Source organism: Ixodes scapularis, unplaced genomic scaffold (genome assembly GCF_016920785.2).
Source record: "Ixodes scapularis isolate PalLabHiFi unplaced genomic scaffold, ASM1692078v2 PGA_scaffold1__304_contigs__length_218370807, whole genome shotgun sequence".
NCBI classification, from domain to species: Eukaryota; Metazoa; Arthropoda; class Arachnida; order Ixodida; family Ixodidae; genus Ixodes; species Ixodes scapularis.
Window position 1 is genome coordinate 69,858,052 of NW_024609846.1, and position 72,089 is coordinate 69,930,140.

A 72,089-nucleotide genomic window follows, 5' to 3' on the forward strand; every position below is an offset into this window, starting at 1 on the left:
TCATCTCCTTTTAAATACTGTTTTGTGCGATTGATGTCATTCGAAAGGCAATGCAATCCTCTTTCATTTGATGTTATGTATGTGTTCGTTTTTACTGTACATGCGCATTTGTAGCGTTGCGAAAATGATGCCGCGGAACCGCACTTGCTCCTCTAGTTCATGTTTTATGAACGATCCATTAAACGTAACACAGTTCCAATATAGCACATTTCTTAAAATGATGTCGGAGCAGAATGTAACGACACACTTTTTTGGTATTTGCGCTACTTTGTTTTTTTCATCCCTCCAAATATTGCCCTAAAATTGACATTTTTCAAGACAAATATGTTTTTCATGACAAGCACTGGGGCAATAAAATTAGCTACAGATATAGTGGTTATAATTGGTAATATGCAAAAAAAAAAAGTAATGTTGCGTAAAAATTTTTTGTTTAGATATTTTATATCAAACAGCACTTTTTTGTGCTTCGAGTCATCGTACTTCGAATGCCGCTGAAGAAATAATTAAACTATGATAAAATATTTTATAACATTTAGAGCTACAATGGTTGCCCAAGAGGTGGACGATGGCTTTTTTTCATTTTCAAAGTCATAACGCTCCAGGAGCCCTTTAAACTTACCTGTTTTGGCGCATATCTTTTTTTGGACATCAAACAGATTCATTGGCATCTAATAACATTTTATGGTTGGAATAGATATACATTGCGATGTATTACGTATTCACAATGATCTTGTTTGGTTTCTTAATAGGTGTAGAGCTTAGCTAATTTTAAAAACAATTAAAAACTGTTTGGGTGTTTTGTGGCGCTAACTGGCGGATGGCCGACAAACAGCTGATTTCTAATGTTCAAAATATTTCCGAGGGCGGTTTTGGCGTCTGTATCATCATCAATCTCCGTGTCTTTTTACCCTCCCACTTAAAAAAAATATATTGGAAGATTTACTATCGATAACTGAATGGTTTAAGTACTGGATCAGGCTAAGAAATCTAAGACAAATAATTACACAAGCGTAGCGTGATATAATGTGTTCATTATTCGATATGGTTCAAATCAATAAACAATAAAGACGAAGACGAAAAGATACACCCGAGTTCACTTCATGCCTAGAGTCAATAAATAAGCTTGAAAGTATCGGCACTCCGTTCCCCAAAATTGTTTTGGGCGCCGCCATCTTGGGTCTTGTTCTGAGAAAACGCAACTGCCGATCGTCATGATCCAAAAGTACGACTTCCTCGGCATGAGATGCGGTGCTAGGAAGCTGATGCACTATTGTAATGCTCTGTCGCGGGTTGTTTAAACATGTGTAGGGGACGGAAAAGCGTTTCTTGTGATTTTAGATAAAGCTACAGATAACTGGCAACCCTAATTTTAAGCCAGAATATGGACAAGTGTCGTTACTCTGAACCGTAGCTAATTTACTGGCACAAGCGGGAACAATGAGGAAGAGGCAGGTGTCAAAAGGTAGTGGCTTATGGAATCCACGGGGCTTACCTCATGGGCCCACAGGTATTACAAGCCTCTTGAACAAGAGCATGAATAGAGTCATTAAATAAGCTACGCTTCAGAGTAGCGACACTTGGCCATATTGTGGCTTAAAATCATGGTTGCCAGTTATTTGAAGCTTTATCTGAAATCACAAGAAACGCTTTTCCGTCCTCCACTTTAAACAGTCTGCGACAAAGCAAAGCAACATTACATGAGCTCTAACACCGAATGTAATGCTGAGGATGCCGCACTTTTGAATTATGACGATCGGCACTTGCCCCTGCTCTGCACAAGCACCAAAATGGCGGCGTTTACAACACTGTCGGGGAAGAGAGTGCCGATACTCTAGGTGCAGCTCACTTATTGGCTCTAGTTCCCGCGAAACTATTTTTCCCTGACTGAAACTGAAAGTAAATATTAATAATACACCACTATTATAGCTTATTTAGTTATAACCAACTACACATAATGAGAGGAGGAAGCGGCCGGGTAGGAGAAACGCGGGTTTTATGTGCGACCGTTCTAACCGTCTCAAAAGAGAGAACGCGCGAGCTTGCGCTGGTTTAAAAAAAAAGGCACCCAAAGAAAAGAGGCGGCACGCTGTGTTCTTTGTTATTATGCGTATAATTGAAAATTGTTGTGTGTATGTTCGTACAGCCGGAAGTTAGTCTACCGTAGTGGGCGTCTGGTGTCTCAGCTCTAGATGAGCAATTTAGCCAGTGCGGTACAACCGCAAACATGGGGTCTCTAACGTGCACCACGCAGTAGTGATACACGACCGCACGCCGGTACGATGCTCTTCCATATCGAAACGGGCAGGGGAGGGGTGGGTTCTGCAGCGCGAGCTTTCGCTCTACGTGCTCCAAGCTGGTGTGCGCTAGACCATGCACTCGGACACCGAACCCCTCCCCCCCCCCCCCTTTGTGCGTCTAATTTATATACAGGTATAAGTATTTGAAGATCGACGATGGACGTCGATTGTCTCAACAAGTTTATTATAAATAATAAACTTTTTGAAGGACTGAACGACTCAGTTTTTCAATTCTTGGATTGTAATATGGCGGTAGCCTATTGTACTTACTGTTGATGATGAGCAATATGAGGTGACGAGGTAATGATTAAATGATGGGGCTCTATAAGGGCGACGACATTAGTGGGTGTCGAACCACAACGTACAGTGCCAGACTTGTTTCAAGTATCGTGTACCCAAAGACTTTCCTGACCCGCAACAGAATACGGTAGAATCAATAAGGATGCTGCTTTACAACTGTACGTGGAACAGGAAACCTGCACTGTGCAGAAGTGCGGCTTATTCGTTAATATGAGGGACGAATTTCTAGCAGCATTCTCTGATAGACTACTTGGAACAAATGGCCTCGTTGATGTAAAGTGTCCCCGTTCCCAAAGATTCTTGAAGCATACTGCTCTATGTTGGTTGACCTTCTGGTCAACCAACATAGAGCCTTTTCTACTCAAGTTTTACATGAAAGGCCGGACTTCCGCTCAAATTCCTCACGTAGACGAGTTGTCCGACCGAATAAACTGATAGGAGGTAGAAGCTGAACTAGTTGGTGGTACATATTACAACGGTTAAACCAGCTGAACTACAAAATTAGTTAGAAAGGAGTAAAGACAAGCGATCACTTGTCTTTACTCCTTTCTCCCTAATTTCGTAGGTCAGCTGGTTTAACCGTTCGAATAAACTGCCATTACTCCCGATCTTAGAATCTCTCAATCTTCGTTCGTAGGCCATAGTATCATGAGATCGAGTGGTGTGGCTCTTCGTCCGCCGAATATTGCTTCAGCGGGTGTTTTTACCGTGTAAGATGAGACCGTCGCGTGCCGCTGGAACAAGAACGTGGCGATTCTTCCCTGAACTGCTACTTCCGTAAGCTTCAAAAGGTGTTTGTTTTTTTTCGCACACCATCTATTCTGCTTGCCCGTTAGTTGCAGGATGCTATGGTTGGTGCACTAATGTGATGCCTGATGCCGGTTTTTTTTTTTCTTCAAAAACGTGTTTATTTTATTTGAAGCAAGATTTGGCGCGTTTTCAGAAAAAAAGTATTTTCGGTAGAGCAAAAGTAGGTAAAAGAGACCGTAGAACGTCAATGACGTGTTTGGACGTCGTGGCAGGCATCGTGTAAACTACCAGCCACTCAGAGTACGCATCGAGCATGACTCCGCAGATGTGGATACGTTTCGCCACCCACCGACTGAATAGTGGATCGTTTTCAGTTACTGTTCATGATGGCGTTGACTCAAGAAGACTTCGAGTCTTTCCAGAAAGTTAGCCCAGGTGCCAGGAATTTTGTCGAAAGCGGTAAGTGTTCGAAACGTCGACAACGTCGGTAGCCACGTATTGTGCTTGACACTGGACACTTACCACTCGCTGAGAAGAAACTTGCTTGTTCGTTTGCCACGAGTCGTCCGATATCAGGTCATCACCGCAGCACCATCTCCCGACAAAACTGGTCTTCATTGTCCGCATGTCCATAGTTAGCAATCACGTGAACTTACAAATTCCCGAACGCTCATAACTTGCCGTCGCTAAACGCCGTTCATTCATAGCGTCTTCATTGCAAATAAACGCCTTCCTATTTCTTCTGATGGTTTTCATCATATTCCTCCTAAGCTGTACTTACAACATTATGTGTGTCGGTACTTCCGAAAATATTGCAACGGCGTTTGTTTTCTGGGAACCCCTCCCCCCCCCCCCCCCCCCCCTTATAATGTAACAACCTTTACAACATCTTCCGGACCCCGTGAAACACAATATTTCGTGACGTTATTTTAGTCGTCATTATAATGGTGAGGTAAGTACCGTAAATCGCGAAGAAGTTTACTTGACGTCCGCTTCCACTGGTGTCTTGGAAGATGGAGTCTACTGAGCGTGCATCCCTGCAGAAGAAATTTTTATTGATAGAATATTGACACGTCAATCAACATTTGATTCCTTCTTGGTAAGATTTATAGCGAAAGCCCGTTACAACCGCGGAACCGCATCTCCCTATATCAGAGAACAATTTATACCCAGCCTGACATCCTCGCATACATCAGTTTGCTGGGCCACGCTACCTGAGCTAGCTGAGCACAGCTGGCAGCGGTGCGAGCAAGGCCACGAGGGGAACGTGATGGTGCTCCAGCCATCCCACTGTGAACCACTGTTTCGGCCACCCCACGGGTGCGTGTCGCCATCTATTGGTTGAACTAACGCCTTGTTCAAGATGGCTGCCGTGGGACCGCAGCCTTAAGCGTTTAGTTTTCTTCACTTATCATCGCCTCATCAATTGTCTTTCGTGACAATATACATATTCATTTATCGATTTATATGTGGACATTGTGCCCCCCAAAAAAACAGTCGGGTTTATTTTTTTATTTAAAATTATAATGTGGGTTTTGCAGGGTACAACATAGTATCTTCAAACTCGCATCGTTTTGGGTCACTTAAGAGCTGGGGCTCTAATTTGGACTCTTGGCGAAAATGTTGGCGAGAAATCTGGCGGCTGTGATTGGCCGACGCCACACTTGACCTTGGCGCCGGCCAATCATAGCCGTCAGATTTCTCGCCGTCTTTCTTGCCAAGTGTCCAGATTAGGGCCCCTGGACAGCTTCTTTGAAAGTGCAAAAGCTGGACTTCATAGAGCTTTATGTTTCCTGGGTACTGACAGCAGGGTAGACGCTATGCATGTTTTAGGCCAATCGTGTCTCCGGTTAGGCTCACGTGACTACACTCTAGAAGCTAGGGATAAAGCAGGACATGGAACCTGCCTGGAGCCCAAGACCATGCATGGCATTCACTGCACTGTCAACGTTGGATACAAGCGACGAATCGGCTCGTCGTGGTCGTTGATGCCCCATAAGATAAGCCTTTTGTTTGCGCACTCCCGTTTTGGCCTTTCCTTCTCTCTTTTTCTCTCTCTCCTTAAGCTGAAAGCGCGGTAGAAGGTGCCTGGTCACGTGGTTTTACGGATGACGTTGGCAATATTAGAATGCGACCTTCCGGATGTAGTTTGGTGTGGCACCCTGGCGTGCCTGTTACGGATTTCTGCTTCTGCAAGCTATTTTCATCAAGGAAGCCCAATAATTTTTTGTTATGTGTTTAGTGTTCGGTTCTACATATGACAGCTTGTGCTACATCGTGTTGAATCTTCACAGACACATTCCTTCATGTTTTTGTGTTTGAGTGGGTACTGGCGTGGACGTGTCGACATCTATCTTGGATTACACCTTTCAAATCCCGTCCCGTCAACGTAAGTGCGCTGCAACCTATTTCGCGACAATTGATCGTTTTCCTGCAGTTACTCTTCCAGATTGCCTCTAGAATTAGGCCGTGTCTATCTCCTGGCAGCCGGGAGAATAATTGTGCAGAACGTTTCGGCATTGGTGCGATTGCGCTACGAGCAGAAAGTTTCGATATGCCGCCGACAAAGTTTTGACGTGTCGGCAAAAAACATCAACAACAAAGACTCTTGATTACGCGTTCTAAAATTTAGCGAGCGGCTTTACGAGTCGTTTGTAGAAAGATTGTTTCGATTTCGCGAAGTGCTGGTAAACAATGCTAGGTTGCCATCATAATCTAAACCCTGAGATGAGGATAAATGAAATAACGGACAACTCTCATTGACTCGGGATTTTTATTATGATGATTCGTAACCGGCTTGCCTACATGCTTTCGCTCCTTGCAAAGGTTACCATTTCGCGGACGGCACAAACCGATCCCCTGACGGCGGCGTCTCGCAGAGCTGCACACGGGGGCCGCCGCCGACCGATCGCCGTCTGGCCGGGCTCGCGGCGCGACAATCGCCCGTACTCGGCCCGGAGCCCCGAAGGTGCGCTCGAAGCGGGGAAACGGCGTTATGTAACAAAAGGCAAAGGGCATCTATTTCTACACCACAAATGGGCAAAATCCGATGCAAACGCGTGCGCAAAAGTAAACAACGGTAATAGAGTTCAATTGCTCGCCGCTATGAGATGCGGGCAGCAAACTCGGTGATCCGCGGACGTATCCTTCTCCTGCTGCTCGTACTTTCTCTAACTTGACGGATACTCTGTCTCGCGGTTCATGCCGACGAAACGATAGTTAGGATACCGGGTAATTGCTACAGCCGAGCGCGGCACAGTTTACTATTGCTCTCCCTGTGAACGGTTGAAGAGTCAACCACCAGCATCGTGGATACCGGTGTTCGACGTCATGATGTGACGTGCGTGCAAGGCATAAATAGCGGGTGTTTTTTTTTCTTATTTTTTCAGAATTGTTTGAAAAGAAGCCGTGAAACCTACACTTATGCGGTTTGTGCGAGTGAGTTATACGCCCAGGGAGGTATTATGTAGTTTGATAATCTTGGCGATAAGTCAACAAATTAAGTAAAATTAATTAATTAACTTTTAATTATTGAAACTACACATATGGTTTCAGTTAGAAACTTGCTGAGCGTAGTCCGAAACCCCTAAATCAGTCATTTTTAGAAATACTTTGAACGTGTGTGAACCGCAGTAGTGCGCTGAAGTTACCACTCGTGGACCAGGAACAAGGCTGGGCTAGATAAGAGACGGAAAAATTGCGCGGGCGCCTTACCGAAACCACTAGCCTTGTACCTGCTCCACGAGTGGTAACTTTAGTTCACTACTACGCTTCTCACGCGCTGAAAGTCTTTCTGGAAATGACTAATTTAGAGATAATGGGCGACGCCCAACAAGTTTATTATTGGAACCATGTGTCCATTTTCACTAATTGAAAAGTTAAGTAGTGAAGTTCAAGTAGTTAGCCGACTTATCGCAATGATTAGCCACCCACATAATGTCCCCCTGGGCGTATAACTCACTCGCACAAACCGCATAGATGTAGCTTTCATGGCTTGTTTAAAAAGGAATCTGCAAGAATAAAAAAAAAAACACCCTGTATATATAGGTTGCCTTATTTGTTTGGGGCATATCTGCCCTGATATGCGATGCAGATATACCTTATTTGGATATATAAAAACTTGGGCAGATCTGGCTAGATAAAGCTTATATAAGCTGATGTGCTTGATATGGCCAGATATGCCCAGTTTTTTTATATAACCATAATTGTTTTTTATATATATAAGTCGAGATCTGCCATTTTTGTAAGGGATATTTCACGATGATGTCGCAATTCGTTAACCCTGAAAAACGCGAAACGCGTTCATTTCTTGAATTAGTCACTACCAAAAACCTGCTTAGAGTGGTGTAATTGTATTGTAGAGAGTAGTTCGTTTTTATTTTGTTTTGAATATTATCTTTTAAAAAAACCTGAGGTAAATATGCGGTTTATATCAGGAATTTTATAGCGCATCGTCAAAAAGCAGTCTGTTGCTCTTGTAGAAATAAAAGGCCAGCCCGCAGTCTTAGCACTTGAGGAACCCGTTTAACACACACACACACGCGCGCACGCACACGTTCACACGCGCACGCGCACACACACACACACACACGCGCACACACAATGAGTTTAGCGTCGTATAAGTGTGTTTGCAAGAAATATGTACCTGCAAAGTTTTTCTTTGCTCTAAAATGATAGTATAAAGACGAAGCATATTTGAAACCGGAACATTGGAGGCGCGTTCAAAATGTGTTGTTGTGTGTCTGTGCACGACTCTTAACCATTACAAAAAAACTTCGTTTTCTTATACGAAGCTTGGCGGGTACCTAATCGGAACTATAGCCTTTTACAACAAATTCAAGCGTTAAATATTCAAGGCTCACTAAACGACGGAATGACTATGAACGATATGCTAATATTAATGTGTCTGTGGAGTAGACAATTGAATAGAGCTTTTCCGAAATTCTGTCTGACCACTTTGATCACTATCATCGTCTGTGGAACGGCATCTGTGCCATACCAATGGCGAGCAAGTACCTGAATGCAGGTTCTTGGTCACCATAAACTGAAAGTGATCGAAAAAGAAATCACACTGAACATTTACTCGCGTGTCGTTACCTTGTGAAAGTGACGGTGCCGATACAAGTTCATTTCCGCGTAGATATGGCAAAACATAATCTGCTTTACAAACCACCAGATGACACTGAATTTCGGAAACGGTCTATTCGGCGAGAAAGAAACGATATTGGCCTTCATTTAGTGAAATCAATCTAAGTCCCATTGGGCTCGCTCGTAGTTTTCCCCTATACTAAATTAAATGAAAGAAAAAAACTAGAACTACCAACATTGGCCTTATAAAGAGCAGCACACACAATCATGGCGCATTTTCTTTCTCTTTAGTTGATTATTCATTTATTTTGAACTTTTGTGCAGTCGCACCCAGGGTGATGATTATACATCTGCGCATTTTCAAAACATATTTCTCCGTGTGTGCGTAGATAAATCACTTCGATTGTTATTTCATCCTAACTTGTATAACTTATGGTAACTGACAACATCTTTTTTTCTTGCGCAGAGCATTAACGCTCATATTATATTAAATAAAAAGTACGACCACATAATATTTTGTACTGATACAAGAAACAACTATCTTTGATGTTGCTGCTTCTCTCAAGCATGACATCGATAACAGCTGAGTGTATGTCTATAGCATTATGCTCAGTTTCACCGCGAAACTGCTTTTGAGTTCTAAACATATTTTCTGCCTCGTAATACGCCGAGCTCTCTCGTTGATTGGATTGATTGACTCTTCCAAATACATTGCGGCAGAGGAGACAGACAGGCATTCCTTGGCGAGTACTCGGCGCAGGGACTTGGTCACCGCCAAATTACGGAATTACCGGTGGCGACCCCACGTGCGAAAGTTTCAGAACGTACTGTTCCCTCATTCGAAAGTGAGTAGCGATTTCGGGAATTGGGGTTCGTTGCAGTTAGCAGATGCTATTCATCTCCATTTTCCCTCTTACTTCCTTCGCCGCCATTTTTTTGTAGAATATATATATATATATTTTTTTTTATCGCTGATAATTTTAGAATGGGAAATATTGAAATTTTGTGAACCGGTCTAGACAGCTAACACTGCATTTGGGCCAATACCGAATGTTTGGCTATGAGTAATATTCAACTTACGTAAACACACGCACACACGCACACACAACACACACACACACATATATATATGTATATATATATATATATCTATATCTATATATATATATATATATATCTATATATATATATATATATATCTATATATATATATATATATATATATATATATATATATATTACTTTTATACAACTGCCAGTTTGGATTACGTTGGAGAACGATTACGCTGCAGAACAAACTGGGGGACATCTTTCGTGAGAATTGGAATATCATGAACAGCGTGATCTGCCGTGCAAGATCCCCGAAATAGTCGGGGTTCTCGGACCCTACAATTTCTTTGACTGTTTTTGCTTCTTGAGATGTATACATCATCTGCAAGTGTTCTGCCGGCCATACTTCGAGTCTGCGCCTCTGGCAGCGTTTTAAGAGCATGGGAAGAATTTTTATATTTTCACAAGGTCGTGTGTTTAACTAGCCGTAGTTGTGATAAAACTCAATAAAAATCTTTTTCACTGTCAATAAAACATTTCTGAAAGCATTGCATTATGTTGCTAAACAATATTCTCCAGACTATAGTCTGCAAAAGCAAATTTGAGATAAAAAAGAAAAAAAATTGCTTAGATTGTCCACCCATGGTGGCATAGTCCGCGCCTGGTGCTTAGTTGTCACGAATATTTTCTCGTAGACGGCACACCTTGAGAAATGTCTGCTTTCTTAGCTCACAAAAAAGTCTATAATATAAATAAATCATCATTAACATACTCTTTCATTCACGAAAATCGTCTCGTCTTGTCATAAGCAACGATATTGAAAAACCAAAATCCCGCAGAGTCCGCACAGCCTAAAATTTCTACTTTTAAAAGTATAGCCCTGGAGATACGGTACATTCCTGGAAACGCTTGAAAACATGCAATAAAACAAACTTTATTCAGTTAAATTAAACACTGACAGGCTTGAATTATTTTTCCAGAAAATAAAAATTGTTCGAATAATGGCAACCTCTCACGTGTCACTGGTGTGTTCTTTGCTACACAACATTTTCCTCCTAAAATTTCCCACACAGGAATGTATGAATTAAGCCCCCACCCAATATTTGAAAATCTTGCGTGTGGATTGGACATCTTGAACCTGAAAAAGAAATGAAGTTTTTATAAATCCATCCAAGTGAACATTGTCATGATAATCCGACTAAAAGTATGTGCAGTCATCTGCATAGGAGACATTTATGCAGGAGATTTAGTCTAAGCTAGCCTCTTTTCGTTTTCAACTGTTTTGCCCCTGTTTCTGACAAAATCTCGCGGCACATTATTGTTCAAACTCGCAGAAAAAGTACAATTAATCAGCAGGAGTAGGTCCTAGTAACTGCAACCTGCTGCCTCAGTGAAGTGGGAAAAAAAATACCTGGTAATAAATCTACGAGGCCTTTGTTCAAGTCGCGCCCTGGCGTTTTATTTCCCTACTGCTGAGGAAGGCTGATGCAGGAAGCGTGTTCAGCAATACCAGTAAAATTAAGATCGTCGGCACAATGCTGGCACCGGTCCGCGACTCCAGCCCAGCGAGGACCTGTAGTCGCAACTGTACGCGGGGGTCTTATCTCTTCACGGAATTATCAGCCTATGCCCGCACGATCCCCGACACATTAATATTTCCTCGACGTGGAGGAGCCCGAAAAGCTATCCCACTCGTAGACTATAGTGCGAGAACGTAGTCTGCCGGTGGTTCAGCGACCGAAAAATAGTATCCCGACGTCGTCTAACAGGAGTCACGAGAACAGTGGTTCGTTTCGATTAGTAATCTTCCTTTTAAGAGGAAAAGGCACAATGTTATTACAGAGTAAAATTTAAACAAGTGACGCTCACCTGTAAAGTTTTCTCGTAGACGTCGCACGGCCGAACGAGCGAACCGGACCCGACTCGCTGGCGGGGAATTCAACCGCTTTCTCGGCGGAAGATGCGTGTTATTGAAGCTTCTCTATCGTTTCTTGAGTCAAAATGAGAAATAATTCTCGCACGCTTTCTATTCTTCTCTAAATCTTCACCGTACGCTCGAAACACCTGCGACGCCCATGCAACGCTACGAACGCGATTAACGCGACACGACCATGTGTTGTACTGCGGTAGCGCTACCATCGCATTTTGGAAGCGCCCCCTGGTTGGGCAAATCGATCCTGTGGCTTTCGAGATCCCTAAGCGCTCGCGCGCTAGTACGCAGCAGACGACAAAGGGAGCGGAAGTGCAGACGACGAAGGGGCCGGAAGTGCAGACGACGAAGGGGACGGACGAGCGGCTTGAATGCTTTCGCATTCACAAGGCATAAAAAATGCTAGTTTTCTTTTTTTCAGAAACATATTGCTTTTTTCTCAGAAACGTATTGAAACTTTATATTTTTGTCTGAGAGGCTGAGAGGCCGTACGGGAAACGTTGAGAACGTGACGTCCAATGTTAAAATATGAGGGCAGCTGGCACCGATTGCCCCGGGAGGGCGGCAATCGGTACCAGCTGCCCCCATAGCCCCATAAAAATAAGTATTTAAGCTCCAACGTTTAAATGTTCTTTTTTTACTGCGTCCTCAATTTTGCAATTTGTGACGTAGCATGATATGTAACATCACCCCACTGTACTGCGCGGAAAAATTTGAATGCTGTAAAACCCTTCATTTTCGCGGCCCCTATTTTTCGCGAATCGGTCACAGATGACACAATCGCGACCACTAAATTTCGCGAATTCCAGACGCCTGCGTTGAAAATCCTCAGGACCGAAATTTTCGCGCGCCCTTAAATTTCGCGAATTCTTCAATTCGTGAAATTCGCGAAAATTGAGGGCTCGCGAACATTAAGGGTTTTACAGTATTCGTTCTGACGTCATCTTCAATCTGCTGATTTTTCATTAGCAAATTTGAATTTAGAGATAATAACTAGCATGGGGGGTTTACTAATGCCCGAGTACTTAAAAAATGACTTTAATTTAAAAAAAAAACACTTCACAAAAAAAAAATTAATGATGGTATTTTTACGCCTGGAGCGTTGAACACGAGAACTGTGGTTGCGTAAGCGGCGTACCGCACATCAGTGAACGCCCGGGCAAATGAGGGTAATGTTTGCCAGGGTAAACTACAGCCAGACTGGTTTCTCGTTCGACCTGGCTTTTTCTTCGTGATAACTTAAATTTGCAAACTTGATAGTAAAAACACAAGAAAAAAACTAAACAAAAAACAAGAAAACGTTTGTATAAAAGCGCAATGAATCTCAGAAGTAGAAAATTAAAGACATTTACAACTCCCCGTAAGGACCAATTAGAGCGCAGCTCTTGAGGAGGAAGAGGCGAGGGTAAAGAGGGGAGGATACGGAGGGAACGCGCTGGTCACGAGTAAGACCCGCGTGCTGCATCATGGGATGTTTCCCATAATGCAACGCCGGGGACCCTCGTAATGACCTCATTATGGGAAGCGTCCCACAATGCACCGCGCCGTTACGCCGAAAGTTCCCATAATGCAACACGCGGGTCATGAGTGAAACCCGCGCGTTGCATTATGGGACTTTTCGGCGTAACGCTGCGTTGTATTATATAACGTTTCCCATAATGCACCGCGCGGTTACGCCGACGCCGTTGCCGGTGAAACCGGAAAAGGGCGCCTAAAAGTAGCGTTTCAAAAATAATAAACGGAAATGGTTGCCGAAATATCTGACTGGGTTCTTTTTAAGTTACTCATATTCTCAATCAATAGCCAGTCGTCGACCCGTAAGTTGCAACGAGCGCCCTTTCTCAAGTTATGTTGAAAATATTAGCAAGGACTGCAACCCAGGTCGAAGTGTGCCGTAATAGCAGCTTATCACATCTCTGACTCCATAGCCGTGGTTAAGAAATTATCCGCTATTGCCCGGTTATGTCTCTTCATTGGTTTCTTTTACGTTCTTTCGAATTCCAACTCAAAACTTAAGTGCATGGTTTAAACAATAATTCACCTTCGGGAGCTTTTGTATCTATTGTTTGTGTCTCCATAACACTTGCAGTTGAGCCTCGGCTAGTTACAGGATAGCAACAAAAACGGCGTTGGCAACTGCTCCCATCGAAGCGCTAGTGCAAGCACGACACACAAAAAATAAGCATAAAGGCTTACGAAGGGGAATTATTGTATAATAATGCGTTAGAACAAAAAAAAAAAAAAAGAAAAAAAGAGAGACAAATGTAACAAAGCAATAAAAAAATACATGCCCCTCGGAGGACTCGAACATACAGCTACGCGTATGTTGCCTCTAAATGGCGACGTCCCATATCCTATTCGGCATCTATGCAGGCGTCTTTTACGGTTGTTTAGGACATACATAAACATCCTTCGCCGATGTAGGCTTAGAGCATTTCTTTGTTGTTGTTTTTATTATTCTTCGCTTTTGCTCGGCCAAAACGTTACGAGTCGCTCCTCAAGTACGCACTGACGGTTTATTACGGTGCTATTTCCAGCCTCTTCGACAGTTGTTTTCGGCGAGCGAATTTGCATTTTCGTAGCCGAACCGAGGACACGTATTGGCACACGTCATGTGACGCTCAGAGAGATCGTATCCGTAACAATGGAAGATACAAAACTGTTCCTTAAAATTCACTAGCCCTTCCAAATAACGGATCACGAAGCACGACGCGAAAATATAATAAGCAACGCCCCCCGTTTTTTTCTTCAGGTTGTCAACAGAGAGTGCGCTGTAGAGTGGCACGGAAATAATATTAATAAAAAAAATAAAGGCCTGTGTGGTTAACGTTTGGTAGAGCCTGTAGGGCAACTCGTGGTATTGCCAAGCAAATAGTCGTCGACGACATGGGTGAAAGGCCCTTCGAAAAAATAAGAGAAAGAAGGCGAGAAAGAGTTTTAATAGATTTTATTACGAAACTCGGAAGTTATTAAAGTATGTAATTATTTCCACCATTGAAAACCACCATTTTCAAAATCAGAATAAGTTTGTTTCGTCTATATGTACAGACGACAGGGGCATGGGCGAAACGCCAACACATGTTGGCTTGACTGGGCCCCACCTACGTTTTCTTGGAAGAGACAGATAAGCAAATTGCAAGAGAATGTAAACAAAATCGATAATGATAGAGCTGGAAGACGAGTAAGAAAAAAAAATCATGTAGACACTTGTAATCGGGATATAGAACACTGATATCATAAGGCACTGTACAAAAATAAATGAGCAACAGAAGCATATTTTGGTGTCACGTGGTGTTAGTGTTTCTATGGTGAAGTTGTTCCTTAGAGTGTTCAATAATGATGGAAGGTGGTGTCTCAACATCTGCGTTCCATAGTTTGTTCTGCTGTATGGTACCTTACAGACACCCTCATTATGAGTAGAATTAAAATTTATACTTTCAAGAGACCAGCGATCTCTTGAAATAAAGGATTGTTCAGTTTAATGCCCGCTGTGTATCTTAATATTATTGTGTACTCATACAGGTTTGTAGCTAGAATGATATGGAGAGTCTTAAAAAGGGGTTGTGTGAGAATCATATGGGGCATGGACGATACTCCGTTTGGCCTTTTCTGAGGGACATGAAGATTGTTTATATTGGTTAATGATGTGGTTCCCCAAACCAGATGACAATAATTTAGATGTGAAGAAAAAAGAGGGCTGTATAAAAGAATTTTAATTTTACTGGGAGGTCGAAGCGAAATCTGTTAAGAATGCCAACTGCTTTCGAAATCTTGCGAATGAGACCTTCAATGTGAAAATCCCATGACAGATCTTCCTGAAAAATTACACCTAGGGTTTTAGTACTAGATACTATATCAATGATGGAGGGCCCAAGAAACAGGTTGTAGTCGAAAACCATAGACTTATTCTTGGGTTTAGAGAGCACTGCCTTAGCTTTGGAAGTGTTAACAGGAAGTGAACTCACAGAGCTCCATTTGTGAAGCGAGTAAAGAGTATGATTTGTTATTTGCGCGAGCTTTTCCTTCTCTTGAGGAGAAAAAAATAAACTAGTGTCATACGCATATATAACATGAATTGCCTCCGTACTAATTTTTACAATATCTTTGATATATATATATTAAAAGGTAGAGGACCAAGTATACTTCCCCGAGGAACACCGGCAGTTAATTATTGTAAACCTAAACGCTGATTGTCGATGCCAACGCACTGCTGAGGAAATTCTAAATATGAAACCACAATGTCAAGAGTTACCCCACGATAGCCGTAAAACTCAAGCTTTTTAAGTACAGTGATATGATTAATACGGTCAAATGCATTAGAAAAGTCAACCAATATACAGAAAGGGGTACATGTTTCTTCAAACGATTTCAAGATTATTTCTTTCTGTGTTAGCAAGGCAAATTCAATCGAACACCCCTTTCGAATGCCATACTGCGATGGGGTCAGAAAAGGGAATTTGCAAAACGAAGAAATTCTGGGGTGGATGAGTTTTCCCAGGCACTTAGAGAAGACGGGTAAAATGGAGATAGGCCTGTAATTGGATGGATCATTCTTGTCGCCAACTTTAAAAATAGCCACCACGTTGGCAATTTGCATTTGACGCGGAAAAGTACCCGAAGAAATTGTAACCTTGTAAACGTGGGATAATACCGGTGCTAATAAGTCTAGAACGTATTTGACAGGCCTAATATAATATCGACAATGTCACTCGTTTTATTATGTTGAATGAAATTGAATGTATTGAAAACTTCGTATACGTGAGTAGGGTGAAAAAAGCTCTGCTTTCATTGCGAGTTTCTAGGTAGCTTGTCGACGGAGGGTTATGACTTGATTTAACTTGAACTATCGTAACATACTAAACTGTTTTCTTCGTGTCACGTTAAACGTGCGATTAGAAAGGAAAGCAGATATGACAGGACTAAGTAAAATCAAATTTAAAGGGAAAAAAAAGTAAAAGCCGCAGCCTTGCTGCCATCACTTGATTATGGGGTAGATTCAGCAGCATCTTTTATTCGTGAACAATAAGGCACATTCAACCAAACTCTGGAACTTGCGAAGCTTCTCAGCATCCGTGAAATTTCTATTTCCAGTCCGCGTGTCGTCTGCGGCCCTTTTAGCTCCTAGAAGAAAAAAGAAGCAAAAATAAGTGTACAACGTAACAATCGTGCATAAACAGACTTGTGCTAAGATTGAAATGTAGCTGTGCCTCAATGTGTAGAAATTGATTACCTTCTATACATGATAGATAACCAATCTTCTCCAGATCACCCTTGATTTAGAGCATTTCATCGCCAAAAGGAGCTTGAAACCAAAATATGGGAAGTAATTTTACATTCAGTGACCCCAAGGCCACCTAGATGCTAAATTGTTTTGCCTCACTAAACAAGGCTCTCTCAGTGCACAGATCGGACGCGACTGCTGCGTTGGCGTCATGACTTGTAATCTCCCTGATTGGACGGGAGTTGAAGTCGAATGATGACGCAGAACTCTTGTTTGATGGGACGTTGTCCATCTCCAGCGATGCAGGAAAATTCAGCACTAATGATTTTTTTTTTTAAATATTGTTTTGGTGAATATTCTGAGCCATGAGATATGCGCTCCTCAAAATAAAAGAAAAACAAAAGAAAAAAAAAAAACACCATTATTGCAACTTAAGAAAAGGAAAAGAAAAACTTACACGAGTTTACCAATATCTCAGACCACCCCAACCGTAGCCCAAACCGTAGGTGCCGTAGCCGTATCCAAGACCATGGCCGTAGCCCCAAGCTGGAACATGGGAAACTGCCCAGGGGTTGGCATGATAGGAGAAACTGGTACGAGCTGGGAAGCCGAGGTAGCCGGCGAGGGCGCAGGTGGCCAGGGCCAGGATGAGGAGGGTGCGAAGCTAAAAGTAATTCGAATAGTAGTTTCAGTCTAACGAACCATTTGCGTCAAAATATATAAATAGTCTTGAATAAACTTTTTCTGTTATAAAAAGTGGAAGTTTCAATGTGAACTGGAATAAATATTTATATTGTTTGAAATAACCAGGCTCCATCCAAAATGGGCCGTAAACTTCAGAGCCTGCACGTAGCGATCTAAACTTCTCGTCAAAGTGGTATTTCAAAGGTCGGTTTAATCTTGTTAAATTACAAGGCAATGCTCCGTTTTTGTAAAAAGTAGGGCAAAAAAACTTGCCAGGTTCAACGGCGGACTTCGAGGCACACGACCGCGTCAAGGGGCGGGGCGCGTTTGGAGCACGTATTGATAGATGGCGTCGGTAGCAGCGTCGAAAAGTGTAGCCGTCCAGCGAAAGAACGCAGACGGAACGCAGACGAAATCCGTCGGTAGGAGCACCGTCGCTCTAACAGCGCTTTTTTATAAGTTTTTCTTATTTCGTTTTGTTTTTGTGGCCGGCATTTATTTTTAGACCAAGGATGCATTACAAAAAAGATTATGTTCATTATAACATGCCAAGACGCCGCGAGCAGTCTCGACTAGAATTCCTGTATAGACCAGAGTTTCGCTCTCATCCATGTAGCGCCGCCTCTCCTTCGCGGCATGCTCAACCTGCCCTCACGTGACTGAATTCGGCGATTAGCGGCACCGTGCGTTCGAGGCGCGCGGCGCGCTCAAAAGTAAGGGAACGTACGCCGGGGCGCGTGCAACGTCTACTTTCCTGCACGGCATTTGAGTCTGCCCCTCACGTGATCGGATCTCGGTGATTAGTGGCGCGTCCGCACGTAAAAAAAAAAGACGCGCAACTCCGTCTCCTGACTAGAGTCCCGATCATCCTTATCAAGGACCGGGACTCTAGTCTCGATCCTCGATAAGGAGGTAGCGCCATCTACCAATACGTACGCCAAACACGTCCCGCCACTCGATCGTTTGCGTCGTCGTCCGCCGTTGATCCTGCAAGCTTTTTGGCCCTATCTTTTTACAGAAAGGGAGGTGCGATGTGCAATTTCATAAGATAAAACCGACCTGTGAAGTACACATCAGACGAAAAGTTTTGTTTTCTACGTCAGGCGCCGATTTTTACGGCCCATTTTAGATCAAGCCTGGCTGTTTTAGAGTTTCTGTACATCTTCGGTTTCTGATTGAGAGGGTTAACTTTATATTTGCTGAAAAAGAACTACTAGCTTTAGGTGGTGTATTTCCAGTTGGAATGAGCAAAATGCATATCAGGGATTGACAAGTACGAATATTGTAAGTAAGTGATTTAAAGTACCACTAATCATTCACAACAATAGGTTCACGTGTCTTGTAAGCATTCGATTTTATAACAGCATATCTTAAATGGACTTGGCTAATGAAGGGAATAATCTCAAAAGTGCATTTCGTGGTATAGTTTTAGTTTGAAACTACCCTAACGTTTTCTTCGCAACGCTGTTTTGAAAACATTTAAAGAAGACACAGCTAGGTATATAAAAAGTAAAACAAGCAGCCTCTATAAAATATCAAATGCTTGCTCCATTGAAGTTCATATTTCTGCTGAGAAAGGGAAGTTTAACTTAAAAAAATATTTGTAAACGATACAGCAAAAATATACATTTGAGTATATGTTAAATATGTCAGTTTATTCAATAACTATCCGCATATTGGGAGATAGAAAGTCATGAGACACCACAATCAATTTGCTCTTATTACAAAAAAAAAAGTGGGAATATTCGTTTAGGAAATTAAGATTCAGGCACCTACCATGATTGGATGTTAAGTCGGCCGAGATGGTCACACTAATAGAGCGCTTAACCTTCCGGCCCCTTTTATAGGGCCTCTGACGTGGTGGCCTTGGAACCCCTAGCTAAACAAGGCGTGTGTTAACATTTCGTTCGCGCTAATTTTGGTGTCAGCAAGGGGGAATGAAATAACTAGGATATCGACGTTAGAATCAAACTGAAACTTCTGAGGAGCACGTTTCATGACTGAAAATATCTCGCTAGTTCTTGAGTCTCCAACCAATACACGTTAATTTGGCAACTGTGTAGGGTTTACATCTGGCGTATATTTTTGATTACTATTTCTTTGCAACCTGCTGTGCTCCCAGCTGGATGTTTTTATTGGGTTTCATGCAATCAAGTTTTATGATCACCAGATATCTGGAGCTCTCCGCTTGCTAACGGTTAGGCTCTTTGAACTAAACTGTTCTTTTTTATTAAAACAATGTTCACAATTCTGTGTTCTATGCTTGATCGGTATGCAGGTATAGCATATGTTTACTGCTGGTTTACGTTGTGTACTGCCGAAGCGTGCTTTGGTCCATAGGGAATCGTTTATGACTGATGTACGAAGAAACATTAAGCCGTTCGCTTCTGAGTGATTGTGTCTGTCCCATACAAAACAGAACAAAACAAATACGTTTTTCATAAAATATTTGTAGCTGGAAAACTTAATATTACATGTCTCACGATGATATTGCAATTGCTTAACTGTGAAAAACGCGCATCTTAAAAGAGTTCGTTGCTCGAATTAGTCACTTCCATAGAACCTGCTTAGAGAGGCGCAAATGTATTGTTGAAAGTAGTTCATTTTTAATTTGTTTTGAATATTATCTTTTAAAAAACCTGAGGTAGATGTGCGGTTTATATCAGCAATTTTATAGCGCATCCTCAAAAAGCAGTCTGTTGTCCTTGTAGAAATAAAGGGCGAGCCCGCGGCCTTAAAACCTGAGCAACCCATTTAAAAAACACACACACAAACACACACGCACACACAAACACCCCCCCCCCCCCCACACACACACGCATTGAGTTTAGCATCATAGAAGTGTTCGTAAGAAATATGCACCTTAAAAATTTTCTTTGCGCTAATATGATATTATAAAGACGAAACATAATTCAAACCGGAACATTGTCGGCGCGTTCAAAATGTGTTGTTGTGTGTCTGTGGACGACTCATAACCATTAAAAAAAACGAAGAAACTTACTTCGTCCTCTTATATTAAGCTCGGCGGGTACCTAACTGGAACTATACCCTTTTACAACAAATTCAAGCGTTAAATATTCAAGGCCGACTAAATGACGTAATGACTCGGAACGATGGGCCTTCATTTTGTTAAATAAATCTAAACCGATCGGTTCAAAAGTTTCACGCCATTTTGTTGTCTAAACTACACCGCCGAAAGTTTCATAACACAGCATCTTACGATGTACTTGCCTTTAGGGCGCACATAAACATAATTTCAGCAATCATTTACAATAAACAGTCCTCAGGACTGTTCACTTTGAGTCCCGCCGCCTCCTCTCGTCCGTAGCGGCCCGGGCCTTGTTTTTAGCCCACGTTCGTTTCTTCACCTCTTGAAAAGGAGCGTCGTTTTGGGAGTCTTCATCCGTCAAAATACCAGCCTGGTCCAGCCCCCGTTTGGTGCTCTGGGAGGTTGCGTCCATGGCTCTCTCGCCGACATTCGTGATGGCTTGTTTCTCGTCGCTGTCAAACGGATGTCCCTCGGGGCGTGCGACTGCCGTTTCGTCTTGGTTGCCCCGACCGCACTGCCTTCGTCGCTTTCAGGCGGGCTTTTCTGGCGAGCAGCCTTGTGACCTGAGTTCACCGTAGTGATCGGGTTGTTCTCAGCTTCTTGCGTCTTCACCACAGAGGTGGTGGTTGCCACTGTAGTTTCCTTCGCCGAAGACTCCGCCTCGTCTGCTTCCATAAGAAATTCAGACGTCTCCTGGTCAGCTGGCGGACCGGTGGCCTTGGCGTAGGTCTTTAGGCAGCAATTGCTTTCGTGCCGAAAGCTGTGGCACTCGGTGCATTTGGGTACCTTGAATTCTCGTCAAACGTGGCCGGTCCTCTTGCAGCGCAGGCGCTGCGGGGCTCGGCCGGGGATGACAACCAGATTCTTACCCCCGGAAAAACGCAGTTGGTGCGGCACTGCATCGACTCCGTATTAAAAAATCCGGCAAAAACTTCCAGTGACATTCGGTGGAAACGGGTTAATTTCCCCTCATTTTCACCAGAAACCAGCGTAGTTTACCAGTTTTTTGGTGGAAATATTACCGGCCACCACTTCCAGTAACCAGATTTCGCTGGAACCTTTACCGGAGCCCTTGCGGTTAAAATCCGGCAAAAACTTCCAGTTAAATTCGGTGGAAACTGGTTAATTTCCACTCACTTTCACCAGAAACCAGCGTAGCCACTTTGGATTACCCGCCGCTGGGATCCTACCGGAAGCCCCTCTCGTTTGCCGGACACCGCACATCACTGGAAGCCGACGCAAGGCAAACGGCTAAAGTCAAGGAAGCCAAGACTGGACGCCAAAAAATCCCTCGGCGCGCCATGTCTCGCGGATGACCTCGTTGACTCTGCCGTAAGGGGCTAGGGCTCTTTGCACCGCTTCGTCCGGAACATGGAAGGGAAGCCAGTGTACCCACACGCGTACCTCGCTGTTGCTTGGGTCTACCACGAGGTACCGTAGTTCCTTTACCTTAAGTTCCTTCGCTGCCAGAAGCCTTCTTTTTGCGTCCTCGGTGTGAAGCGGCACCATCAAAACATAATTAATTTGGTATGACCCAAATGCCGCAACTTCCTTGAGCACCCCTCACCGTTTCAGCTCGCTTCTAAAATCCTCGAAGCAATAAGGTCCGCGTCTGAAATCACAGTGAAGAAACGCCGAGTTCACCGCGCCACTATCGTTTAAGAACGAAAACAGCACTATCTTATATTCATCGTCAGTCATCAACTTCGAAACACCACGGCCGATATCGGCCGCTAACGCTGCTCGCTGGGAGCCCATAATCCTTACGACCGTCCTGCTCGAGAGCCGGAAGTAGAATCATCCAACTATGCAGGCGTCTTTTACGGTGCGTCGTTTACGGTTGTTTAGGACATACATAAGCATCTATGACCGATGTAGGCTTATACCTTGTTTCATCCTACAATCGACTAAAGGCCAAAGTCATGGGCCGCCAGGTCCAATTACGTTACACGCTATACTATGACACGCTTAACATTGATTAGGGGTGGACGGATAATGCTCAAATTAAAAAAGCGCCGCCCCATTTCTATGGTTTTGACGCTGCAAAGAGCCTATATATCGTGGCTTTCTTTGCAATGTAAAATTGTCCAGTCACTTAGGGCTCTTCGATTCGAACCACTGTCCACCCGTCCCCTCATCAGTGATACGAGACGCGGGCCCCGATACGTGCATCGAAGCGAAATACCGCAGAATTTCTAAGTGGCTCGTGCTCGGATCTGACGGTCCGTAGCTTTCGCCTTTAGTCTATCGTAGGGTGAGACTAAGAATAGAACCTTTTTTCTTGTTGTTTGCATCATTCTTCGCTTATTACAACCTTTCTCGACCAAAACTTTACTAGTCGCTCCACAAGTACGCAATGAGGGTTTATTTCGGTCCGGTTTCCGGACTCTTCGACAGTTGTTTCGGCGAGCGAATTTGCATTTTTGTGGCCGAACTGAGGACACGTTTTGGCCCACGTCATTTGAAGTTCAGAGCGATCGTATCCGTAACGATGGGACATACAAAACTGTTCCTTAAACTCTCTATCATGCCAAATAACGGATAACGAAGCACGGCGAGAGAATACACTAAGCAACGCCCAACGTGTTTTTTGGTTTTCAATGACTATAACAAAGAGTGCGCAGTAGAATGGCGTGGAAAAAATACGAACAGAAGAAAGGCCTGTTTGGCTAATGTTCAGTAGAGCCTCTTGGGTAACTCGCGGTATTGCCAAGTAACTAGTTGACGGCATGGGTGAAAGCCCTATCGAAAAAATAAGGAAGAAGGCGAGAAAGAACTTTAATAAATTTTATTACGAAACTCGGAAGTGATCAAAGTGTGAGCAAGTGTCGCCATCTATCGTTGCATAGAACAAATGTTTATACTACTGCCACCTGTTGTACATTTTGATAAACAAATAGTTATGATACCCAACATGGCGCAGTCGACATAGCGAGCCTTTGTTCATCGCGAAATAATTCGGCGAAAACCGCGAAAAAATTGTAAGGCACCTCAACGAAGCCAGAACAACGAAGCGCCGAAGTAACCCGCCTCCCGAAAATCACGCAAGTCGCCATCGCAAAGTGAGCGAACGCTCCACATCGTCGCATCTTCGCCAGCCGCCGTCGAAGTGCATTTTCCCGCCAGAATCGCCGCAACCGTTACGGCGGACAGCAACTCTAATCCTTCAAGCTCCCGCTCGCAAGAAGGACTTAGTGCCCGGACATCGAAGACTCGACAAACGACCCCGCAAACACTCGCCAAGACGTCCGATGACTTCGTGAAACTGCAAGTACGTGACACCTTTTCTGCTCGTCGTCAACCACATTAAGCCTAGCCGACGTATCCGCAAAAAAAAAAAAAAAAACTATGAAACCGACGGACATCCAAAGTCTGACCAACATCGTCGCTCAACTCGCTCTAACAGTACAACAGCTGGCGGAAAGCCAAAGACAGCCGGTACAAATTACATCAACGGCGAATACCGCGAATGCGATCCCCAAATTTACCGGTGATCCGTTGGACGACGCTAAACAATGGATCCAAGATGTGGAACGGATCGCAGCTCAAGCGTTATGGACCCCCGCACTGACGCTCCTGAACGCTACATCTCGACTCTCAGGCCTTGCAGCCAACTGGCAAAAGACGAACGGAAAACACCACCACGAGTGGGAAGAGTGGAATCGAGTTCTCATTGAACGATTTCGACGACGACTTTCGATGAAGGACTTCATCGAGCTACAGGCAAAGAGGACGCTAAGGAAGAACGAGACCATGGTCCAGTACATTTTCGAGAAGGACGCCCTCCTCGAGAAGTCTCCACATCCCCTGACCCCCGAGGAACGCATATCAATGATCATCGGCGACATCAAGGATACAAAGTGGTCGATCCCGCTTGCTTCTCACCTCTACTCCTCCGTGACAGGATTAGTCGACGGAGCAGCAACACTCGACGCGCTGCGACAATTGGAAAAAGAAGGAAGCAACGACAAGAAAGACGCAGGAACAAGAGAGAAGCCATTCCTCCACAAGTTCAACCCAAAGTCAGGCGACAAGACCGAAAATCTGCACTGCTGGAGATGCGAAAAGAAGGGGCATATCTCGCATCAGTGTCATCTTCCACCTCCAGAAGCAGGTAGTGCACTCGCAGTACCAGCCGACGGTGAAGCTGCTACACCGACACACCAAAGGAACGTACACCAACGCCGCAGTAATGATGCTGGCACAGCCCACCACAACCATGCCAGCAACACACGCCTTCCTTGTTCTCCAAGTGATTCAACCAATGGTTCAACCCAGGACGCGAAGAAACCAAATGCCCGCTACTCTGTGAACTGCTTGTACACCGAAGGTCCTCGCACACCGATCGTCAACGCCATCATTAACGGCACAACTACAGTGAACGCTCTCTGTGATTGTGGATCAGAAGTCACGCTAATCAGAAAGCATGTTGCACCACCCGAACTACCAGTGTTCAAATGGCAAAACGGACCAATCGAGACAGCAGCAGGGCCCATTACACCCGCCGGATGGATCACCCTGCGTGTCAAAGTTGGGAACATTGATTACACCATGCCACAAGTGGGACTCTGTGAACACCTGCCTGTTACCCTTGTTTTGGGTAATGACTGGAAATGGTTTGTGCAGGCCCGGTACATCATTGAAGCAGACGGAAGCTTCTGCATCACGACTCCGACATCCATTCAGGAATTCACTCGCTTCAAAGCCCAAACGCTCACCGCAAACTGCATCTTCAAATCCAGGCCAATGGAGGCAGCACTGCTAACCGATGTGGCACTAGCACCTAGGGCCACAACAGAGACCTTGTGCTCAACCAAGTCAACAGAGCCGCTACCGCAAATCACGGCTTCCGGGGAACGTATGCCCGTGGATCATCCGAGTCCATCTGCACCCAACACTGAGACAATCACCGATAAAGTGACCATACATGCTTCTCTTGCCGCAACCGAGCAAGAACAACTCTGCTCTCTTGTAAAAGAGTATGAAGATATTTTCGCACACCAGGCGAAGATTGGTGAGTGCCCCTATGTGGAACTCAGTATTAACCTAGAGCACTCCAGACCAGTTCGTCGCCAACCCTACCGCCTCTCACAGCCTGACCGTCAGTTCCTCGAGAACCAAGTGCAAACTTGGAGGGAACAAGGCATCTGTCGCCCGTCCACATCTATGCATGCATCGCCAGCCTTCGTAGTGGACCAGCCTTTTCATGACACGACACCTCGACGTGTAGTCGTTGACTACTCCCGCACAATCAATCCGATCACTGTCGCAGATCCACAACCAGTTGACTGCATGGAAGACGCACTTCATGCAATTGCAGGTTCTCGTTTTATGTGTAACATGGACATCAAGAGTGCACTCTTCACAATCAAAGTGAAAGAAGACGACATGCACAAAACAGCCTTCGTCACCCAAGACCACCACGAAGAGTTTCTACGAATGTCTTTTGGGCTCAAGAACGGACCGCCGACCATGACAAGAGCCATCAAATTGGCATATTCGCACCTTCGCAAACTAGGTGTTGTCACCTACATCGACAACATTGCCTGCGCGCACAACAGTTTCGAAGACCACATCCAGTGCCTCCGCGAGATCTTCAAGGCCACACGAAGCATGGGTTTCACACTCTCGCCGACCAAGTGTGTCTTCGCCTCGCCAACCATCACGCTCCTCGGAAGAGTGTTGACAACAGAAGGCATACAGCCAGACCCTGACCGCACATCTGCTGTATTTCGGTATGCTACACTGACGTCCATACATGAGGTTCGCAGCTTCCTTGGATTTGCGAACACGTTTCGCAAACATATAGAGAACTTTGCAGTGATTGCAAGACCGCTTAATGAACTTCTGAAGACCACAAGCAAAGAAAAGAACAAAGAAACGCCCACTCAAGCACTTCAGCTTGCCCTCGACAATAGTCAGCAGGAATCCTTCGAGTCACTCAAGATGAAGATCACTTCACCGCCAGTCCTGTCCTTCTTCAAGCAAGAATGTCAGACGTATGTCGAGACAGATGCGTCACATGAAGGTCTTGGAGCCTGCCTCCTGCAAGACCAGAATGGCAAAAGACGTGTCATAGAATATGCCAGCAGATCCCTCAAAGACGCAGAAAAGAAGTACCACATCAATGAGCTTGAATGTACTGCTGTACGTTGGGCTGTGACCGAAATGTTCCGTCTGTACCTACATGGTCACAAGTTTGTGCTCATCACTGACAATTTCACTATGGCGTACGCAGTGAACAAAGCCAAGCTGAACCGCAAGTTTGCACGCTACATCGTTGACCCGGCAGCTTTCAATTTCACCGCCCTCCACAGGCCAGGCAAGGAAAATGTCATCGCTGATCATTTGTCCCGCTACCCTCTCCCCACCCAAGCATGTCTCGCCGTGCTAACATCACAAGATTCAGAGCTTGTTCGCACTCAGCAGACCGATGAGTACTGCCGCCAACTCCTTGACAAGCTACAGAAACAGCCCGACACGCATCATCTGAAGCAAATTCATAACTCCTTCAAGTTATCAAACTCGGTGCTAACTCACGTGACAACAGTTGGAGGTCATAGGAGAGAACAACTTGTTTTTCCCTTTGCATTGCGCTCCACAGTACTCCGCCTTTGTCATGACGAGAGTGACCATCTGAACAGTGAGAAAACGCTCGAACGAGTACGCTCCAGGTACTGGTGGTCAACACTACGCAAAGACGTCAGAGCTTATGTTCGGGGCTGTGAAGCATGTCAACGAACAAATCGTCGAACCACACTCGCCAATGGAAAATTGGGAGCCCTTCCGATTCCTCCAACGCCATGGGAATGCGTCTCAGGCGATCATGTTGTCTCACTGCCCCAAACGGAAGCTGGAAGCACCCACGTGTTCGTACAGATTGATCACGCCACTCGTTACCTTCTGGCGAGAGCCACGTGTTCGTTGCCGGAAGCAGATGTCATCGAAACCATCGAACAAGATGTCATTCAACGTTTTGGACCGCCATGCGTGTACATTTCCGACAATGGGCCCGGATTCGCCAGCCACACAACAGAGCAGTTCTTCAAGAAGTATGGCATCGAGCATCATCTCACACCTCCGTACACCCCACAAGCAAACGGACTTGTCGAAAGGGCCAATGCAACCTTAGTGAACACACTGAAGAAACTCGCTTTCGGGAACCCGCAGACATGGGACCAGCACTTGCCCGGTGCATTGCTGGCAATCAACACCGCAGAGCAAAGCTCCATAGGATACTCTCCATTTTTTCTTTTGCACGGGTATCAACCTCGCCTCCCGAGGGAACTTCACATCGGAACTATAACATCGGGCGACTCCCGTGAGGATCAACTCGACATTTTGCACGCTGCGGGGACCGATGCTGCGACGAACCTCCTACAGTCTCACCAAGCAAGCAAGCGACGCTTTGACCTGCATCGCAGTGACCACAAGTTCAATCCCGGAGACTTGGTACTGCACAGCTGGCCGCAAGCCAGTGATCACAAACTAACACCGCCCTTTAAAGGTCCATTCGAAGCCATCCGCCCTGTTGGTACAGTGTGGTACCGTATCCGAAAAGTAGGCAGTACAGAAGACAAGATCGTCCACGTCCAGACCTTGAAGCACTTCGAAGACCGACCACAGCTGAACCTGGCCCCAGACATATTCACGGAGCAAGAGGAAACACCGCCAATCCCAACCGAAGTGAGCCGCCCAAGACGTGCTACAAGACGCCCATGTCACCTTGGGGACTATGACACTGATTTTTGAAAAAAGAAGCTCGCAACGTCTTAGGGGCCATGTGCCAGTGTTTCTGTGCTAATTAGCCGTTTCTCGCTTTTTTTAAGGGCCATATGTGAGCAAGTGTCGCCATGTATCGTTGCATCGAACAAATGCTTATACTACTGCCACCTGTTGTACATTTTGATAAATAAATAGTTGTGATACCCAACAAAAGTATGTAAAAATGTCCAGCCTTGAAAACCACCATTTTAGGGCAAGGATTGAACGAACTTAACATGCAAGACTGTTTTCTTCGTGTCACGTTAAACATGCAATTAGTAAGCAAAGCAGATATAACTGGACTAAGTAAAATCATATTTTAAGGAAAAAAAAAGGTAGAAAAAGCCGCAGGCCTGCACCCGTCGCTTGATAATTGTGTAGAATCAGAATCATCTTTTATTTGTGAACAATAAGGCACATCCAGCAAAACTCTGGAACTTGAAGAGCTTGTCAGCCGCCATGAAATTTCTATTTCCAGTTCGCCTGTCGTCTGGGGCACTTTTGGCTCCTAGAAAAAAGAAAAAAGGAAGCCAAAATAAGTGTCAAACGTAAATTTCGTGCGTACACACATTTGGGTTAAGATTGAAATGTAGCTGTGACTCAATGTGTAAAAATTGATTACCATCTATACATAGTAGATGACCTATCTTGACCAGATTGCCCTTGATTTAAAACATTTTATCGCCCAAAGCAGCTTGAATCCAAAATATGAGAAATAATTTTGCATTCAGTGAATCCAACACCACCTAGATAAAAATTGCAAATTTTTTGCCTCACTAACGAAGTCTATCGCAGGGCACATATCGGACGCGAGTTAAAGTTGAATGCTGACGAAGAACTCTCGTCCATCTCCAGCGATGCAGGAAAGCTTAGCACTAAGCTTTCTTATCAATATTGAGTTGGTGGATATTCTGAGCAGTGATATATGCGTTCCTTGAAATATGAACACTGTTCTTAAAATTAAAAAAAAAAAGATGATACTTACACGAGTCTACCAATATCTCAGACCGCCGAAACCGTAGCCCAAACCGTAGGTACCGTAGCCGTATCCAAGACCATGGCCGTAGCCCCAAGCTGGAACATGGGCAACTGCCCCGTAGCCGGAGAAGGGGGTGGCACGGTAGGAGAAACTAGTACGAGCTGGGAAGCCGAGGTAGCCGGCGAGGGCGCAGGTGGCCAGGGCCAGGATGAGGAAGGTGCGAAGCTGAAAGTAATTTGAATAGTATATTCAGTCTAAAGGAGCATTTGCGTGGAAATATATAAATAGTTTTGAACACACTTTTTGTGTTATAAATGGACGAAGTATCAATGTGAGCTTGAATCATCATTATGGTGTTTGAAATAACCATTCTCGATCTAAAAGGCACCTTAAAAATGGGCGCCTGCGCGTAGCGATCTAGACTTACAGTCAAACTCACAGGTCGCGTTTACCTTGTCAAATTACAAGTTAATGCTCCTTTTCTGTAAAAATTAGTTCCAAATATCATGTCAGGGTAAACGGCGGACGGTGAGGCAGCCGACCGCGTCAAGTGGCTGGGCGCGTTTGGAGCACCTATCGATAGATGGCGTCGGTAGCAGCGTCGGAAGGTGTAGTCGACTAGCGAAAGAACTCAGACGACATGCAGACGAAATCGGTCGGTAGGAGCGCCGTGGTTGTACCAGCGTTTTTTTATCAGGATTTTTTACTTCGTTTTGTTTATGTTGTCGGCATTTATTTTTAAACCAAAGGTACACAATACATTACAAAAATATGATGTTCATTATAACATACCACCGCGTCTCGAGCAGTCTCGACTAGAGCTCCTGTATAGGCCAGAGTTGCGTGTTCATTCCCGCAGTGACGTCTTTCCTGCACGGCATGCTGATCCTGCCCTCACGTGACTGAATTTGGTTAGTAGCGACAGAACAATTGTCCTGTTTGTATCGTTCCTTATGTGTCTCCACTTTCTCAATGGTTAAAAATCAGCAACACGCTCAAATAGTGAAAGTTTAAGCCACTTCATCGTTTGCGTCGCCGTCCGCCGTTGATCCTGGCAAGCTCTTTGGCCCTATGTTTTTACAGAAAGAGAGCTAAGAATCTTTATTTTAGAAGACAAAAACCTACCTGAGAAATACATCTTCGACGAAAAGTTTAGATTGCTACATCAGGCGCGGATTTTCGAGAGTCATTTTATATCGAGCCTTGTTGTTTTCAGACTCTCTGTACATCTTCGGTCCCAAACTGACAGAGGTTAACTCCACGTTTGCTGAAAAAAAACTACTTGCTGTTTCCGGTCGGAATGAGCAAAATGCATATATGGTATTCACAAGTAGACATATAGTAACAGATTTTTTTTTTTAAATCTTGAATAACCCGTTTGCTTTACTTGATGACATCTTTAAAGTGCCACTAATTATTTTAAACAGTAAGTTCACGTGTCTTGTAAAAATTCGATTTTGCTACAGTTTATCTTAAATGGACCTGGCTAATGAAGGGAATCATCTCAAAAATACATTTCATCGTATATTTTTAGTTCGAAATTAACGTAACGTTTTCCTCAATGCTGTTTCGAAAACATTTAAACAGGTACAGCTAGGTGTATAGAAAGTAGAAAGAGTACCCTCTATTATAGACCAACTGCTTGTTTGTTTGAAGCTCATATTTTTGCTCAGAAAGTGAAGTTCAAAAGTGATAAAATTAGTTGTCAACAAATGAGCAAAAATATATATTCCATTATATGTTAAATATGACAATTTATTTAATAAGTATCCGAATACTGGGAGATAGCAAGTTATGAGCCATTACAATCAGTTTGCTCTAATAACAAAAAAAAAGTGAAATATTCGCCAAGGAAGTCAAGATTTAGGCACCTACCATGATTGGATGTTAGGTCGGCCGAGACGGTCACACTAATGGAGCGCTTAACCCACCGGCCTCTTTTATAGGGCCTCTAATGTGGTGGCCTTGGAACCCCTAAGTGAACGAGAAGTGTGTTAGCATTTCGTCCGCTCTAAATTTAGTGTCAACAAGGGGGGAATAAAATGACTAAAATATCGACGTTAGAATCAAACTAAAACTTCTGAAGAGCACGTTTCATGGATAAAAATATCTCGCTATAGTCCTTGAGTCTGCAATCAGCAGACGTTAACTCGGCCACCATTTATTACGTCCGGCGTTTATATTCGATTACTGCTTTTTTGGAACCTGCTGTGCTCGCAGTTGGATATTTTTATTGGGCTTCACGCAATCGAGTTTTATGATCGCGAGATATTCAAAGCTCTCCTCTTGCTAACGTTTGGGCTCGAGGAACGGTCCCGATTGGCTCACGCAGCCCCGCCTGCTCGGCAGTCCTACACCAGCAGTGCCCCTGCCGGACACGCGGGAAGCCCTTACAAAAGTTTGGCCCCTTTTTCTGTTCAGAAATCTCTCTCTCTTTTTTCTCTAGCACCGCGTTCTTGATGCGATAGACGTGCTTTAAATGGGTCACGTGCTGTCGTCTGTAAGCTGTTAACCTCTCTGTTAAGTTTTTAAGTACGACTAAAAAACAACCAACGTTATCTCTACCATGAAGTAAAACATAGCAAAGAATTTGATACTGTGGATATTGCAGCGACAATGGGAGATGATATTGTAATTTTCAAAGTTGAAAGATAATAGTCTGATCACAGCACGGCTGAAAGGACACATTCGGTCAATATTAATTAATTAGGAATTACGACTATCTTCAGCTCAAGTTGTGTCCCTCAATTATAAGGTATAATTTGTTTCTCGATGTTGTGTGAACCACTGGCTCTGGAAGATAACGGGTAAGCGCCCATCCCACTTTCAAGAAGAAGTTCATATTGACATGGGCGCTTGTCTGGTCAAATCGGGCGCTTCAGGTATAATTTGCTGAATAGCCAATTTTGGGAAATGTTTTTAGTGGACACTTGAACGAATTGGGCGTTTCCGAGGTATTTTACGGTAGTTTTATAAGCATCGCGGCTCAAAGTTTCGTTTCGGGTGTTTACGGCAAAACCGAAACTGTCTGCTAGAGGGATGGCAACACTGATCATATGCAGTACGGCCGGTCTAGGTACGGTCTAGCAACCCCGAACGGGTGAATCGGCGGCGATTTGAAACCGCCGGGTTAAATTGTTTTTTCGCCGATTAGTGTAGAGGTGGCAGTGCGACGGATATCTTTCAGAAGGTGTATAGGAATACCGAGACCGCTACCAGCGGACCACTTGGGTTCGGCGCGGAGCCGCGACCATGGGGCAATCAAGAAGCCCTTCCTCCGGAACGCTCAACGACCTGTTAGGCCTACCAACCGGGCGCTGTAGGGCGCAAGTGTTTTTTCGACGCGGCGTATCGGGGCACAGCTAAACGACGGAATCTAGCGGTTGTGGCTGGGGCGTTACGGACACCAGGCAAGGGAGGCACCTAACATCATGACTCCACGGAGGAAAACAATGACAACCAGTCAAATGGAAAAGGCAAAGTAGAGGGGAAAGCGAGACAAGGCTGCAGTGGAGTGCGAAGGCTGTGAGAAATGAGTGGATATCAGCGAGACACCGTTCGAATCATGCACGGAGGCGGAGAACAGTACGTATAAATGTAATGAGTGCAAGGAAAATGAGTTGAGAAGAAGCATTTTGGAGGAGGAGATTGAACGGCAAGTTAATGCCTTGAGAGAGGCAATGAGAGTGAAGCTGGAGGAGGCAAAGACAGAGAGAGCGGCCATAGAAAGTAGGATGTTGGCGAAGCTCGAAGAAGAGAGGACCTTGAGAATAGCGAAGGAAGAAAAACTGAAGGCAATAATGCAGGAGGAAAGGAACAAGAGAGAATAACTAGGGGAGGTGTTTAATGACTGGATGAAGTCATGTGAACTAGCGCAAATGACGGTCAACGGGGCAGAAAACGCGCCGCAACAGCTGGAACCGGGAAACGGGGTCAAAGAAAAGAAGACCTACCACACAGACGGGAAAGAGACAAATAGCTTTTCCCAAGAACGGACGAGAAGTGGAGATCTGGATGAGGAGCAGGACGGACAGACGACTGAGAGCCAAACACAAAGAGGCCAGCACAGAAACTACAAGGAGGCCCTCATAAAGCAGAGGGCAGACCCAGATGACGGGACAAAGAAACAGGACAAAGAGAAGATGGTGGACAAGAGAATATTAGTGGTAGGGGACACTAATGCCTTGAAGATAAACAGAGCCACACAGAAGGTGGTAGATTACAACAAGTTCACTTTGCAGCTAAGCCGGGAGCACAACTGGGAGAGTCACTGGAGAGAGCAGAGAGGGATGGGAAAATATGGAATGCAGAGGGCAGGGATGGTGGTCATACATGCAGGAGTGACAGACGTGCAAGGCGAAGAGTCGGTGGAAGAAATGGCAGCGGGGCTAGGGAAAAGGCTTGAGGACTGGATCACGAGAGCCCCGAAACACTCTTTTATGGTGTATGATGTCCCAGAAATCAAAGACAAGGGGGACCCACTTAGAGAGAGGTGCGCCAAGTGGAACAGGCTATCAAGAGAGATCAACCAGCAGCTGGTACCGAGGGTGGAGGTGGTAAAGAACACAGGAACGGGAAATAACATGGAAGATGGCTGCTACAATAGAGATGTGGCAATTGAAGAGGGACAAGCACTGGGTAACAGACTAAAACGTCTTTTAGGACTGAAATGCAAGGGGAAAAGCTTGACACCGATGAAAAGGCGACAGGAAAGAATGGAGGCAGGCTGACTCTGGACCAGAGACTACAGCGACTCGAGGAAGTACTCCAGAGGATGTGTCCCCCACAGGGACATGCCCACTAAGAAGAGAAAGTAGGAGAAATGGTGCCTGCAACAACACGAGAGGCGGAAAACACGAAAAGGCACCAGACCAGGAAACAAGGAAAAGCAGACGATCAAAAAAGAAAAAGAGGGAAGTGAAGATTGCCTTTCTAAACCTGCAGGGAGGAAGGAAAGCAGGAAAATGGGTGGAGGCCTTTCAGATGTTACAAGATGATAAGATTGGAATGTTCGCAGTCACAGAAACCCACCTCAGGGATGAAGAAAGACCCCCAGATTGCGAAGGGCTTTTTTTGGGGTGAGGTAAACAGAGAGGGCAGTGAGAGAAGGGGAGGGGGGCTAGGATGCTTTAGTGGGCCAGGCTGGCAGAGAGAAAGTCCAGAGTGCAGAGAGCACATGTGGTCGACGGGGATACTGGCGGGGAGAAAGGTGGCAGTAGCAGTGGTGTACCTGTGGACGGGGGCGGACAGCAGGGAGACAAACATCGAGTTAATCAAGTGCATTGAAAAAGACTATCACAACATGGGGAGACCTACCATTATGGTAGGCGATTTCAACGCACACCTAGAGGAGTTCGATGGGAGAACAGACGGTAATGGAAATTTGCTGCAGGACATGGTGGAACACCTGGACATGGTAATCGTCAACACACAAGATAAATGCATAGGAAAGACGACATGAACGGCCAGAGGGATGAGCTGTACAATTGATTATTGCCTGGTGTCCCCGGACCTGTATGAAAAACTGAACTACATGGAGATAGACGAGGAAGGCGACAAGAGCTTGGGAAGTGATCACGACAGATTGCTGATCACTTTCGGAGGAAAGCCAACAGAAAAGAGAGTCAGCGAACATATGAGACCACACAACATAACGCAAGCAGAAGCACAAACCATTGTACAGAAACTGGAGGAAGAGGTGGAAACCAGGCAGGTGGAGACGTACGGGACCCTCATGCGGTGGTGGAAGGACCACCTGGAAAGACTAAAACGACCGACACGAAGAAAGAGGAGGAGAAAATGAAGGTGGGATATGGAGGTGAGGGAGGCCATTACAACAAGGCAACTGGCAAACAGGACTCTGCGTGGGACCATCAGAAAACGAAAGGAGGAGAGGAAAGCCCCCCTACAGAAAGATTCAAGAGAGTGTAGGGAGTACCAGAGCAGGAAAATGGAGGTGACAGCTTTGATTCAAAGCGAAATGGCCAAGGTAGATAAGAGATTCCTGGAAGAACTGAGAGAGGCAGGACGTGAGGCCCCACTGAAGTTCTGGCGACATGTACAGGGCCAAACAGGTCGACCCAGGGAGGATGCGGTAATCAAAGACTATGCGACGGGAAAGGAACTGGATCCAGGAGAGACCAACCGGTACATTGAGAGGTGGATTGGGGACATGTTCACAGGGGACAGCAGACAAATGGACAGTGAGGAGGGGGAGACGGAGGACGAACTGCAGGAGCAACCGAGCTGAGAGGAAATCACGGAGAGGGAGTTAAAGAGAGCAGTCAAGAGGATGGGAGGAACCACAGCCACTGGAATGGACGGAATCCCAATGAGGCTGGTGAAGGATCTGGGGCCAGAGACGAGAGCACTGCTGCGCGAGATCCTTAACCAGATCCTGAAGGAGGGACGGGTGCCGGTGGAGTGGCGAACCTTAAGACTCAGACTCATCCACAAGGAAAAAGGGCAAAAGTCAACGCTCAGCAACTACCACCCCATAGCCATCACATCGGTACTCTACCGCGTGTTCACACAGATAATACGAGACCAACTGCAGACATGGGCAGAGGCAGAAGGAGTCCTGGGGGAGCCACCAACTTATTAACCCAAAAGAGACTACAAAAACGCGTTTCAGTCGAAGGATAGCCAGCATACCTTACATTCATAATGCTTCCCATCGTATCCGATCCATTGCATCACGCTATGACACGAGAGTTGTCTTTTCTAGTAGATTCAAATTGGCAAGCATGTGCAACATGATCAACCAACAAAAAGCCAAGCCGGCTTGCGAAAAAAAGCACGCCACCCTTTTCCGGACCTGCTGCTCAAAACGTTTACTCCATCCCTCTCAAATGCGGTGCCGAGTACGTGGGACAAACCGGCCGATGTATCAATGACCGCTTGAGAGCACGAAAACGAGGCCACTACAGGAACCGACAACCCCATTCATCCGATCGCGGTTCACGCGAACGAATGCATTGGATGCGCGCCTGACTTCGCAGAAACCAAGACGAGAGGGGGCACCGCAATCGCCACGAACGTGAAATCATCGAATCTTTTCTCATCCAGAACACAGAAAACAACGTTTCATCGGTCTAAGTAACCTTATCAAGACGGGAATTAGAATTCCTCAAGCCTGAACTTGAAAAAATATCGCAACTCCCCGTAAATACACATCATCAAGGTAGTTCTGCCCGTGCCCTCGTGGTTCCGCCCTTTGCTTCTCCTATCACGCCTTCCATCTCCCAGTTTTCCTTCCCCTTTATCACCTTTCCATTTCCCAGGTTTCCTTTCCGTCCCCTATATCACCCTTTCCATCTCCCTGTTAGCCCTCCCCCCTTATACACCTATCTTGACGGGCTCTCGCTCAGGGTGTAATGTCTTTGCCGAAAATAAACGTCGCTGCTAAATGAAAAAGTGGTTATCCTGTGCTTGTCCTTTGTGCTTCATTCTTTCAATCTTTTGTATTCATGTTCAACCCGCTCGCCTTTACCAGTCCCTAGTTTTCCTCAACTAAAAGATGACCAGCTTGCCGCCCGCTAAAGAGCAGCTGGTCGCATCTTTCAAATCGGTTTTAGTGGAGTACGCGGCTCCACCTCGACGCCATATTTAGGCTATGATCATATTTTGGGGCGGCGGAGAAAAGCTCACCTGAGAAAACCTCACCGCAAAACCGGCAGATGCGGAGAAAAGCTCACCGGCCTTTGAGCGGATGCGGAGAAAAGCTCATCAATTTTTTTTTAATCTAGCGGATTCTGCGTCAAACGTGGCAATTTAACACAATTCACATTCATCACTTCATTAAAAATAAATCATCTTTTTTTGTAATATTCTTGAAGTTCATTGTGCAGATTTACTAATTCGTCAGAAATTAGTAATCTCCCATTTTGTATATTAATGAAGCCGCAAGGGTATAAAATAAAAAACGTCGTACACCGGTAAAAGAGACAACAACTTATCGACAGGTGTCAGTGCGCCGTCGGTAGCTCTGTCAGATAAAGGGGTTCGTTTTTTGCGAGCTAATATGAATCGGGGAGTGTGAACCGTTTCAGCTCCAATTATTGTGTAGTGCCTAATATATAAGTAGATGTTTGTTTGATGTAATCAGTGGCGGCTACACTGTTTTCTTTCTGTTAATTTGATAATTTGACTAACACAACTTTAGTTTTGAGAACAGCTTCGTCCTGTCGTGTTTGTTGTCTTCACTCCGTCGTCGTCGTTTGAGCGGTTTTCATCATGTATAACGCTTACCAACTCGCCCTACTCACTACCTTACAGAAGACTACTTCTTATATAGGTCACGAGTAACAACGGTGCCGGTGTGCAGCTCTGAAGGTCATGGGTGGTTCGCTGTAGAACACGGTGCTGTAGAAGGACACTATCACACAAAGGCAACGTGTGGAAACACCAGCACGAACGGCTAGAAAACGTTCATGTCCGGGGAAGGAAGAATCCTCAATATCCTACTGGCTGGTTTATCCTGTTTTCATAGGTTAACAAAAGCTTCCAAGAGAATTTGAGGCACAGCGTTGTTGCGCATGCACTTTCGAATTTTGGGCATTTACAGTTTTGATTTTTAGGTCTTAGGCAGACATCATTAAGTTTTGGACCTTTCTCCTGTTCTTCAAGTTTATAAAGTTTTCAGTTAGGTTTTAGTTGCCAAGGAAGTAAGCCACAGAAAACACTCGCCCGCAATTATTAATTTGGAAGCAGTGTACCCAAAAAGTTTAAAAATATTATAAAAATGACACTGTCTTTTTACAAAGCTGACGAATTTTAATGACAATAAATTGATATATGTTACGCATAATCACGCATCCTCAATATAAAATGAAGGAAAAAAATATCGGTGAGCTTTCCTCCGCATACGCTCAACGGCCGGTGAGCTTTTCTCCGCATTCGCCGGTTTTGCGGTGAGGTTTTCTCCGGTGAGCTTATCTCCGGTGAGCTTATCTGCAGTGAGCTGTTCTCCGGTGAGCTTTTCTATGGGATTCCATATTTTGTGCCACTAAAGCGAAAGAGTCTGGTTTCGTTATGGCCGGAGTTGCCCTTTAAGGAAGCGAACAGACTTTACCTTTGAAAAGGAGCTCCGGCGAAATATTGATAGTTAAATATTTGCCTCAAAATTAACTCAGCACATTAGTAGACTCGTGGGTACTTGTAACACATATTACAAGTTACAGTTGTTTTCTTGTTTGTTTTCTCGGGAACATATTGAAGACTTAAGGGTTGTCTAAGAGGCTGAGAGTCCCTACTGTCAAAAGACTGAGAACTTGACGTCCAATATTGAAATATGAAGGCAGCTGGTACCGACTGCCCCCGGAGGGGGGCAATCGGTATCAGCGCGGCCTCCATGGCCCCATAGAAAAGAAATGAAAAACGTATTTGAGCTCTAACGCCCAAATACTTTTTTAGGGGCGAAGCTCCTTGGGGTCTAGCCTTGTCCGTCCGGCCGGCCGGCGTCGGTGCTCACATGAAAAAAAATGTTTGCGCAGTCGACAGGATTCGAACCTGTGCGGGGAGACCCCAATGGATTTCTAGTCCATCGCCTTAACCACTCGGCCACGACTGCGGGACGAGCGAGGGGCACTGAGATGTGGTAGCAACTCAAGAGCTGGGGTTTCTGTCATGGATGAAGCGTTGCATGTAGCCACTCAACGTCTATACAGGAGAGGGCGCTGCGGTCAAATGCGTAAATAATCGCGTTAAACTTTGCACGCATTGGCTCAACGTTTATAGACGAGAGGGCGCCGCGGTCAAATGCTCAAATGCGTATATAATCAGGTTCCACACCACACAATCTCTTTCTGCATGGACCGTGGAGATGCGTTTCCACGGCTTCTAGCGGATCCAAGCTGATCCGCTAGAAGAACCACTGGCTCTTCATATCACCGACCATAAAGTAATGAAGTTATATTATGAAAATAATGAAGTCGAAACGCAACTCAGCACTACCTATGAGCAATAAAAAAATCAGCACTATCAGCACTACCTATGAACAATAAAATCAGTATCATCAGCACCACCAGAGATTCGCCACAATCAACATTATTCACCACGTGGAGATGCGGTCTTTTTTTTTTTTACTGCTTGCTCGACTTGCAACTCGTGACGTAACATAATATGTGACGTCACCCCACTGTACTGCGCGGGAAAATTTGAATCTTTGTTCCAACATCATTTTCGATCTGCCGTTTTTTCAGTAGCAATTTTGGATTTAAAAATATTAATTAGCATGTGGGGGTTGCTTATGCCCGAAGTTTAAAAAAAAAAAGAAAACTTAAGTTAGAAAAAATCTACCCCACTAAAAAAATGAAAAATCTTTATGAAGCCGTTTTTACGTTGCGAGCGTTGAACGCGAAAAGTGTGCGTACGGAAGCGGCCGGGCGCACTTCAGTCAACGCCCGGGCTAATGAGTGAAATTTTGGCCAGCGGGAATTCCAGCCGGACTGAATTGTCAATCGAACTGGCTTTTTCTTCGAGATGTTTTAAGTTGGCAAACGCGTCCATGATATTAGCCAAAGCAGGCGGTCTGGTGCGTGTCAACGAGTGTGATTTTTAGTCACTGAGAGCCGAAGAGAACGACGCAGGGTGTGGCTTATTACCTTTATGCTTTCTTCTTCGCGGTTCGTTCTTCCTTATTTACAATAGCTCATGGCGCAATCGCAGTGGCCGTGGTGTTAGTGACCGGGGCAAATTCGATTGCCATGTGAGTGACCGTATAATCCATGGGGGGACAGAGTGACGTAGGGTTAGAGCCGCAGACAAAACTACAGGAATTTAAAAAGCCGCAGGCAAAAAAAAATAAAAAAATAGGGAGGGGTTTATTTTTTACAAGAAACAATATTACAATATTAAGGGAACAGTCGTTTCCAGAGGGGACAAATGCAATTGTCGACAACAACACATAACACCAGGCGACAGAACGCTTCTTCAACCGCTAAACGAAAATGAATGCACTGTTCGCTAGCGAGCCAACGCCCCTAATGTCCGTTATGCGTGTGCAACAGTCAGCACGAAATCGCAGCTGATGACATGGCTGCCACCATAGTCGTTGTCAAGGGCTTATCCGCTATTGTCAGGTTATTTCATTTTTAATTGGTTTCTTTCGCGTTCTTTCGAGTTCTAACTCACAAGCGCATAGTTTAAGCAATATTTCACTATTGAAAGCCTTTGTATGCATTCTATGTGTCTCCTTAGTACTTGCAGTAGAGCCTCGGCTAGATAAAGGATAGCAACAAAAGCGGCGTTGGAAACTGCTCTCATCGAAACGCTAGTGCAAGCACTAAGGTATGTAAAGAATAAGCATAAAGGCTTTCGAAGGGGAATTAGTGTATAATCATGTCCTTACGCGTTGGGATAAAAAAAAGAAACACATGCATGAGAGCTAAAAAAAACGGCATGCCCCACGGAGGACTGGAACATACAACTACGCGCATGTTGCCTCTAAAAGGCGAACACACATGTACCATTCGGCAACTATACGCTTCTTTTTTTTCTTTATTGCATTCGGCAACAATGGAGGCGTCTTTTACGGTTGTTTAGGACATACATAAACATCTTTTCCCGATGTAGGATTAGAACTATTTTTTGTGTTGTTTTCATTCTTCTTCGCTTATTACAACCTTCATCGGTCAAGACTTTGTGTACGAGTCGCTCCTCAAGTACGCAATGATGCTTTATTTTGCTCGCATTTCCAGCCTCTTCGACAGTTGTTTCGCCGAGCGAATTTGCATCTTTTTGGCCTAACCAAGGACACGTTTTGGCACACGTCATTTAAACCTCAGAGCGATCGTATCTGTATCGATCGGAGATACCCAAAACGGTTTCTTAAATCTCTCTAGCCATGCCGAATAACGGATCACGGAGCGCGACGCGGTAAGCAAAGCGCCCCGCCCCGCCCCCCCCCCCCCCCCCACGTTTTTTTTTTTTTTTTTGGGGGGGGGGGGGGAGGCGGGGATTGCCAATGACTGTAAATGAGAGTGCGCAGTAGAATATCACGGAAAGAATAAGAAAAAAAAAAGAAGAAAGGCCTGTGTGGCTAATGTTCGGTAGAGCCTTTTCGGTAACTCTCGGTATTGCCAAGTAACTAGTCGTTGACGACACGGGTGAAAGCCCCTTAAAAAAAATAAGAAAAAGAACTCGAGGAAGAACTTTAATACATTTTATTACGAAAGTCGCAAGTTATAAAAGTATCTAATAAATTCCAGCCTTCAAAACTGCCATTATAGTTGAGGATTTAACTATCTTAAAATACTAAATTGTTTCTTTCGTTACACGTTGAACGTGCAAATAGAAAGCAAAGCAGATATGACTGTACCAAGTAAAATCAAATTTAAAGGAAACAAAAAAAAAAAAAGTTTAAAGAAGCCGCAGGTTTGCACCCGTCGCTTGACAATACGGTAGCTTCAGAATCATCTTTTATTCGTGAACAATGAGGCACATTCTGCCATACTCTGGAACTTGAGGAGCCTGTCAGCCGCCATGAAATTTCTGTTTCCACTGCGCTTGTCGTCTGGGGCACTTTTGGTTCCTAGAAAAAGAGAAAATAAAAAAAGAAGCCGAAATAAGTGTGAAACGTAATCTTCATGCGTACACATATTTGGGTTCAAATTGAAATGTAGCTGTGACTCAATGTGCATATATTGATTACACTCTATGCATAGTAGATTACCTATCTTTCCCAAATTATCCTTGATTTAAACATTTAAACGCCAAAAGGAGCTTGAAACCAAAATATGAGAAATCATTCTACATTGAGTGAGCTCGACACCACCTACATAAAAAATTGCTAAATTTCTTTGCTTCACTAAACAAGGCTATATCAGGGCACAAATAGGACGCGACTGCTGCGTTTGCGATATGGCTTGTAATCTCCCTCATTGGACGCGAGTTGAAGTCGAATGATGACGCAGAACTCTTGTTTGATGGGACGTTGCCCATCTCCAGCGATGCAGGAAAATTTGGCACTAGGGATTTTTTTTATGAATATTGTGTTGGTGGATATTCTGAGCCATGAGATATGCGCTGCTCGAAATAAAAAAAAAATAAAAAAATCAACAAAAAAACACCGTTCTTGCATGTTAAGAAAAAGAAAAAAAAAAAGAAACTTACTCGAGTTTACCAGTACCTCAGACCGCCCCAACCGTAGCCCAAACCGTAGGTGCCGTAGCCGTATCCAAGGCCATGGCCGTAGCCCCAAGCTGGAACATGGGAAACTGCCCAGGGGTTGGCATGATAGGAGAAACTGGTACGAGCTGGGAAGCCGACGTATCCGGCGAGGGCGCAGGTGGCCAGGGCCAGGATGAGGAGGGTGCGAAGCTGAAAGTAATCCCAATAGTATTTTCAGTCTAACTAAGCATTTGCGTGAGAATATATAAATAGTTTTCAACACACTTTTTGAGTTATAAATAGTGGAAGTTTTAATTTGGACTAGAATCATTTTTACGTTGTTTGAAATAACCAGAATTTATCTAAAATGGGCCGTAAAAATCGGCGCCCACACGTAGCGATCTAAAGATATCGCCAAAGTTGTATTTCACAGGTCGGTTTCATCTTGTGAAATTACACGGCAATGCTCGTTTTCTGTAAAAAAAGTAGGGCCAAAAAGTTTGCCAGGGTCGACGTCAGACGGCGAGGCAGACGACGGCGTCAAGGGGTGGGGCGCGTTTCGAGCACACATTGATAGATGGCGTTGGTAGCAGCGTGGGAAAGTGTAGTCGACCAGGGGAAGAACGCAGACGAAACGCCGACGACATTCATCGGTAGGAGCGCCGTCGTTATAACAGCGTTTAGCTAGAAATTTCTTTTACTTTTTTTGTTTTTAATTTTTTGGTGGGCATTTATTTTTGAGTTCAAGGTACGTTACAAAAATATTATGCTCATTATAATGTACCACCGCGTCGCGAGCAGTCTCGACTATTGTACCTGTATATGCCAGAGTTGCGCGTTCGTCCCCGTAGCGCCGTCTTTCCTGCACGGCATGCTGATCCTGCCCTCACGTGACTGAATTCGGCGAATAGCGGCGCCGTGCGTTCGAGGCGCGTGGTGCGCTCAAAAGTTCGGAGCTCGGAGCTCAGCTCGGAGCTCAGCTCGGAGCACGTGGAGCGAAAGCTCGCGCTGCAGAACCCAGGGATCCTGGGTTCGAGCCCCACCCCTGCCCATTTCGATCTGGATGAGCATCGTACCGGCGTGCGGTCGTGTATCACTACTGCGTGGTGCACGTTAAAGACCCCAGGCTAGCGGCTGTACCGCACTGGCTAAATTGCTCATCTACAGCTGGGAGACTCGCCGCCCCTGTGAGGCAGACCAAGTTCTAGGCTGTATAAACACACAAACAACCCAATTTTTTAGGGGAACGTACGCCGGGGCGCGTGCAATGTCTACTTTCTTGCGCGGCATTTGATCCTGCTCCTCACGTGATCGGTTCTGGGCGAATGGCAGCACGGCTGCACGTGGAAAATAGACGCGCAACTCCGGCTCCTGTAGTATGGTGCCTGGATCGCGTCTCTGACTGGTGTGTTTAGCGTCCTATCCCGCCCATACATCAAGAGTGGTCCCAAAGTGGCAACAAATGATGTCACAGAAACCGGAGTGTTATGCTGTTGCCTGTCGTGATCCAGGCGGTTGGTAGTAGAAAGGCTGGCGAATAGCACGAGCGAACGCGAGTGTCGCTGTCGTCAAAGCTTCCCAGGCGTCCCAGCTTCCGACTGCTCCATCTTCTGTGGAATGTCGCAGTGAAGAGCGACTTGCAGCAGAACAGGTGTCTGTCACGCACCCCACAGCAGTTGGAACACCACCTGGATCGCAATCGGCGACAGCATGACACTTTTTTGACGTCATCAGGCGGAAATCAAGGGACCACTTTTTTGGGCGCGGAAAACAGACCAGTCGGAGACGCGTTCTAGGCACCATACCTGTAGGGAGCCTATACACGAACTCATCTCTGTTACTTCACGGGGCTGTGGTGGCGCATCGGACGCACTTCCGGTCTGGGGCTGTTAGCGGAAGCCGCCATGGGGCACATGAATTCCTGTGCTACTTTGGAAGAAACCGGACAAAAACCTGCATTCTCGTCAAAACGCTGCGACTGGGGCTCTTCCAAAAGTGTCGGGAAAGGTTTGAAGCTCGGTTTTTATGCGTTTTGCGCCCATGCAATCGTGGACCGACGGCGTCAAAACGCCGTCGGTCCATGATTGCTTGGGCGGGAAGCACTTTGTATTGAATTCACGGATACTTGCGGTCATCACATTTATTTGTTTTGTTCCAACACGAACACGGGAAACCCGTCCAGTTGCACGGGCCACCTGCGGATCACGTTCAGTGCGTCATCACGTTCAAACAGCTGCCTCATCGCTCGAGCTGTCGTCTGCTCTCTTAAACTTTTGTGCTTGTCGTCTGCTCGTTCAAACGACAGCGGCCCGTAGACCAAACGTCGAGGCGGTAATTCCGATAAGAAGTGCAGACCTCAAACGACGTTTAAGTTTGAAGGTTGCTTCGGCTAAGTATAGCTGGTTGTAAGCAGTAGATATAAGGAAATGTTGATAATAGTTAGCAGTCGTCATCACCGACTTGTTATGCCTGATTCACTCGGTCCGATTCTGCTTGCGATTTTTAGTATCAACATCGACATCTCAGCTACGGTTCAGGCTTTCGCAGCCCGAGTGACGTCATGACTGAGAATAGCGAGCAGAACCTCACAATGTGAATCAGGCTATTGCCTCCATACTGCGGCGTCCACGCGGAATGAATCGCCGCATGTTACACTATCCACGCAGAGTTCTGCAGTGTGGCGAGCCTCGTTAATTTTGCTGATGCCGCTCACGTAGTCAGACATTGCAGGAAGATGTAGAATCAACAAATCCAACGCGAAAAAGAGCGCGGGGACTCACATCGACGCCGACAACATCCCATTCCAATGGTTTGTTTATGGGCGACGGCGAGCTTCTTACCCACACCCTTATCGCGCATGCGAGGCGTCGGTGGCGTCTACTAGGGACGCTCCGGTTTGTTTGGAAACACGAGTTGGTGTATAGACCGTTTCACTAGAAAAACCGGAAAGGGAAAAAATGCCTTCCCTCTCTCACCCCGCGCGTCGTCTGCTCCGCCGAGTGGACTCTACCTAACATCCGGCTGGCGTTCAAACTAGGTTTAAAATAGCATAATTTTGGAAATTTCAAGCGGAGATGCGCGGATTTTGATACACAAGTTTTCGTGGAACGCTATGCTCGATAAAAAGACTAACCGGGTCCAATTTTGCGCTGTTACCTGCGTGGAAATAAAAACGTTAAAAAAAGGAAAAATTGTGGCAGTGTGGCCGGTCTCTCCAGCGAAAAGCAAATCCGGTTGTTGTAGCTATTTTACTACACGAAGTTCGTACTGGTGAAGGCCTTTAGCGACAGTGAGTGGAAGCCTGGAATAATAAATAAAAACCTGCTCTCCTGGCGCAATAGACGCAGTGGTTGAGGGTAGTACTGCCGTCTGACTTCAATGCTATTGAAGTAACGGAAGATTTGCTAGATGATTATTAACTAAAATAAAACAACAGAGCACTCTAGGCTGATTTTGGAGTAGCCATAAATATTCTAAGAATGCGAATCACTTCACAATGGCAGCCACGAACGAGAGTCCGATGTTCGGTACAGCCCGCCGGTACAGCCCAAAGATGGAGAACGGCAACCTCCCGCTTTGTCGTCTGCTAGCAGGGTTGGGCGCGTGCCCTCTCTCTCGTTTTACCCAGCCAAACCTGCTCAAGTTCCCGGATCTGTGGAGAGTACGCTGCGGTCGAACAAAATGGCGCCGTCCTGAGAGCACTAAATGAAATGGTCTATGCAAGAACTCCAGTTTCGAAAAGGAGGTAGCGCCATCTATCAATGCGCGCACCAAACGCGTCCCGCCACTCGATCGTTTGCGTCGCTGTCCGCCGTTGATCCTGGAAAGTTTTGTAGCGTGAGCTACACTGGCCGAAGTTGGGCATATTCGCGTGGCTCGCATAATGAGCCGTACTAGGTGTTGCGCAAGCGCGAAGAGCAGTGACGTCAGACGGCGCACGGCTGTCGCGCCGGAGCTGCCGCCGCCGCGCCCGCCTCGCCGGTCTGCGCATTCCAGAGGTGTGCCGTCGTAGCCGCGGCAGACGCACTGGCGCCGCCACGTGCCCATCTGTGCGCCTCCGTTGCGCAGTAGCCAAATTTGACGGTGCACCGGAGCCGCTGATAGCGCCTCTCATTTTGTGCGTATGAGCTCACGCTACGTATATCCTGGCATAGCCAAGCTAAGCCACCGCAATTTTTTTTGCCGTACTTTTTACAGAAAGAAAGCCACGATTTGTAATTTTTGTAAGATAAAACTGACCTGAGAATTATACCTTTGAAGAAAAGTTTAGATTACTACGTGAGGCGCCGATTTTTGCGGCCAAATGTAGATCGAGCCTGGTTGTCTTCAGACTCTCTAAGATCTTCGGTCCCAAACTGGGAGGGTTAACTCCATGGACTGGTGAAGGCGAGCGGGTTGAACATGAGTACAGAAAATTGAAAGAATAAAACACAGAGGACAAGCACAGCAAGCTCAGCAAGAAAGAAAGTGGTTGTCCTGTGCTGGTCCTCTGTGTTTTATTCTTTCAATATTATGTATGTGTTAACTCCATATTTGCTGAAAAAGAACTGCTTGCCTTAGGTGGTGTTTTTCTTGTTGGAATGAGCAAAATGCATATATGGGATTAACATCTAAGCAACCATTTTTGTTTAAGCTTGAATAACTCTTTGTTTTCCTTGATAACCTCTTTAAAGTACCACTACTTATTCAAAACAATAAGTTCACGTGTCTTGTAAAAATTCGATTTTGTAACGGTATATCTTGAATGGACTTGGCTAAGAAAGGGAATAGTCTTAAGAATGGCATCGTATATTTAAAGTTTGAAACTATACCTAATATTTTTTGTCGACGCTGTTTTGAAAACATTTAAAGGGGAACAGCTAGGTAAGTAAAAAACATAGCAAGCGGCCTCTATAATAAATCAACTGCTTGTTCGTTAGAAGCTGATATTTCTGCTCAGAAAGTGAAGTTCAACTTTAAGAAAAAAATTAGTTGTCAAAGAATCAGCAAAAATATACATTCCAGTATATGTTAAATATGACAGTTTATTTAATAACTGTCCGAATACTGGGAGATAGGAAGTTATGAGCCACGAAAATCAATTTGCTCTCATTACAAAAAAAAAAAAAAGTGAAATATTAGCCGCGGATGTTAAGATTCAGGCACCTACCATGATTGGATGTTAAGTCGGCCGAGATGGTCACACTAATGGAGCGCGTAACCATCCGGCCGCTTTTATAGGCCCTCTGACGTGGTGGCCTTGGAACCCCTAAGTGAACAAGGAGTATGTTAGCATTTCGTCCGCTCTAAATTTGGTGTCAACAAGGGGGGAATAAAATGACTAGGATATCAACGTTAGAATCTAACTAAAACTTCTGAGGAGCACGTTTTATGGCTAAAAATATTTCGCTAGTCCTTGAGTCTGCAATCAGCAGACGTTAACTTGGCCACCACATTTTACGCCCGGCGTATATTTTCGATTACTGCTTTTTTGCAACCTGCTGTGCTCGCAGTTTGATATTTTTATTGGCTTTTTCGCAATCAAGTTCTATAATCACCAGATATTTGGAGCTCTCCTCTTGCTAACGGTTTGCTCGAAGAATGGTCCCGATTGGCGTACGCAGCCGCGCCTGTTCGGCAGTCCTAAACCAGCAGTGCCCCTGCCGGACACGCGGGAAGCCCTTACAAAAGCTCGGCCACCTTTTCTGTTCGGAGATCTCTCTCTCTCTCTTCCACCGCGGTCTGGATGCGACAGAAGTGCTTAAAGTTAGTCACGTGCTGTCGTCTGTAAGCTGTTAACATCGCTTTTCAATTTTTAAGCACGACTAAGAAAGGATGAACGTTATCTCTACCATGAAGTTGAACAAAGCAGAGAATTTGATGCTGCTGATATTGTCACAAATGACAAATGATGAGGCGTCGAATAAATGAAGAAACTAAACGTTTAATGGGGCGAACGTGTGCCGAAAACAAAAATAGAGAAAGGTTAGCATCGCAGGCGTCGATGTCGGCGAAACAGCAGGATCGAGCGTTTGGGCGGGACTGACTCCGCTCGCCATGCGGAGTCCCTTATGTACACTCGTGGATTTCTGGATCACTTAACGTAGAACTTTCGATGCCTAGAACTTTCGGAACTCGATCAGACGAGAATGTTCTCGAACTTACAAGAAGGCCAAGTTGAAAGAATAAATAAAACGACAGTCCCCTGACTGGAAACGCGCCTACACCTTTCGCGCAGCACTCAAGCGCGGTAACCACTCGGCCACGCACGTGCTTGGTCGCCGACGCGCGTGGCATTACTTCCCGCGCATCGTCGTGATGTGACGTGCAGAGAAACAAAACAGGAAAACGAACAAAATTAATGAAAAACTACGTAGACTTGGGCAACACAATCCTATCGAGCATATTACTAAACGCAATTCACAGTCCTATCGATCGTAGTACGGATTGAGGCGCACAACTCGAACGACTTCCGGTCGTGGAGGGCGGCGTGATGAAGTCCGTGTTCCGTCGGGCATCACCACGTAGTTTAGAACTTCGAGTCGACAAAAGACTTTGTGGGGTCCAGAGTAGCGCTTGAGGAGTTTCTCGCTGAGACCACGGCGGCCGAATCGGTGTTCACACCCAGACTTGTACACGTTACTGAAAATTAGTAAGGAATTACATTTACAATTACTCAAGGCTAAATTGTAATTTATTACAATTACCCTCCCATGAAAGTAACTGACCGTTACCCCAAAAAGTAATCCGTTACTTTCGTGGCGTTACTTTTAACATTATTGTCCTCAAGTAAGAAAGAGAGGGAAGAGGGTTATTCAAGTTCTTATTCTTGCCACCTGTTCCATTTAATGACCTTGAGTATTTTGAGCAACAGCTGGCTCTCGAATGTCTCGTCAGACATTTTGCATTATCTCTTACTCAATATGTCGACTGCTACGCTGAACACCATTTGAGCTGAGGCACTGGATGGGAGTGCCATATTGTTCCTCACGAATGCTGCATGCTCTGCAGTGAGCTTTTTCAGTGAAGCAAGGAAAGTACTAATTACCTCGAATGTAGAGCAAAGCTTCGTCGTTGCAGCCGTTGCCTGCTATTCGAGAGATTTAGTAGATCCTTCCGGTACCTCCGATACCAGCGATAACGGTACCCGATAACGATATGATGTACACGCAAAGACGGCGGCGAAGTTTCGGATATCGTTATCGGAGTCATCGGACCGATCTACTAAAATTATGCATTTTTTATATCGCGAAGCTGTAGAAGTCATCAATAGCAAAACATAGTTGTAAGGTGATAATTAAATAATAAATAAGGTTTGGCTCGATATTGTTCTTGTTTTGGTTCTGAACAGTTCGAGCCTCACAAAAAAGTTTCCAGTATATAAATATAAGTAATAAAAGAAAAACAAGGACACTTATAACAACAATTAATTATAACGTCGGTTAAAACAGGGAAATGTAAACGCATGTTCGCCGTGTGTACCTTTCTTGGTGCCGTTCAAAAACGCACGGAGCACGAACCGACTGCAGTTTGCTCCGGTGTTCTCCAGATAGACGTCCACTGATGCCACGGGCAGCAAAGTGTAGAGTACCAGGTAAGCCGCGCTATGACCCCACTCACAAATTTCACTCTCTCCTCAAGCCCAGAATGTCAAGTCTACGACAGCCACCATTATGTTTTATTTGTAAAAATATCTGCTTGAGATAAGATGCGTCTTGCTGGCGCAAAACAGGAAGAAGAAAGGAAGACTATTACCATTTTCTAAATGCTCGCAAAAAGCTGACTCATAAAAAGGGTAGGGTAGACGGAGCGTTGTCTCCTGTTGTGACATTATGAAAATGGTCGGAGTCACTATATCCGAGAAGGACATTGTTAGTTCTTTTCAGTGCACTTACCGCCTCGAGCTTCTCGAAGAGGCGCACAATTACTTGGTGTCCTCCTCTCCCCGTCTTCGATCGCAAAGAAAAAACAAAGGGACTAAAAAAAGGCGGAAATAACTTGCCCCCCCCCCCTTTTTTTTTTCGTGAATTGTTCAGTTGGATTTTTTTTAGATTGATGTTAGGGTCTAAAAAAAAAAAAGATAGATTCAGGGGCTTGGTGTTGCAAAAATAGGCTTTGCGGAACTGAAGAGTGCCAAGCCTCCCTTTCCGCTGGTCGATTCGCGTGGCAGTGTCACTGCGCTCTACTTTACAAAAAAAAAATTTATTTAAATTGGGGGGGGGGGGGGGGGGGGTTGGTTGTGACAAAAGAAAATAGGAACGGATTACAAGAAATCCGTTACGTCAAAAATGTAAGGGTATTACTTTAAAAAATACTTTAGAAAATATGTAATTATTCCGTTACAAAATTACCGATAAAAGTAAGGGATTACAAGTAATTTCGTTACTTGTAACGGATTACGTACAAGTCTGTTCACACCCATACCCTGTCTCCGGGCTGGAAGTGGACATCCCGACGGCGAAGGTTGTAGCGGCCAGTGTCGACAAGGTGGTTGAGCTTTAATCCGAAGTCTGGCGAGCTGACGGACTTCTGCCTTTTGGACAACAATCTGGGCGTCGTTGCTTCCGTCGAAAGCCGTTTCGTTGGGTAACATAGCGATATCATTGTCGGTACGTTGCGCCCATGCACCAGTTAAAAGTGTGTCACCCCGGTGGTCTCTTGTACAGCCGTGTTGTAGGCAAATGTGACGTACGGCAACACCTCGTCCCATGTCTTGTGCTCCACGTCGACGTACATGGAGATCATGTCGGCGATGGTCTTGTTTAGGCGTTCCGTCAGCCCATTAGTCTGAGGATGGTACGGTGTGGTTCGCCGGGCGTTGGTGGGGATGAAGGACTTATCCGCTATTGCCGGGTTACGTCATTTTCGATTGGTTTCTTTCGCGTTCTTTCGAGTTCTAACTCACAAGCGCATAGTTGAAGCAATAATTCAGAATCGGAAGCGTTTATATGCATTCTTTGTGTCTCCTTACTTGCAGTAGAGCCTCGGCTAGATACAGGATAGCAACAAAAGTGGCGTTGGAAGCTGCTCTCATGGAAACGCTAGTGCAAGCACTAAGGAGATATAAAAAATAAGCATAAAGGCTCTCAAAGGGGAATTCGTGTATAATCATGCGCTTGCGCGTTAGGATAAAAAAGAAACACATGTAAGAAAGCAATAAAAATGACATGCCCCTCGGAGGACTCGAACATACAACTACGTTTATGTTGCCTCTAAAAGGCGAACACCCATGTCCCATTCGGCAACTATGCAGGCGTCTTTTACGGTTGTTTAGGACATACATAAACATCTTTCCCCGATGTAGGATTAGAACCTTTTTTGTTGTTATTTTCTTTCTTCTTCGCTTATTACAAATTTTCTCGGTTAAGACTTTGCGTAAGAGTCGCTCCTCAAGTACGCAATGGCGGTTTATTTCGGCCCTATTTTCAGTCTCTTCGACAGTTGTTTCGGCGAGCGAATCTGCATTTTTGTGGCCAAACCGAGGACACGTTTTGGCACACGTCATGTGACGCTCAGTGCGATCGTATCCGTAACCATTGAAGGTACCCAAAACGTTAGCTTAAATCTCTCTAGCCATGCCAAATAATGGATCACCGAGCACAACGCGGTAAGCAACGCCCCCCATTTTTTTAGGTTGTCAATGACTAAATGAGAGTGCGCAGTAGAATGGCACGGAAAGAATAAGAACAAAAGACAAAAGAGAGGCCTGTGTGGCTAATGTTCGGTAGAGCCTGTTGGGTAACTCGCGGTATCGCAATGTAACTAGTCGTTGACGACATGGGTGAAAGCCCGTTCGAAAAATCAAGAAAAAGAAGGCGAGAAAGAACTTTAATACATTTTATTACGAAAGTCGGAAGTTATCGAAGTATGTAATAATTCCCAGCCTTGAAAGCGGCCATTATATGGTGAGGATATAACTATCTTAACATACTAAACTGTTTCTTTCGTTACACGTTGAACGTGCGATCGGAAAGGAAAGCATATATGACTGGATAAAATAAAATCAAATTTAAAGAAAGCAACAAAAAAAAAGTAAAAAAAAAAAAAAAGCCGCAGGCTTCCATTCGTCGCTTGATAATACGGTAGCTTTAGAATTATCTTTTATTCGTGAACAAAGAGGCACATCCTGCCAAACCCTGGAACTTGAGGAGCTTGTCAGCCGCCATGATATTTCTGTTTCCACTGCGTGTGTAGTCTGGGGTACTTTTGGTTCCTAGAAAAAGAAAACAAAAGTGAAGCCAAATTAAGTGTGAAACGCAATCATCGTGCGTACACATATTTGGGCTAAGATTGAAATGTAGCTGTGATTCAATATGCATAAATTGATTACCATCTATGCATTGTAGATAACCTTACTTCCCCAAATTACCCTTGATTTAAACATTTAATCGCCAAAAGGAGCTTGAAGCCAAAATATCAGAAACAATTTTACATTCAGTGAACTCAACACCACCTTGGTAAAAACTGCTAAACTTCTTTGTCTCACTAAACAAGGCTATCTCAGTGTACATATCGGACGCGACTGCTGCGCTTGCGATATGGCTTGCAATCTCGCTGATTGTACGCGAGTTGATGTCGAATGATGACGCAGAACTCTTGTTTGATCTGACGTTGTCCATCTCCAGCGATGCAGGACAATTTAGCACTAACGATTTTTTATCAATATTGCGTTAGGGGATATTCTGATTCATGAGATATGCGCTCCTCGCGATAAAAAAAAATAAAAATAAACACCGTTCTTGCAACTTAAGAAAAAGGAGAAGAAAAAAAAAACTTACACGAGTTTACCAATATCTCAGACCGCCCCAACCGTAGCCCAAACCGTAAGTGCCGTAGCCGTATCCAAGACCATGGCCGTAGCCCCAAGCTGGAACGTGGGAAACTGCCCAGGGGGTAGCACGATAGGAGAAACTAGTACGAGCTGGGAAGCCGAGGTAGCCGGCGAGGGCGCAGGTGGCCAGGGCCAGGATGAGGAAGGTGCGAAGCTGAAAGTAATCCCAATAGTATTTTCAGTCTAACTAAGCTACTGCGTGAGAATATATAAATAGTTTTCAACACACTTTTTGAGTTATAAATAGTGGAAGTTTCAATGTGAACTCGAATCATCTTTATGTTGTTTGAAATAACCTGGCTCCATCTAAAATGGGCCGTAAACTTCAGCGCCTGTACGTAGCGATCTAAACTTTTCGTCAAAGTTGTATTTCAAAGGTCGGTTTGGTCTTGTTAAATTACAAGGCAATGCTCCTTATTTTGTAAAAAGTAGGGCCAAAAATCTTGCCAGGTTCAACGGCGGATGGCTAGAAAGACGACCGCGTCAAGTGGTGGGGCGCCGTCGACCAGTGAACGAACGCAAACGGAACGCAGACGAAATCACATAGGAGCGCCATCGTTGTAACAGCGTTTTTGTTTATACGTTTTTTGTTTGTTTCTTTTGTGTTGCTGGTATTTATTTTTAAATGAAAGGTACATTACAATAAACTGATGTTCATTATAATAGACCACCACGTCGTGAGCAGTCTCGGCTAAAGTTCATGTTTATGCCAGAATTACGTGTTCATCCCCGTAGTACCGTCTTTCCTGCACGGCATGGTGATCCTGCCCTCTGGTGACTCGATTCGGCAAATGGCGGCTCCGTGCGTTCATGGCGCGCGGCACGCTCAAAAGTATAGGTAACGTACGCAGTGGCTCCTGCAACGTTTACTTTCCTGCACGGCGTTTGATTGTGGTCCTCACGTGATCGGATCTTCTCGAATAGCGGCGCGGCGGAACGTGGAAAACAGAGGTGCAACTCCGGCTCCTGTAGGGAGCCTATACAGGAACTCTAGTCTCGTTAAGAAGGTAGCGCCAGCTATCAATACTTGCGCCCAACACGTGCGCCCCGCGCGTTCCGCCACTCTATGCATTGCCTCACCGTCCGCCGTTGATCCTGGCAAGTTTTTTGGCCCTATTTTTTTACAAAAAGAAAGCGACAATTTGTAATTTTATAAGATAAAGCCGACCTGTATAATACACCTTTGACGAAGAGTTTTGATTGCTACGTAAAGCGCCGATTTTTACGGCCAATTTTAGATCCAGCCTGGTTGTCTTCAGACTCTCCGACATCTTCGGTCCCAAACTGAGAGGATAATTCTATATTTCCTGAAAAATAACTACTTTCTTTAGATGGCGTTTTTCCTGTCAAATTGAGCAAAATGCATTCTGGGATTGTCGAGTACGAATACAGTAAGTAATTAATTTTTTTTTTTTTTTAAATCTTGAATAGCCTGTTGCTTTGCTTGATGAACTCTTTAGGGTAACACTAATTATTAAAAACAATAAGTTTAAGATTTTTGTAAAAACTCGATTTTATCAGTATATCTTCAATGGACTTGGCTAATGAAGGGTATAATCTGAGAAATGTATTTCATTTTATATTTTTAGTTTGAAACTACCCTAACGTTTTTTTCTCAACGCTGTTTTGAAAACATTTAAAGAGACACAGCTTGGTATATAAAAAGTATAACAAGCAGCCTCTATAATAAATCAACTGCTTGTTCGTTTGGAGCTCATAATTATGCTAAAAAAGTGAAGTTCAAATTTGAAAAAGTTAGTTGTAAAAGAATCAGCAAAAATATACATTCCAGTGTATGTTAAATATCCCATTTTATTTAACAGTTATCCCAATACTGGTAGATATGAAGTTATGAGTCACAACATTCAATTTTCTCTTATTACAAATACAAAAGTTGCAATATTCGCCAAGTCGGTCAAGATTTAGGCACCTACCATGTCTGGATGTTAAGTCGGCCGAGATGGGCACTCTAATAAAACGCTTAATCCTCCGGTTCCTTTTATAGGGCCTCTAACTTGGTGGCCTTGGAACCCCTAAGTGAACGAGGAGTATGTTAACAATTCGTCCGCTCCGAATTTGGTGTCAACAAGGGGGGAATGAAATGACTAGGATATCGACGTTAGAATCAAACTAAAACTTCTGAGGAGCACGTTTCATGGCTAAAAATATCTCGCTAGTCCTTGAGTCTGCAATCAGTACACGTTAACTCGGCCACCATGTGGGGGTTACGTCTGGCGTATATTTTCGAATACTGTTTCTTTGCAACCTGCTGTGCTCGCAGTGGGATGTTTTGATTGGCCTCAACGCAAGCGAGTTTTATGTTCATCAGATATTTGGAGCTCTCCGCTTGCTAACGATTAGGCTCTTTAAATTGAACTTTGCTTTTCATTAAAATAATGTTTACGATCCCAAGTTTTATATTTGGCCAGCCTACAGGTATAGCATATGTTTACTGCTTGTTTACGTTGTGTACTGCTGAAGCGTGCTTTGGTCCGTGGGGTTGATGACAGACTTAGTGGATATAAAGTGGTCATAGGAAAACCACACATTTCTTTTGAAGCGGACGATACCATGACAGTTGATTTGCCACGACTAATCTATTATGCAAATACCACCGATTAGAGTAATTTGATGCATTATAATTTATAAACTTAACATAGTACATCAGTTCGGTTTTTAGGTAACGTTGGGTATTTACTCTCAACTTAATTCAGCATACATGCTACATGCTCTTAACACAAATTATGAATTAGCGAGATGAAGAAAAAAATTAGCGAGAGAAATCTGAAAAACAAACGAAACTCATTCTAGCAGACTAGTTGAAAATCGTCTCCATCCAGATATAAAAAAGAAGTGTTCTAGTGACAAGACAAATAATCTGGTTTTCATTGGCTATTCATAACATTTTGTACGAGTCAATAATTATGCATTTGGAACCGGGGCCTGAAACCGATCCCAAGGAAATCTGGCTTCTTTCAGGTCTCTGCTGTCTTGACACTTAATCTTTTTCTTCCCGACCCTCGTCTCCATGCACACCCGGTTGTTGTTTTACTGCTTGGCTCTTCTCGTTTTGTTATGCTCGTTAATTATCCTAGCGTCATATCGCGACAGTCCTCGCGTTTTTTCTCTTAATTTTCTCGAATAATTCTGCGAAATGCCTCTCCCACTTTCGTTCGTCTCACTGTTCTTCCCCGTTTGTAGCAGATTTAACTTTCTTCCTGGCCTTCGTCTCCCCATCTGGATGTCGTTTGCTGCTGTGTCATCTTTGGTTTCTTGTTTTTCCTTTTTTTTTTAAATCTTCTGACACCATCTTCTCCTTGGCTTCCCTTAGTTTTCGCATAGTCTGATAAAGAGCGTGTACCCAAAACGTCGCTTTGTTTCCTTCACCCCCCCCCCCCCTCTTTTTTTGTCTCACGTCTTGCCTCGTACGTTTTTAGTTTTGTGTCCATTTTTACGCGCCGGCAGCACCGCACCCTCGAACAACACTTTAATACGGCTCTGTACTGGACGCACGTGAGCACTTGCCTTGGGCGAGTGAGGATCGATGTCTCTGTGAACTCTCAGGCACTCGCCTGTTTGCATTCACTGTAAGGGCAAGAATAGCCGAGCTCTACAAATCAATTAAATCGATCACGCGTCCCACGATTTATCAAACAAAAGGCGTGCACACGATTAACAGTGGAGGCATATATTTCACCTGACCGTTCGTTCTGGCCACAAGTTGTGAAGATGAACCCCTCTCGTTCTTTTATTTTATTGTGACAGCCATTCTCTGGACGAAAGAAAACAATAACTAGTGTATGCTACATAGGTTATGTTCGTCAATAAATAATAAAACGATCCCACTACAAGCTTTTGCGGCGTGCATGACGGCGCGAAATAACTTTAGTTCACAGAACGGTCATTCTGCGCCAAATGATCTAGGTCTAACTTCGGCACTCACGAATTCGGACTAAAAAATTTATTTATATTTTTTCATATTTTGTGGTGTAAAAGTACCCCTTCCAATAATAAATTGTTATACTTTTTTCAAAATAGTTTTGATGGAATGCAGATTACAAGGCCCTGTTTTTCGTGCTTTTTTCAAAGAAGGTTTGAACGAGACTGCGAAATAAACACCACTTTTAGTAAGTAAATACATTATTCTAAATAATACAATAGGTTTTGACAGACATTTTCAAGTGTTTCTAAAGGTGGAAAAGTTGAAAATGTCATACAAGACACATATTCGCAATTCAATCTCAAAAACACGCTGCCATAATAAGACTTCAAATTATGGGTGCAAGTAGTAAGAGAAGCAAATTGCATTTATACACTTTCAGCCTTTCCACTCTCGTGAAGAAGGAAGACCAGCGAATTTGTACTATGGTGGAAATTAAGTATTTATAGATGTAAAGTTTAAGGTGTGATTGGGTAATTGGTTATGTGACAACCGTACTGTCCCCGGTGGTCTTTGTTATACCACGTCAACCGCCGAAGGCTCGTACAGGCGAGTCGAGGAGCCACTAGTCGTTCCTCCACCACGTTCAACTTCGGTAGTTGCTCCGATACGGGTTGGTACTGGTAGTCGTTCACGGTCGCGAACCGGGGAACCTCGTTTTTGAGAGGGAATCTCGGCACGTTCTGGACGCCGGTTCTTTGTAGACTTCCGCCGACTCGATATACTGCTGCAACGCACACGCACCCGTTTCCCGCTTCTTCTCGTCCGACACGCCGCCGATCGTGGATACGTCTCCGGCAAACCAGAGTTGGTCGCACACAGCGCACGTGACGCCAAACGGGTAATCCACGAACTCCCTCCGGAAGCTCGCCGTCGCACCCGAGAACCGCTCAGCCGGCGTGGTGTGCTGACGTCGCCGGGCCTCGCGCTTGCGCTTGGCATCTGTGGCACGATCGTCGTCCGTGGCGTTGGCCCGCCGGCGCCGTTTACATCGCTGGTTCTGTTCTCGGTGGCGGCTTTCCAGGCGAGCGATGTGCTCTTCTTTCGCAAGGGAGTCTGAACTGTTGGACGCAGTGGAAGTCGAGGCGACAGCGGCTTCGCGACGGTTGCGGACCCTTTCGCGCTGCTGCGCACATCGCCACTCCTTCCGCACCCAGTTTTCTTTCCCCAAAAGGGCACGCGGCCGACCCATCCCGAGTCCAAACCAAAACTGATAAGAGCGTAGGAAACAGGGCGCAAAACAGACGAGGAAGAAGAAACACACGTAACGAGGGCTGCACTCGTAATGTGTGTTTCTTCTTTGTCCTCGTCTGTTTTTCGCGCTGTTTCCTACGATGAATTCCCACCAACGCGCCCAAGTATCCATTCTTCTATGATAACTGGACAGGTTGCTGCCATCTACAAGCGGCAGCTGTAACCAGACTTGTTGTGTCCTTGCCGCCGTTGCTTATAGATGTCGGTAGCTACCCAGAGGTTTGTGTGGGTTTGTGTCGACAGGGGGGTGTTTGGTACCGGACACGATCCTGGGAACCTAGCTCTTAACAGCTCCGCTGTAAATAAAATGTTTTGATAAAAACGCTGTCGCTGTGTTTTCTAAGATAAGTTGGCAATATTGAACATTTAGCAAAATAAGAAATAACTCGAACTTCTTTTAAATAACTCGATTAGATATGCGTGTTTCCCATTTACATGTGATTTAGCTGTAAAACATTCACGCAGCCTGCATTGCCACCTTCCTGCGGGACTATTAGCGACGTGCGCAGCCAAAAGCGTCGCTGTGGTCTGAATTCGCGATTGGCCAAACTATTGCGTACTGTTTGCTGATAATGCCTGTCCAATCACCGGGTCACGGTGAGGCAAATCCTGCCAATCACGGTGAGGCAGAAGCGAATCCTGTCAATTACGGCGAGGCAGAAGCAAATCCTGGCGATCATAGGGAGGACAATACTGGACGTGACGCCACGAACGAAAATCACAACAGGGCACCGCGGAAACATCTCGGCGCTAATAGGTGCAAACTTCAAAATAGTCTTTTTTTCCCATTAGGATCACTCTTAAAATCACTTCCTGGTTTGCTAACGGACAAACCAAGACCAAAAGCTTCCTTGTCATTAATATTTCAGTCACTGTTAGGCTCTGGAGTTTTTTTTTATATATCAGGTTATCTTTCAATCCACCTTGAAGCAAGAACTTTCAGTTAAATAGCCCTTGACTCGGTGTATATTTCTTGCAAAAGGCGAAACCTACGCTACCATCTTCTTGTTATGAAATGTCTTTGAATTCATTAGTTTCTAATTAAAAGCAATACTGACCTTCTCTATTTATTTACATATGATACGACTGCTGCGTATGGTGGGAAAATGTTACTTCATAAATCTAGGGATCACAAGGTGACCGCGTTTTGTTCGAACACTTGGCTTCCAGAAGGCGCTCGTTGTCTTTCGATCGTGCTTTGGCTGTGCTTGCACGGTCGGTGCTCAAGATATGTCGTAGTGTTATAAAAGGTTGGAAGCTCGTGCTGGAGGCAAGAGAGCTCAGGGACTATACCTGTCGTTTTCATCCTGTCAGTGACTATGAAAACAAAAGGTAATCTTAAAGAGAATATTTTAAGGGTTCGAAATTATTTAAAAAGGCTGAATCTAGACGTAAATGAAGAGCTCAATAGTCCAGTGGAGTTTCATATTCACTGACAAGTGAAGCCATTTACTTCTTGCGTGACCTATCGTCACTTGTATCAGCCCATTACATTCGACTTGACAATTTACCAGGGGTCAGACAAAAGCATTATGTTTTGGTGCAGCTTAATAAGGGAGAGCATTGCCTATGCCCCCGAATCGGTACCACCTCCAAATTAATTGATGCCGGCTTGTGGGAAGCCCATAAATTAGTACTTTCCTTACAGATGTTGCAACGGGACCTGCTAGCGTAAGCAAATTTATTTTTTGCACCAATATAATGTATTGGAACGGTATGCCTGCTTGCAAATATAGTGACTTGTTACACTTCCGGCGAAACTTACTCGTTGATCATAAATATATTGAGGCCTAGACTTCGCTCTAGTTAACGAGTATCCATATGGTCACGCTAGATGTTTCGGCGGAAGCTTTTTGCTATATATCTTAGTTCGTTAATGTTTTTTATTCAGGTTGATAATGGAGGAAATAGGAGAGATTCTTTGAAATGGTTAAGGAAACGCGTCCTCCATCTACATGAATCGAATTTAAAATAGTTGTATGAGATCTCGATTCATAAAAATTCCGTTTAGTCATTCGCCAGTTGGAGAGCGAGGCACCTGAGAGTCGGGACTAAATCCTATGCATTGAAACACCGTCTGTGGGGTTCACCAGGACTTCTCTAAGGCATTGACGTACACTTCAACAATATTTGAGAAGTTTGAGAGGTCAGACCATGTCTTCTAAAAGGCATGAATTGCCCTTCAAAAATTTTTGAAGGGTCGAAGAAATCCCCCATATTTTTGAGAGGCTTGTGGGGTCCGTCACGATCATTTCTGTGACGGTATCTCCCGTGGGTTGTTTCACAATCTTTTCCGTGATGGAAAGTTACTCTTCAATATAATTTTAAGGGGTCTGTGGGAAAGATCGTGTGACTCTTCAGGTATGTCCTGTGGGGTCTGTTGTGATCTTTTCCGTGAAGGAACGTTACCCATCAATATAATTTTGACGGGTGTGTGGGAGAGATCGTTTGAATCTTCAGGAGATATGCGTCGGGTTAGCCGCTTGGCCATTTTGGATCGGGTGGCCACAAGGAACTGTTTCTCTGATTCGGCTTGCCGTCCCCATAGATACGTCTCCTATAATAGCTCACTGTGCGGATAAGGGAGGTCTCCCAGTACGCTCTTCTTTTTCCGTACTGGTCTCTCCGGCTTCAGAAACTCTCCCAGCGAGCGAAAAAGACGTCGGGGACAGCACTGTGACATCACAAGGTGCGACATCGTGGCCTTGCTCAGGTTTTGCGTTAGTGGTTGGCGCTGAACGTGTTACTGACGGTCTGCGTGTGTGTATGTGCTTGTGCATGTTCGTGCCTGTACTTGTGCGCGTTCGTTTGTGTTTGTGTGTGTACGTGTGTTATCCACCTGCTCGATTTTAAGAGTTGAGCTACCGAACATATCAGAAATTTATCCCGAGTCATTGTGAGTACCTCGAAACATATTTTTTGGTGACGAAAAATCGAGTTGCCGCTATTTGGTTTGATTGCTTGCATGCAGCTGCTTGCGCGCGAGTTTGAGTACACCATTGTTTTCATCCTTTTTTTGGGATTGAACATGCATGTAAAGCTCAGTGTCGAAAATGAGCTTCCAATTACGTTTTAAACAACTGCATTTTTGGCTATGTTTCAGTCCCTTTGGCGTGCCAAGTGTTGCGAGACTGAAGGGCTAAATGATATTAAGGGCTTATGTGTCTGAAGGGCTGAGGGGTTTAGTGGGATGAGAGTCTCATAACTAGAGGCCGGATCTTTAGGCAAATGCCTATTTTGTTCCTTTGGTCTCTATCGTGCCTTTTCTATATATGAGCACGAATCATGAGTTAAGAAGCGTTTTAAGAGTGGTTTTATCGTGCCTATAAATGCTTATTTCGGCGTTTGAGCCTAAATTACCGTTTCCCGCCTATAAATGACTATTTCTGATTTTTTTTTTTTGCTTCGCTAACCCAAAATGACTTGTACTGTTTTGTTTTCATTTCAAGCGAACTAACTACAATCCTGCTGCGACGCATGGCAACAGGCGGCTCCAATCTCTGTCCGTAGATCCAGCACAAACATCGTTGTTTTTTTCTTCACGCCTATAAGCCAAGGCGCAAACTGTGCCTTCCTTCAAGTAGAAGGCCTTTCCCGTCCTTCCCCACGCATCGTCTTTCTTTCTATTTCTTGCCGCGCCTTTGCTTTCTCCCCATCTCGCTTCCCCCGAGAGAAGCGGGTTTGTTGTCTTAACATCTCTGGAGAGTGTGGAGCCCGGGAGCTGCCTGGAGGCTGGAAGTCTGGATCTGGCTGATGTACTCCTTTTCGCCCTAAATGGACCAAAGTGGATGCTGGGAGCGTCCCAGCCAGTCCAGCGCTGGGAGAGTTGCATGTGACTTGGAGTCTCCGCGTGTCGCTCCGCCCAAATGGAAGCTCCACTGACATCCTCGTAGTAATGGATTGGCGGGGATGGTTCGTCTTAATCGCTGCGGTTCGTCGGAAGATCGGGAAACGGAGCGTAATGCCCACCGAAAAGCTTTTTTTTTTTTAAGTGAGTGAGCGCGTGCGTTTGCGTGCGTGTGTATGTGCGCGTGCGTGCGTGTCAGCCTACATGTGAGGTGAAGGAAATAGGAAGCCGGCGGCAGCCGCGGTTTGCTCCTTTCGCGTGCGCGTCGGTCTCTGACGTGTGTCCGGTTGTTTGCGGTTTGCTGCTCTTCGCTTTCGCTGCCTGAAGCTGCTCAGCAATGCCAAACAAAAAAAAAAAAAGGTCTCAAAGAGCGTGCTGATTCGGCAATGGACCCAACATTCCCAATGCTACTCGACCGACGGGGATATGGTCTTCTGTCAACCGTGTGGAAAGCAGGTAAGACACCCTTAGGTACCTTGTTTAGGAGAAAACCAAAACTTTATCGAACGACGATTTAGCGAATAAAACCGAAACCACGACGTTTCATCGAATGACGCTGTAGCGAATGGCAGCTTTGTTTCCCCTGATCGACAGCGAGGGGTAACTGCACCAGTTTAAAAGCCTAGCTCGCCACCGCCGAGATACAGCCTATCCGCTAAAATGGCATTCGCAAAAACGTTCTCCGCTCAAATATTTTGTAATCGCGAAGACGTCATTTGCTCATATAATATGGACCAAGAAAAACACCCGCATCTTTATTGAAGAGATGATGTAGATGTATTTATTTAATGAAATGTATACTCGTCTATGAGTTGGTGAAGGATTTCCTGCACGAAGTCCACAAGCCTCTACAAAACTCTGTCTTCCTCCCCCCGCGGCCGAGACAGGCACATACATTTGTAATACAGGAGTTTCCTGAATCCTGGCGGCATGACCCTCCAAAAACACTTTAAGTAATATTTTATTTGACGGATACCAGCCACAATGTTTTTCGAAATGTATTAGCCCCAAGAACGAGTACAACCATTGCTGTAGTTGCAGCGTGCTGATTGGTTACTGTGTTGTCTCCGTGACGTCACAGTGAGAAAAGCGACATTGTTCCCGTGATATTAGGATCGCACGGATTAAACTGTACGCACGACATTCAAAAACCAAGCAGAAAGAATATTCGAAGTTACCAAATCTGCCATTACCGGACCGTTCGCAAGGTGATTCGGAAAAACATTTCTCTCCGTGACGTCCAGAAGGACCACCTAAAGGAGTCGCACGAACTTCTTGACGCTAATTGAACTTTTAATTAATAATTTAACTATACTCAGTAAAAAGGCAAAACGCAGTGTCTTTCTATCGCATTTCGGATCTCCAGTACGTGCTTGTTGCCTCCCGTCATGCTTTGGTTGGGCGTGTACTGTTGAAACTCGCGCTGAGGGCGAGGTAACTGAAATACCCGTTATCTTGCGCGACATAATCGGCAAACCAACTCTAGATAGATGAATCGTGCAGGATCTCACAATGCCCCCATAAACAGCACACACCCAATTTGGGCACAAGTCGCAGTTCACCCAATAGCTGTGCGCCCTGTTACCTAAGCGGGAGATAGTCTCGCAAGAGTGAGCTTTGGCTGCGGAGCGTATGGCAGCTGTGTGTTCTGATACTAAACAAGCTTACACAATGAGTAGGCCTTTTCACCATTGTAAAACACTTATATATTTTCAGTGTCGGTATATTTAGAGGTATTAGAAAGATATTGCTTAAAGCCATCCCCGCTCAGGACGGCGCACTACGCTTTTCAACATATCGTAACGTTGTTTTTCCACAGATTCCATGCGAGAAGAAGTGCCACCTGGCACAACACGAAAAAACAGCGGGACATCAAGCGAACGCAAAACACAACGTGCCCTCAACGTCTAGGCAGTCATTTTGAGAGAAAACCTCACGGATGGAAAGAAGAACGCATTCTACGCAGACTTGTGCGCAGCCTTAGTCGCTGCAAATATTCCGTGGGCGAAAGTAGAAGCCCCAGATTTCAAAAAATTCGTACAAAAATACTCCAGTCACACCGTACCGTCGGAGTTGATTCTGCGCAAGAACTACCTGCGGCTCAGGTACGAGGAAACATTGAAGAAAATCAGAGATGAACTTGGGGACTCGTTCATTTGGGTCTCCGTAGACGAAACGACAGATGCAACTGGACGCTTTGTCACGCACCTCGTAGTTGGGAAGCTCGTAGCAGACGAGAGAACAACGCCTTTCCTTGTGTGCTCCAAGACGCTAGAGAGAACAAATGGGGAGACCGTGGCGTACTTTGTTAGCACGTCCGTGAAGGTGCTATATTCTACTGGAGTGGAAGACAGTAGGGTGTTGCTACTTTACAAGGATGCGGCGGTTTATATGCACAAAGCTGCCCTCCTCCTGAAGGCTTTCTACCCGCGGATGTTGCACGTCACCTGCCTCGCCCACGGCATTCACTGCTTTTGCGAAGAGCTAAAAAACACTTCAAGCATGTAAACGATCTTGTTGCTGCTTTGAAGGCTGTGTTCCTTAAGTCACCGTCTCGTGTTTGTGCATTTAAGGAACAGCTACCAGGGATGCCTCTTCTACCAGAACCCATATTGACGCGATGGGGAATGTGGCTTAAAGCTGTAGAGTATTACAGTACTAAGTTTGCTGGTGTGAAGATGGTCATTAACGGGTTGCCAGCAGACGATAGTGTCTCAGTCCGAAAGACTCAAGATGTCCTGCGCGAGGACACTCTCGAAGGTGACCTGGCGCATTTGTGCTCAAATTTCACGTTTCTAGCGGACACAATCAAGAGCCTCAAAAGTGCTGGCTAAACTCTGGCCCGGAACATCGGGCTCATATCGAAGGTACAAGAACTAGTCGACGCCGTCCCCGCAGGCCCCGCTGCTGTACAAGTTTGTTCAAAGCTTCAGTCCGTCTTGAGCAAAAATAGAGGGTTTTTAGTACTCAAATAAGTCTCGAAGGTTCTTACCGGGGAACATTCCAGGGTACCAGAGGGTGTAGAGGCATTGACTATCCCCAAGTACAAGTTCGCACCGCTCACATCAGTTGACGTGGAACGCTCTTTTTCAGCGTACAAACTGGTTCTAAGCGACAACAGGCAGAAGTTTGAACCCAAGAATCTTGAGATGGTGCTTGTTTGCTATTGTTTTCATAATTTTTCCCATTGTTTCTAGTTGGAGTATGTACAGCATGGGACAGCTTAGTACCGGTGCGGGCTTGAGTCGACTTTTTTTTTTAGAATGTTGGACAAATTAAATTGTAATGCCTATTGGACTACTTTATGCTGTATTTGTTTGAATGGCAGAGGCTCTAAATGCTTTCAAGAACACCCTGTGAATAAAAACTGATTGTGCCTATAAATGCCTATTACGAAGTTTTTGGTGTCTTTTATAGGCGCCTAAAAGTGGATTTTTTAGTGCCTAAACATCCGGCCTTTACTCATAACACATCAGGGCTCAAATGTCACTTTCAATAGGGCGTACTGGCAGATGAAGGTCGAATTGGTGTGAGTAAGGGCAATGACGCAGAAAAGGACGACCAGAAAGAAAGTGGCTCCGCGTATTTTTCTGATTCGATAACAAAGAACCTGCGCTAAGGCGCCACGCACTCGTCGATGGATGGCTCGTGACCTACAGGAACACTCAATATTATTTCTTGGTAAAAACTTCAACTACACCCGAGAATCTTCTCCAGTCCTTTAAGCTTTTTTGACGAAGCTCTAATTAGGTACTTGGCAGAATAAACGAGGGCGATTCACTGTTTATTAATTTGCCAGATCCTGACGTAGCTACTCTTGAAATTAGTTGTTTTTAGAGTACTGATTTTGAAGAGATACAACAAACGCTTCGGCAAAGAGTGCTATTCGGACAATAGTGGTAACATGCACATTGCGAGGATGGCCAATGCTATACGTATTAACGTGCTTGCGAAGTCATATCTGAATTGCGCTAAAAATGCAAACCTGAAAAAGAATGACAAGACAAAGCTACGGGCATTAAATGGATCTTCTGAAGGCAAGATTTGCTCAACACTTCAAAGTCATGTTCCATCTCAACTACAGCAAGCTTAGGATTTGAATAGTATGTGGTCGTCATGGCTGCAAGCAGTTCAGATCGTATTTGGGAAAATTATTGACGGCCAATATTTGCACTGACCGTTGCCATTTACAACAGGTGAGCAATGATTAGGCGCACTGGATCCGATAGGTCCCGTCTAAACATTTGGCGGGAGGTGACACAAAACAACAATAGTGGGTGCAGACTAGTTCCCACAAAGAGGAACAGCAAGAACAGCTGTACGAGCGAATTGGACAAAGCCTAAAGTCAGCGACGATACGGCGGCCGGCTTTTGATGTACACCGTCTGCCTGCCCTTTAGGGCTTGTCAGTCAGTCAGAGTATTGGGAGGAGGAAATCAAAGGAAGTGTTGCTGAGCCGGAAGCTCAATATGTCACCTTTGTTTTGGGGTAGGAGAGGGGGAGTAAAAAAAATTCACTCCCCCTCCCCTACCCCAAAACAAAGGTGACATATTGAGCTTCCGGCTCAGCAACACTTCCTTTGATTTCCTCCTCCCAATACTCTGACTGACTGACAAGCCCTAAAGGGCAGGCAGACGGTGTACATCAAAAGCAGGCCGCCGTATCGTCGCTAACTTTAGGCTTTGTCCAATTCGCTCGTACAGCTGTTCTTGCTGTTCCTCTTTGTGGGAACTAGACGCGGTTGTATGCAGCACTCAGTTGCAGATGATTATGCGCACGCCGTGAACAAATTTCACTGTCGGTCTTAGCGTTCGGCGTTTTCAACGCTATCATACGTAATGACCAAAAAACTTTCCTTTCAATATTGCTTCTGGAACTTATAATGCGTACAATCAAAGTGTTTATTTATTTATTTATTTATTTCAATACCTTCAAGGCCACACGGCATTACAGAAGGGAGTGGGGGAAAAACAAAAGTACAAAAAATAGAATTCAACACATATTAGTTAACATAATAGTTTTCAATGGCAGGCTTGAATGCAGGAGCGTCTGTGATTGTGGCGATGGAGGTGGGCAGGTGGTTCCAGTCATTAGTAGTTCTTGGGATAAAAGAATAAAAAAAGAGATTCGTGCGACAGAAAGGAACGTTGACTTTATGGTGATGATCATTTCGATGGGATACATACGATGGTTCAGAAAAAAGCTCTTCACTTAGATGCTGGTTGTGATGATAAATTTTGTGAAATAAGGACAAACGAGATAATTTTCTATGCAATGAAAGATTCGGAAGATGTAAAGTTAGTTTCATGGATGATACACTGGAAAAACGCGAGAAATTAGACAAAATAAAACGTGCGCCACGATTTTGTACGGATTCAATTTGATTAATTAGAAATTCATGGCCTGGGTCCCACACCGAACTCGCGTACTCAAGCTTGGATCTAACGAGGGTCTTGTACAGTAGTAGTTGTAATGATGAAGGAGCCCTTGAGAAGTTGCGGCGTAAGTAACCTAGCATGCGATTAGCGTTGTTAGCAATAAAATTAATGTGAGTTTGCCAGGAGAGGTCAGATGTTATATGGACACCTAGGTACTTGTACGAGTCACCTGTTCAAGAACAGAACCAATGTTGTATTGAGGAAAGTTAGTACAGGCAGCTTTCCGTGAAATTGTCATTACTTTACATTTACTAGCATTAAGGCGCATTTTCCAGACGTCACACCCGGTAGTAATGGAATTAAGGTCAGTCTGAAGAAAAGACGTATCAGTATCAGAATAGATTACACGATAAATGACACAATCATCTGCAAACAACCTTATGGATGACTGGACATTGTTAACGAGGTCATTTATGTATATGAGGAAGAGAAGGGGGCCGAGGACGGAACCTTGCGGCACACCCGAAGTAACAGGGCAGGGAAGAGAGTCTGAGTCGTTTGCAGTTACAAACTGTGTTCTGTTAGAGAGAAAATTTTCGATCCATGCAAGAATGTTAGAGTCAATGTTTAGTTTTTTTTTTTTTATTTTTAAGCAGAGCAGTCAGTGAGGGACTAACTCAAAGGCTTTCGAAAAATCAAGAAATATGCAGAGAGAACATCGTTCGTGAAACAAACCAGTTGCGTTTCACATGAGAATGATTTACGAAAACCATGCTGACGATATCTGAAAAATGAGTTGGATTCAAGAAAGTTAACTAGGTTAGAATAGATGATATGCTCCAACATTTTACATGGGACACTAGTTAAAGATATAGGCCTGTAATTAAGAGGAGAGTGAGCATCACATGATTTAAACAAAGGTACCACCTTACCCACCTTCCAATCGCTGGGCAACAAACAAAGATCTAGGGACTGCGAGAAAAGTTTAGACAGTATTACAGAAGAGAGCATTTCAGTGTTCTTCAGAAATTTAGAATTAATCCCGTCAGTTCCAGATGAAGAAGAAACTTTTAAATTTTTTATTATGCTAAGCACACCAATGCAATCAATTATAACAGGATCCATAAGTGGAAAGGCTGCAAGATTATATTCAGGGCAAGAAACAAAAGACTGTGGCATAAAAGACTGAGAAAACACATCATTTAGTAAATATGAACATTCCGACCTTGGAACTGAGACTCCAATATCGTCGATTAGCGATATCACGCTCTCGTTTTGTCCACCAATTATATTCCAAAATTTCTTAATGTCATTTGTCAATAAGGATGGTAGGGTATCATTAAAAAATATGTTTTTGGCTTTTACCACTTTATTCTTAAAGAGGGTTGCAACATTCTGATACGGACACCACAAGTCCGGTTTATTGAACTGCTTTGCTTTGCAGAACAGTCGTTTCTGTTTATTTCGCAGGTGCTTTAAAGAAACAGTAAACCAAGGGGACCTGTTCTTGCACGGTATAATTCGTAGGGGTACGCATTTGTTCACAAGATAATTAACTTTGACTTTAAAAATAGACCAATTGGATTCTATAGTGCGATTAGAAAAATTCTGCATATATTCGTCCAGAAATTGCGTCAATTCATCATTGATGGCAGGGTAGTTAGCTTTGCTGTAATCGCGTATACGTTTAGGCATACTCTTAAGCCGATGAGAATTGCCTTTAAGTGTGAAGTGAACAAAGCAGTGGTCACTCAGGCCTGGTAAAAAACTTAGAGAGTGAACGAGGTCAGGAGTAGTTGTGAGAACGACATCCAATATGTTCGAACTTGACGCGGTGACCCTGGTAGGTTGAGTTATTAACCGAGAGAAATTAAAATCTGTGCAAAAATTTATGAACTCAGATGTTTCACCGGAAAGGTCAGACGGAACAGGGTACATACCAGACCATAATATTTTCGGAAAGTTAAAATCACCTAATAAAAAAACTGGCGAGTGCGAAAATCTGACAACAAGGCCGTTTAAAACGTCATGAAGTTGTGCACAGAAAGTCAAGGAAGCGTTTGGTGGCCGATAACAGGCACAAAAGATCATGTCACGGTGATTAATGCGTACACACACGCATACCATTTCCAAGCAAGATGCATGAGAGGTATGATAAAAGTGCAGATTTTCTGCGACGGCTATTAATACACCTCCTCCCAATCTATTGACGCGATCAGACCGATAAATATTAAAGGTCTTCTCACACTCAAAAACTTCTTTGTTATCAATTTCGGCAGACAACCACGTTTCAGTTAGTATTATTACATCGGCGCTACACGTGTCGATTAATGCTGACAGTTCCTCTCGTTTGTTAATGACACTGCGGATATTTGAAAAAAGAAAAGGAATTTTACTAACGGGAATTATGGTGTTACGTGATAGTTACGATAATGGTACTTCATTGTCTACGACATTGCTCGAATTTTGACTTGCTTGAGCAGGTGATTCCTTGTTGGCGTATAACTCACAGACACTGTCTGATGAGGGGCAATAGATGAAGCATTTTCTGTTAATGTACAACTTATTGTAGCGAACTGAAAACTGCTGATTACTAGCTTTCCCATATTCGAGCAGTTTCTTGCGCGAGGTTCGAGTGGAAATGCAGAAGTCCTCACCAACACTAAAACCAAACTACTTCAACTTTGCCCTGGCTGCCAAAATAGAATCCCTTTCCTTTGAATTTGAAAACTTTGCAATTACCGGACGGCATTTATTGGGAAAGAACTTGCCCAACCTATGAGCGCGAGAGATCGCTTGATCAGATAGTTGCAAGTTCAAAGCAGACGAAACCACTTCAATTATTTGTTTTTCTGACTCAGCCCACGATTCTGATTGTTTGTCGGGAAAGCCGTGGAAAATTAAGTTTTCACGCCGAGATCTGTCTTCATAGTCATCTAAACGACGACTTAGAGCGACTGTTTCGTTCCGAACGGCGTCAGACACCGCACTAGCTACATAAATGTCCGCGGAGTTGTCCGAGGCAGCTATTTTTTCTTTTACGACAGTAAGCCGATCGTTTATGCTGGTCATTTGTCTCTCAATATTCAGCTGAATTTCTTTCACTTCATTTATTTGAGACAAGACCTCAGCGTGGTTTTTGTCCACTTTGCAATGTAGTGCCCTCAGCATCGACACTAAATCGTTAGAGCTTTTGCTGGGATCCTCCTTAGGTGGGCCTGGATTCTGTTCGATATCACCCCCCAAAAGCAATAGTTTCACAACATAAAGGCAATCACAAATAGTACTAAGAAGAGCATGTGGGCATGGCAAAAGCAGCAGGTTAACATTGTTTTTGCGCTTACAATGCAACGAAGGGATGGGACTAACCTGCACGAGGAAATACAACAGGGTTTGACGAGTCTGCATTCCTGCCGCTTGCAAATGCCCACTGAAGTCCCAGGAAGACGGTCCGTGCTTTATAGGGTGCAGGAGTGTTGATGTCACTGACGATGAAGCCAAAGTAGCCGGGAAACAGCACCGATGAAAATCGATGTCTTCAAACGACGAAGCCGGGCAGCAATGTTGCGGTAACGAGCCAAGCAGGGTCGGATGACTCTGCGAAGCTGACGACGTACCATTAAACGGCAGCAGCGAGCAAGATACGCACGATGATAGCACCTGCACGAAGAAATACAAGAGGGTTTGACGAGTCTGCATTCCTGCCGCTTGCAAATGCCCACTTATAAAATCTACTAATTTTACTGCAGTACAAATGCCTATAGCGTGACCGTATGTCACGGCTATATATCACAAGCTAAACAAAGTCAAGCATTTTGCTACTAGGTAATAATTGTTGAGCCTTTGTTAGTAGAAAAATACAACTATTGTTACCTCTTAATTAAAAAAAAGTAGGTACTTTAGGCTTTAATGGTTAAAGAAACGCATTGGCATATTGTGTTTCCACTATTCAAATATTGAAAAGTAAACATTTGGACACAATCTGCCTGGTTAGAAGAGTTATAAGAAAAAAAGCTGGAAGTGATCTAACCAACTATGTTTAAATAGCCCGACGTTTCTCGGCCTGCTCGGTCACTGCCTGGTTAGGAGAGTATTAAGAAAAGAAGCTGGAAGTACCCTATAACCAGCTGTGTTTAAATAGCCCGACGCTTCGCTGGCCTCCTCGATCGCTTGTTCACGGATGACTTATTTAGCTGGGTGTCAGTCTTTCTCTTCTCCTTGTCGCTGCCGTTAAAATCGTCTTGTTCTTTTTGTGACTCCTTGAAGTCCGTGAATATAGCTGCTTGGGAGGGTACCGACCGACCGGTTCAGGTTGCTCTTGGTATGCTGGATATGTCGTTTTTTCACTTCCGTCTTGGACACCGAAAGAAACGGGAAAAAACTACTCAATTTATACTCCTGGCATATCCAGCATACTAAGAAGAACCTGAACCTGTCGATCAGTACCCTCCCAAGCGGCTATATTCACGGACTTCGAGGAGTCACAAAACGAAGAAGACGATTCTAACGGCAACGACATGGAGAAGAGAAAGACGAGCACCCTGCCAAATAAGTCACCCGTGAACAAGCGACCGAGCAGGCCGCGAATCGACGGGCTATTTAGACACAGTTGGTTAGAATACTTCCAGCTTTTTTTCT

General features: G+C 44.7%; 3 long non-coding RNA genes, 1 other non-coding gene and 2 pseudogenes across 4 annotated transcripts; 1 reads left to right on the top strand and 5 right to left on the bottom strand.

Moving 5' to 3' along the window:
- Window positions 1-20,613: 20,613 nt before the first annotated feature.
- Window positions 20,614-21,887, bottom strand: LOC115325351 (annotated as a pseudogene).
- A 6,624-nt stretch (window positions 21,888-28,511) lies between these two features.
- LOC120850525 lies at window positions 28,512-31,017 on the bottom strand. The gene is made up of 3 exons (XR_005718156.2): window positions 30,988-31,017; window positions 29,119-29,337; window positions 28,512-28,641 (listed from the first exon to the last, which is right to left on the bottom strand). It is a non-coding gene; the product is annotated as an uncharacterized LOC120850525 (long non-coding RNA).
- Window positions 31,018-38,601: 7,584 nt separating this feature from the next.
- On the bottom strand, window positions 38,602-38,683 carry Trnas-aga. Its single transcript has one exon. It is a non-coding gene; the product is annotated as a tRNA-Ser (tRNA).
- Window positions 38,684-41,513: 2,830 nt separating this feature from the next.
- LOC120850526 lies at window positions 41,514-47,401 on the bottom strand. Its single transcript, XR_005718157.2, has 3 exons — window positions 47,372-47,401; window positions 42,226-42,432; window positions 41,514-41,644 (listed from the first exon to the last, which is right to left on the bottom strand). It is a non-coding gene; the product is annotated as an uncharacterized LOC120850526 (long non-coding RNA).
- A 4,890-nt stretch (window positions 47,402-52,291) lies between these two features.
- LOC120850527 lies at window positions 52,292-54,994 on the bottom strand. The gene is made up of 3 exons (XR_005718158.2): window positions 54,967-54,994; window positions 52,980-53,186; window positions 52,292-52,414 (listed from the first exon to the last, which is right to left on the bottom strand). It is a non-coding gene; the product is annotated as an uncharacterized LOC120850527 (long non-coding RNA).
- Window positions 54,995-62,499: 7,505 nt separating this feature from the next.
- LOC120850473 lies at window positions 62,500-64,581 on the top strand (annotated as a pseudogene).
- The last annotated feature ends 7,508 nt before the right edge of the window (window positions 64,582-72,089 follow it).